Consider the following 70,324-nt stretch of genomic DNA (forward strand, 5'->3'; position numbering starts at 1 on the left):
TGGCTGAATGGAGCAGGACCATGCCTGAATGAACTCCGCCCACAGACACACAGAGAACAGTCTGATCTGAGGAGTCAGACGTCATCGCTTCACCTCCAACACACTCAGACAACAACAACAACAACAACAACAACACACACACACACACACACACACACACACACACACAACACACACACTGATGATAATTGGTTAAACTAGGAGAGAGATATATTACCTACATCGCCTTGACACACACCTGCTGACCCTATCACACACACAATGCTAGATCAATCCACCACTGAACATAGTCCCTGAAATGAGCCCTAAGAGCCTCGGCTTACCTGTTTATGGTGAGTCTCAGCTTCACTGTAAAAAAGTGATTTTCTGAGGCTAACTCTGGCTTATTGTTCATCTGTTTCTGATGGGGTCTCAGTTTCACTGTAAATAGGAAGTTCCAAAAATGCTTCATTCTTGCTCACTGTTTACCTGTTTATGGTGAGTCTCAGCTTCACTGTAAAAGGTGAGTTGCTGAGGCTTATTCAAGCTCAGGTTCATCTGTCTCTGATGGGGTCTCAGCTTCACTGTAAACAGTAAGTTCCACAGAGGCTTCACTTTGGCTTTGGTTCATCTGTTTCTGATGACTTTCAGCTTCACTGTAAAAAGTGAGTTGCTGAGGCCAACTCTAGATTTGGTTGATCTGTTTCTGATGAGTCTCAGCTTCACTGTAAACACTAAGTTCCACTAACGCTTCAGTCTGGCTGATTGATCATCTTTTTCTAGCGAGTCTTTTCACTGTTAACAGTGAGATACAGAGGCTTTACTGGCTCACTGTTCATCTGTCTCTACAGAGTCTCAGCTTCACTGTAAACAGTTCCACAGAGGCTTCCCTCTGGCTTCCTTCAGCGGTATGAACCTGAAACAGAAACTGATGTTCTTGTGATGTTCTTGTGATTAACATGTCTTCAGTTTGCTGAAATAACAACATCATGATGCAGATTAGTCTCCACTGTATTTACAGCGAAGCAACAAACAAAACAAGCCTCTTGCAGATTTGTTGTCAAATGTATTTTGTTTTTAGCTCAGACTAGGTTTGCTGGCTTCATTCTTGTCCCTATAAAGTAATCAAATTATTATATATACTTATAATAATAATATTATCCTTACAGCAAAGCCCTCATTAAACCTCAAACCGTATTTCTGAATGCAGGAACAAAGTTTTCCTGCTTCACTAAAGAGACAAAGTTCATGTGAGTGTCTCTAACTCATCCTCTCATCTGGGCCCATAAACCGAGGACCTGAAGACCTGCACATGTCGCCCCGCGGTCGTTCAGAGCCCTTTAGTGCCGGTACCCTCCCCCCTTTCTGCCCCTCTGGTCTCATAGCAACTTGGCATGGACAACATCCCTGTTGTGTGGGGAGCTGTGGACCTCCACTCACTCCACCACCACCATCTCCCCCTCTCCCTCTCCTCCTCCACCTCCTCCACCATCATTAATCTGCCACAAAGCAGCTCTTTCTCTCTGCAGCTCTGTGCTGAACTCCTGACAGGCAAACCCCCTCCTGCTTATCCAGAGAACTTGGTCCTGGAAATCCTGCAGCCACCGACGAGCTGCAGGTCTGACTATCTGAGAGCGAGGAAGGAGGTGTTTTTAAACGAGGGGGACTGGAACGACGTAAACCCAGAAGAGTTTACCTCTCTGTTTTCATTCAAGAAATCAAAAGAGGGTGCACCACTTTGACTGCTTCTTAAAGGGATGTTCAAACCACCTCACACATTGATATATTAGGAACTAGAACAGAAGAGTTGGGGTGTTTCTGAAGGACAGAATCCTCTGCTGAGATGATTCAATCACAGAGAGGAAACACTCCACAGTCACCGCCCCGTCAGAGAGATCAGAAGATTCACCAACAACTTCCTGCCACCAAAACCATCAACAGAGATAGAGAGAGAGAGAGAGAGAGAGAGAGAGAGAGAGACAGAGAGAGAGAGAGACAGAGAGAGTAAACACTAATTATCCTTCAGATACAAAACAAACTGAGGAGACTAAAGGAGGAGGGAAGGAACTAGGAGATCAAGGATTCTCCTCCTCCTCCTCCTCTCCTCATCCATGTTGTCTTTCTGGTCCTCTGAAAACCTCTGACCTGTTGACTCCAGGCCTGGCTCCGCTCATCATGACTTTGGTTTGTTGTTGTAGTTAAGTGAAATACGATCTGGTGATAACACAGAGGCTTTTATTCTGAAAATTAACCGGATGTTTTCATTTTGTTTTGGTGAAACCTGACTTCCTGTCCCGCTCCATCTGCTCTGTTGAGATTGATGCGTCGTGCTCCGGCATCCGGGACAAATAGAAGTCTTGTGGATCTGATCCAGAGGACTCAGACCTGCAGGATCAGAGACGCAGCCGGAACGCAACGGAGCGGATCCAGTGGAAGTTAACACATTGACTAGAATAGAAACCCATCAGATCAGGTGGAATTTGGCCGTAAGGGAAGGAAAGATGAGCCAAGGAAAGGAGTGTTAAGGGAAAGAAAAGGAAAGCTAAGGAAAGGAAATTATCGCCAAGGAAAGGAAAGGAGAGCGAAGGAATTGATGGCAAAGGAAAGGAAAGGAGAGGAAAGGAATTGATCACTAAGGAAAGGAAAGGAAAGGAAATGATCGCTAAGGAAAGGAAAGGAGAGGAAATGATCACTAAGGAAAGGAAAGGAAAGGAAAGGAAAGGAAAGGAAAGGAAATTATCGCTAAGGGAAGGAAAGGAAAGGAAAGGAAATTAGCATTAAGGGAAAGAAAAGGAAAGCTAAGGAAAGGAAAGGAAAGCTAAGGAAAGGAAAGGAATGCCAAGGAAAGGAAAGGAAATGATCACTAAGGAAAGGAAAGGAAAGGAGAGGAAATGATTACTAAAGGAAAGGAATTCCAAGGGAAGGAAAGGAACGGAAAGAACCGCCAAGGGAAGGAAAGGAAAGGAAAGGAAAGGAAATGATTGCTAAGGGAAGGAAAGGAAATGATCGCTAAGGGAAGGAAAGGAAAGGAAAGGAAAGGAAAGGAAAGGAAAGGAAAGGAAAGGAAAGGAAAGGAAAGGAAAGGAAAGGAAATGATCGCTAAAGAATGGAAAGATGAGTGAAGGAAATGAGCGTTAAGGAAAAGAAAAGGAAAGGAAAGGAACGCCGAGGGAAGGAGAGGAAAAAGAAGCTAAGGAATGGAAAGCTGAGGAAAGGAAATGAGCACCAGACGGAAACGGAGCGGATCCAGTGGAAGTTAACACATTGACTAGAATAGAAACAGATCAGATCTGGAGGAATCTGTCTTTTATATTCTAACTCAGTTTGTTGTCGAGTATTTCTGATGAGTTAAAAACACAAAGTGATTCCTGCTTCAGAAACTCAAAGAACAAACTTTAAGCCGTTAAGCTTCTTAGTCCGGCGGAAAATTACTCGAATGAGATTTACCAGATTTTTCTCTTTTTCCTTGAAAGCAAATAAATGAAATTCCAGAGAAACAGCCGGCTGCTTGAGTCCACGATCACCCCGTGAGACCACAAAGAAAGAGAGCAAACAGAGGGTCATAAAGAGACTGTAAACAGAGAGGAAGGAGCGAATCAGCAGCAGAGAGACAGATCCAGTGATGGAGAGAGGTCGGGTGTTTTATGTCATTAAAGCAGAGAGTCAGCAGAGAGAGAGTCTGCAGTCATTAGCCGGGAAGCTAGCTGATGATGCTGCTTTAAACGGGGGCCGTTAAAGAGAACCGATAAACCACAGAGACGAATGAGGCCAGAAGACACGTCAGAGCCTCAGGGTTTAATATTTAACGCTCCTGTGACCTTCCTATTTGTCCTGCGATGGCGTGCAGAGACAGGAAGCCTTCTCTGAACGTTACAGATCATCAAATATTCATCCTGGTTGGAGGTAAATGTGCGTGTTGTAGTTTGAGGGGGAATAAAGAGCCGAGAGGAATGTGTGAGTACAATAAAAGTTGGTCCCCTGCAGACCGTGGAGGTGCTGCAGCACTTTTTACACAAATTATTAATCAATCAGGTATTTTTTATCTCAGAGACAATCTGGAGGAATTAAATTTGGAGCATCTGGACCCAGAATGTTCTCCTCTCTGCATCTTCTGCATCATGTTTATCACCATGACAGAGCTGCAAGAAAGCATTGCAGGATCATGTTCACCTTTCTTTTTGCAGATCCACAGCTCTGAAGATGTGTTCCAGTGATGCACAGGGGTACAGTCTAGATCCTGGACTGACTCATATCAGCAAGGGCCTCATCAAATAAAGTCTGATCTCTGATTTATTCGCGGTCTCGGCGGGGAGGATGAATAATCGTCCTGCAGCCGAGCGGAAACATCAGAGACAGATGGAAGAACCACCTGGACCGCCGCCAGACGATAATGGACTGGAACAAGGATCAGTCACAGTGTCAGCAGGTTCCCTCAGGATCCAGCTTCTGCTCCACTGCTGTCAGAGAACCAGGATATACAGATGGCCAACAGGGGGCAGAATTCATGTTCCGGGGTGCAGGGGGAAAACAGCAGTGCCAAAGACCGGTGAGGTGACCCCACTGTCCTTCCAGGTGGTTGAATGGTCGTCACTAACGGGCCAATCAACTAGAACAATAAAGGACCCAAGACCACCTGTGCACACATGTTCCCGGGTTTCTTACGCTGCTGTAAACATTAATTATTTGCATGCATCCATTCAAACTGAACCACTAATTGCAATTTTGGGAGGTATTTTACGACCCGGCTTTCAGTGCTTCGCGGCCCCCCAAGTGGGTCCCAACCCCCACTTTGGGAACCACTGTTTAAAGGTGCAGGATTAAAAGAGTCCACGGGACAAAAGAGCAGGAGGTCTAAAAGAGAAGTGGATGATTAACAAAGCAGAGACAAGAGAAGGGGGGAAGAAAACAGAGAACAGAACTCAGACCACACGTTCAACTCCAAACAGGAAGTGGAGCTTGTTTCAGTTTTACTGAAGTCACACGCCGACAAAGCGAAAGAACTGTCCTCTTCCCACGAGTCATGCTGTGTTCACAACAGACCAGAAAACTATTATTTACTGGCTCCGTTCCAACATATCGGAACGCCATTCTCACAAACCTGAACACAAGAATGTTTGGTGTGTAGTCGTGTAATTCATACAAATAACTTGCTCCATGAGCTTGTACATGAACGCCAGAATGAATCACATTTAGCCACTTAAAGCTGGGGTTGGCAGTCTCGGAAAACTAGCATGAATTTGAATGTAGCATTTCCTCAGGACTCCGTCTAACCCCTCCCCCCCTCCCTCAGAGCTCCTCCAAAACGACGCCCCCCCCCGCTCAAATGAACGAGCACCGCTGATTCACGACCATATGATGGTGACTGATTCAAAACCGGTCCTCACCAAAACATTCTCATAGTGAAAGTTAAAAACACAAACAAACATGGCTGCTGTTAGCACTCACAGCTGTCATGCTAGCATCATATAATACTGTAACAGCTCTACTGTTTGTTAAACCTGTTCAGTGTAGATGTTCTTAATTCCTACAGTGTTGACAGACAGTGAAGGCATCAGGAGAGACAAGAGGAGAAGTTCTTCATTCATTCAAACTTTGATTGTTGTTTTGTTGGTTGTCGTGGTAACGGCCGACAGTGACCGGTTATTAAAGATCAACAGACGGACGCTACAGTACATCTACATTTCTGTAGGACTTACTGAATGTCATTAAGTCTTCTGCTTGTCAGAGCCCCCCGTGGTGAGAGCCTTTTTTGTCAAATTTTTTTGTCAAATTTTTTTTGTCAAATTTTTTTTAGTCAAAACTTTTTTTTTTTCCCAAAAAAATAAAATTTCAAACATTTTTTTCAAGTTTTTTTTTCAAAACATTTTTTTTTCAAAACATTTTTTTTTCAAAAATAATTTTCCTCCAAATTTTTTTTTTCAGATTTTTCTTTGTAAATTTTTTTTCAAATTTTTCTTAGTAAAAAAATTTTTTTGTCTTTTTTTTTTTTTTGTCAACGTTTATGAGGGATGCATCCGGCTGAGAGTCTCCAGTTAACAGGGTCGCCGTTTAAACCAAAACACCGTCCGATCTCTGCGATCACGGCTTTTTGAGTTCAAAAGGATTTTAAAGCCGTGTTGAAACGTCTTTGCTACTCGCGCTTATCTCCTCTCACGTGTTGATTCAGTGAATCCATCTGTGATGAAATATAGCACCATCTAAAACAGACCAGCTGAGTCTCTTCATGCTAACAGGCTAACTGTTGTGTTGCTCAGAATGATACCTGCCTATAGACTCTGATCTGGACTACAGTCCTGAGCAAAGACCCTCATGGGGTCAGACGGGACAGGCCCGAGGTGGAGCGAGAGGGGCAGGAAGTAGAGTCAGGGGAAGCAGAGGCAGGAGACGGGGAGTGAACGCCGGGGACATGTACGCTCTGCAGGAGGCGGGCAGAACGGCAGGACGGGATCTGATTGGTTTAAAATTTTGGACCCCAAAGATGGTGATTGGTTGTTGTTTTCCCGGGTTTACTCCGGCTGTAGATAGCAGCTTTTTTACCTCTTCTTTAAGAACACATTATGTATTGATTACCATCAGGACATAAAGATCATTTTAACCCCAGCTTTAATTCGCAAGAATAACTCTCTTCTTTCACGCACATTTGAACGGCAGAATGTTTCCTGATTAGCTGCTTATTTCACAAGAGTAACTTGCTTCATTCCCATGTATTTGAACCCCAGAATGATTCGTGTTAAGTCGCTTGTTTTACAAGAATAACTCTCTTCATTTGCACGTACTTGAATGCTCTAATATTTCGTGCTCCACTAGCATGTATTTGAACGCCAGAATGTTTTCAACCATCACAAACGAAGCGAGTGAGTTCTTGAATGCGTCGTGGACTCTCGCCATATCATTAGCATCATTCGTGACACCCAAAACAATTTTATCCTCAACTTCACACTCATTATTTCTTATTTTCAGGCTTTTTAAGTATCATTCACACCACTTCAGACACCACTGTTCATTTACAATCTTCGTCTTAGGAGTCGTCTAGCCTCTCTTCCTTCCACTAGAGAATATGAGACAAAGACACAAAACAATTTGAAGACTTATCTGTAGGACAGAATCAAACTGGACAACAGAACAAGCCAAAGAGGACGAACATCAAGATCCAATGAAAACCACTAAACGGGTTCTCATGGTCCACAATCTGAGATCTCTGAGGAGAAACCAAACAAGGATTATTGAACAGAAACAAGAGGAAGCTAAAAAATGGGATTAATGGAGTAAAACACGCAAGGAACGTCCACACACTGAGCATTAGCATAGTTAGCATTCCTCACACTGACTCCTGGGACACACTCAGCCTGTCTGTCAAACACCAACATGACTCTGTAGTGGAAGTCACTGCATTAAACACCAACATGACTCTGTAGTGGAAGTCACTGCATTAAAAACAGACATGACTCTGTAGTGGAAGTCACTGCATTAAACACAGACATGACTCTGTAGTGGAAGTCACTGCATTAAACACAGACATGACTCTGTAGTGGAAGTCACTGCATTAAAAACAGACATGACTCTGTAGTGGAAGTCACTGCATTAAACACAGACATGACTCTGTAGTGGAAGTCACGGCATTAAACACAGACATGACTCTGCAGTGGAAGTCACTGCATTAAACACAGACATGACTCTGTAGTGGAAGTCACTGCATTAAACACAGACATGACTCTGTAGTGGAAGTCACGGCATTAAACACAGACATGACTCTGCAGTGGAAGTCACTGCATTAAAAACAGACATGACTCTGTAGTGGAAGTCACTGCATTAAACACAGACATGACTCTGTAGTGGAAGTCACTGCATTAAAAACAGACATGACTCTGTAGTGGAAGTCACTGCATTAAAAACAGACATGACTCTGTAGTGGAAGTCACTGCATTAAACACAGACATGACTCTGTAGTGGAAGTCACTGCATTAAAAACAGACATGACTCTGTAGTGGAAGTCACTGCATTAAACACAGACATGACTCTGTAGTGGAAGTCACTGCATTAAACACAGACATGACTCTGTAGTGGAAGTCACTGCATTAAAACAGACATGACTCTGTAGTGGAAGTCACTGCATTAAACACAGACATGACTCTGTAGTGGAAGTCATTGCATTAAAAACAGACATGACTCTGTAGTGGAAGTCACTGCATTAAAAACAGACATGACTCTGTAGTGGAAGTCACTGCATTAAACACAGACATGACTCTGTAGTGGAAGTCACTGCATTAAACACAGACATGACTCTGTAGTGGAAGTCACTGCATTAAACACAGACATGACTCTGTAGTGGAAGTCACTGCATTAAACACAGACATGACTCTGTAGTGGAAGTCACTGCATTAAACACAGACATGACTCTGTAGTGGAAGTCACTGCATTAAACACAGACATGACTCTGTAGTGGAAGTCACTGCATTAAACACAGACATGACTCTGTATTGAACATGTTGTATTGAACATGTTGTATTGGTCATGTTGTATTGGTCATGTATGTAGTATTGAACATGTTGTATTGAACATGCATGTAGTATAGGACATGTTATATTGAACATGTATGTAGTATAGGACACGTTATATTGAACATGTATGTAGTATTGAACATGTTATATTGAACATGTATGTAGTATTGAACATGTTATATTGAACATGTATGTTGTATTGAACATGTTATATTGAACATGTATGTTGTATTGAACATGTTATATTGAACATGTATGTAGTATTGAACATGTGTATTAATCCATGTTATATTGAACATGTATGTTGTATTGAACATGTTATATTGAACATGTATGTTGTATTGAACATGTGTATTAATCCATGTTATATTGAACATGTATGTTGTATTGAACATGTGTATTAATCCATGTTATATTGAACATGTATGTAGTATTGAACATGTTATATTGAACATGTATGTAGTATTGAACATGTTATATTGAACATGTATGTAGTATAGGACATGTTATATTGAACATGTATGTAGTATTGAACATGTGTATTAATCCATGTTATATTGAACATGTTATATTGAACATGTATGTAGTATAGGACATGTTATATTGAACATGTATGTAGTATTGAACATGTTATATTGAACATGTATGTAGTATAGGACATGTTATATTGAACATGTATGTAGTATTGAACATGTGTATTAATCCATGTTATATTGAACATGTTATATTGAACATGTATGTAGTATAGGACATGTTATATTGAACATGTATGTAGTATAGGACATGTTATATTGAACATGTATGTAGTATAGGACATGTTATATTGAACATGTATGTAGTATTGAACATGTTATATTGAACATGTATGTAGTATTGAACATGTTATATTGAACATGTATGTAGTATAGGACATGTTATATTGAACATGTATGTAGTATAGGACATGTGTATTAATCCATGTTATATAACATGTGTCACAGTGAGGAGGAGTGTTCTCTCTGAGAGGCTGAAACTCACCTGCCGGTCCACGGAGCATCAGACGTCTAAATGCGGAAATGTCGGTGTGGATGTGGATGAATGAGAGCCTGGGTCTTACACGGGACCTGGTTCCGTTAAATCCAAACACAGGGGGTCTGAGGAAATCCACCAGGCTTCACAGAGTCCGGACTAACCACGATAAATCCACCAGGAGCTCCGAGGAGGACGACCGGAGACCTGCTGCGGGGATTCACTGCTGCTCTCCGGCCTGAGAGCGACGAACACAACCGAACACAACCGAACACAACCGAGCACAGCCGAACACTAACGGACCCTACCGAGCTCTACCGAGCTCTACCGAGCGCCACGGGTTCTCCCCTCCCCTGAATGGACCCGCACGGGTTCAGACTGTGAGCTTCTGTATGGAGGTAAACCTGCTGCTGGTCTGTGTTCACAGGAGGACGAGCTGCTGAATCATCTACACACACGCACACACGCACACGCACACGCACACACGTGCACGCAGACTGCGCTTGCGCGACGCACAGCTGACACTGACGTCATCTTCCAACTGTAAACATAACCCTTTCATAGCCAGTATTTCCCAGAGAACATTATTCATCACATTAAACCTTTAATACTTTTTATATAACATGAATTTAAAACATGTTTTTAAATAGAAAAATATTTTATATTTTTATTACTTTATTCAACTATTAACGAACTGTTCTTCATACTGTGTATGTTTGTTTTTAAATAACCTGGTGCAATTTTTATCATGCAATAACTTACCTTATCTATTTATCAGATGGAAGTGTTCATAGTGTGTATATATCTATAATAGTTCCCATATTCTATTTTATTTTATTTGATTTTATTTTTACTTCATTTTATTTTATTCTATTTTATTTTATTTTATTTTATTCTATTTTATTTTTATTTTATTTTATTCGTTTTTATTTTATTTTATTCGTTTTTATTTTATAATATTATATTATATTATATTATATTATATTATATTATATTATATTATATTATATTTTACCATTGTCATTGCTATTATTACTGTTGTTATATTTTTTAACTATGTTAGTACATTGTTGTATTTCCCTGTCCAGTGTTATAAGCTGCTGTAACAAAAGAATTTCCCCAACAGGAGACAAATAAAGTATATCTTATATTAAGGCAACTTTAGTTAGAAGAGAATTCAAACTTTAAAAGGAATAAAATATTAAGAATAAGAATAATATAACTTTCAGAGTAATGTTCCTCAGAGTACTCAACTCAACTGTGTTTATATATCACCTGTCATACATAAAAACATGCAGCACACAGTGCTTCACAGAATAACTGAGACAGAAAACAGCAATGGTAAAATTATAAAAGGCATGATTATAAATAAAATACTTTAAAATAAAATGAAATAAAAGCAACACAGTAAAATTAATAAAAACAAGTAAGAGTGGAAAGAAAAGTTAAAAATAAGGTAGAGTTAAAAAGATCAGGTGAATACAATAAATAAATAAATCATTAAATAAGATAAATAAATGTTAAAGCAATGATTAAAATAATAATAATGCAGTCCAGGGCTAAAAAATAATTAGACCTGGAGGCTTTGTTTTTATGGAAGTTAAATTGATGTCTGACCTCAGTCTGTAAATCCTGTTTCCTTTATTCTGCTGTTATTGATGTAATGTGAGTATTTGTCCACTAGAGGGCAGGATTCACTTTCATTTACAGCCTGATCACCTGACAGCACTGACACAATAAAACCTAATGAACATCTGAATTATATCAACACATGAAGCTTTAAATCATCTCATTTAAAGGTTTCATCATGCAGCCTGACTGCTGTGGGGTTATAGTGCAGACACAGATAAAAAAAAAAACTAGGTAAGAGAATAAAAACAGATTATTTTCTGTAATGTGTCTAAAAAATACAAAAACAGAAATAATCTGGCATCAGACTGTTTTTTAAAAGGTGTAAATTCTCCTTTAAGTCTTTCTTCTTACAATAACTGACACATGAGGCTTTAAATCACGAGTCCATGCATTTACATGTGTCTTTAAATAAAGTCAGCAGTCAAAAGATCAGAAGGAATATATTTATTTTATTCAATGAAGCTCTTTGAAAGCAGAAATGCACATTTTCTTTGATATTCGTGGTGCATTTACAAATCATTTATCTCTGAGGACCTGGTGGAGACGTGCTCCTGGTGAGTCTGAATATGTTAAAGGATGAAGAGGGTGGAGGTGGTTCGGGCGCTGAGGGTCGGACTCTGCAGCCTCAGTCAGTCTGCGCGCAGAGCAGCGGACAAACCGGAGCGTCTGAGCGCGCAGAGGACTCACTGCTCAGACTGCTGGGTCTGTTCCTGGAGCTGCAGGAGGACTCACTGCTCATAGGACTCACTGCTTAGTCTGCTGGGTCTGTTCCTGAAGCTGCAGGAGGACTCACTGCTCAGAGAACTCACTGCTCAGACTGCTGGGTCTGTTCCTGGAGCTGCAGGAGGACTCACTGCTCAGAGGACTCACTGCTCAGAGGACTCACTGCTCAGACTGCTGGGGTCTGTTCCTGAAGCTGCAGGAGGACTCACTGCTCAGAGGACTCACTGCTCAGAGAACTCACTGCTCAGACTGCTGGGTCTGTTCCTGGAGCTGCAGGAGGACTCACTGCTCAGACTGCTGGGGTCTGTTCCTGGAGCTGCAGGAGGACTCACTGCTCAGACTGCTGGGGTCTGTTCCTGGAGCTGCAGGAGGACTCACTGCTCAGACTGCTGGGGTCTGTTCCTGAAGCTGCAGGAGGACTCACTGCTCAGAGGACTCACTGCTCAGTCTGCTGGGTCTGTTCCTGGAGCTGCAGGAGGACTCACTGCTCAGTCTGCTGGGTCTGTTCCTGGAGCTGCAGGAGGACTCACTGCTCAGTCTGCTGGGTCTGTTCCTGAAGCTGCAGGAGGACTCACTGCTCAGACTGCTGGGTCTGTTCCTGAAGCTGCAGGAGGACTCACTGCTCAGTCTGCTGGGTCTGTTCCTGGAGCTGCAGGAGGACTCTTTGTTGTCTCTGCATGTTGGGATCAGGAGCAGAGAGTCCGGGGCTGCCTCGCGCTGCAGGGGATGGTACACAGAGGAGGGGGGCGACAGTCTGCTGAGGGGAAGTTCAGACGACAGTGTTTCTATCCATGGAGAGTTTTTACAACCAGAGCAAGAAACAGGTCCAGCAGAACCAGCAGACTCAGCACCAGGTGGTCACAGCTGGAGCAGACAGCCCCGGTCCGGATGGAGGTCTCAGTCTGCGCGCGCTCACCGGCTGCGTCCTGTGCGTCCTGATAGTCTCCACCCTGCTGGGGAACACTCTGGTGTGCGCCGCGGTCATCAAGTTCCGCCACCTGCGCTCCAAAGTCACCAACTCGTTCGTGATCTCCCTGGCGGTGTCGGACCTGTTCGTGGCGGTGCTGGTGATGCCCTGGAGGGCGGTGTCCGAGGTGGCCGGCTTCTGGCTGTTCGGGCGCTTCTGCGACACCTGGGTGGCCTTCGACATCATGTGCTCCACGGCGTCCATCCTCAACCTGTGCATCATCAGCATGGACCGCTACTGGGCCATCTCCAGCCCCTTCAGGTACGAGCGCAAGATGACGCGCAGGTTCGCCTTCCTGATGATCGGCGTGGCGTGGACCCTGTCCATCCTCATCTCCTTCATCCCGGTGCAGCTCAACTGGCACCGCGCGGACTCGGACAACTCCACAGCGGAGAACCCGGAGGACTGCAACGCCAGCCTGAACAAGACCTACGCCATCTCCTCGTCCCTCATCAGCTTCTACATCCCCGTGGTGATCATGGTGGGGACGTACACGCGCATCTTCCGCATCGCCCAGACGCAAATCCGACGCATCTCCTCTCTGGAGAGGGCGGCAGGGCACCGCGCGCAAAACCGCCACCACCGCGCGTCAACGCACGACGAGAGCTCCCTGAAGACCTCCTTCAAGAGAGAAACCAAGGTGTTGAAGACCCTGTCCATCATCATGGGGGTCTTCGTGTGCTGCTGGCTGCCCTTCTTCGTCCTGAACTGCGTGGTGCCGTTCTGTGACCTGGACGAACTGGGAGAGCCGCCGTGCGTCAGCGACACCACCTTCAGCATCTTCGTGTGGTTCGGCTGGGCCAACTCGTCCCTGAACCCGGTCATCTACGCCTTCAACGCGGACTTCAGGAAGGCCTTCTCCACCATCCTGGGCTGCAGCAAATACTGCTCCAGCTCCACGGTGGAGGCGGTGGACTTCAGCAACGAGCTGGTGTCGTACCACCACGACACCACCATGCAGAAGGAGGCCTGCGCCTTGCCGGGCCCCGGGTCGCAGAGACTCATCCCCCCGCCTCCTCCGCCGCCGCCACTCATCGGAGCGGACCTGGAGCAGGACTTTGACAAAGTCTCTATCATCTCAGAGGACCCCAGGAACCAGAGGAACCTCCTGCTGCCCGCCATGCTGCGGTACGAGTGCGAGGCGGAGATCTCTCTGGACATGCTGCCCTTTAACTCATCCGGACCGGCAGACTGTTACGTGATTCCGGGTCAGATCCAGGACCTGTGAGAAACCCTGAGACCTTAAAGTGATCTTTCATACATCTGGGACCTCATTTAATTAACCTTTGACCTCCTGCTGCTTGACACCTCAAAGGAGGAAGTTCTTACAGCTTTTTATCTTGTGCCCTTTCAAAATAAAGTGCAGGTTTTATTGTGGTAACAAACACAGTGATGATCTTTCCTCGTGCAAAAAAACAAACTTACATAGAAAGAGTTTCAGATAATGTTCTTGTTTCTACCTTCATGCCCTGCAGGGTTTTTCTTGAGACCTCTTTGGGGGCCTCCACCTCCAGGTTTGGAACCACGTAACCCACTGACTTTTTCCTGTGCCTCACTTTTTAAAGTCTCTTCTTCTTCTTCTTCTTTATAAAAACTGACTTTTAAAGTTCTTCTTCAGGTGATTAAGTGACAACCTCAGTGAGGACGGATATGGATGCAGGGACGTCCCCTCTGAGACCTTGAAGAGCTCTTCAGTCCTCAAACACTCAGTCAAAGACCTGAACGTCACCACCTTTATTTACCTTTGGATACTTTGAGATGTTAAAGGTGACATATCATGCAAATTTGACTTTTTAATGGTTCTTTACCTGAAATATGTTTCCCTGGCATGTCTACAAACCCCCCGAGAATGAAAAAAATCCATTCTGCCCCTGTTCTGATTTCTCCACCTTTCTGTAAATGTGTGCTGAAACCAGCCGTTTCAGACTTCCGTGTTTTTGTTACGTAACAACAATATCCGGGCTGTCACGGAGTCAGAGCTCAGAGCTTGTTCAGCCCATAGACTGTATAAAATACAACTCAACCCCTCCTCTGTTTTTCATTCCCTGCACACATGTGTGCTAACAAGGAGCTTAGGAGGGAGGCATGCTAGTTGTAGGCTGTCTTAATAAACACAAAGGTCGCTTTGACTCCCCACGTCTGCAGATTTGAAGATCTAGTGGATGATTTTTATTTATCATGGATAAGTGCTAGCGCTAATTAGCATAGCCACATAGCTATATGTTCATAGCTGTAGCTGTAGCTGTAGCTGTAGCTGTAGCTGTAGCTGTAGCTGTGTACCAAGACACACGTCTACATACTGACAAATAAAACAACAAGAAACACTAAATCTGGGACCAATCCTTCATAAAAGGTCCTGCTGCCTTTCTGGCAGAGGTCGCTTTGACTCCCCACGTCTGCAGATTTGAAGATCTAGTGGATGATTTTTATTTATCATGGATAAGTGCTAGCGCTAGTTAGCATAGCCACATAGCTACATGTTCGTAGCTGTGTACCAAGACACACGTCTACATGCTGATAAATAAAACAACAAGAAACACTAAATCTGTGACCAATGGTTCAGAAAGGTCCTGCTGCAGGCGCCTCTCCGTCAGGATCAGATTCTGGATCAGATTCAGAGGGTTGAAGTAACGCGATCTCTGAGCAGCCGTGTATATTCAGCCAACATGTAAACATTAGATCAACGTGCTGGACAGCCGAGGCCACACCCACTTCCTGAGGGGGCGTGGTCAGAGAGAAAACAGAGTGTTCTGAGGAGGACTGAAGAAGAGGACTTTTCAGGCAGACCAAAATCTGATTTCAAAGTGTTTTTTTGAGCATAAACTTTAAAGACATGTTTTGGGGACCTCTTAGACCAATATATGTTGATGAAAAAAGCGTGATATGTCACCTTTAAAGCTGATGTGTTGTTTCTTTCTTGGTTTCCTGCTGTTGAATAAACCCTGTTTGTAAGAAGCTGCTCCTGACCTGATCTTTATTCTCTCTCAGACCTGACCGGCTGCTCGTTGCTGCAGTAAGAGGCCGCCCTGCTGTTTGATGCGAGTCCATGTCTTTGATGCAGAACAAACAGGGGTCATTAAAACCAATTAAATCATTAGCTGCAGTGTTTAATTGACCCTTGGGATGATTGCAGGCTGCTCCTGCTGCAGAGGCGGATGAGAGGTTTGAGTGTTTCTGCACACTGAAGGTGGAACAAGGAGAGGGTTGCTTCTTTCTGACAGTCTCAGACTTCTGTGCAGATATTCAAAGACGACAGGAGAGAAACTTTTAGTGTTTGCTATTATTGCAGTTTTCAATATTTGCAGCTGGGATGAGGGTCAGCACAATAACAATATGTCTCCACGTTTAGCTCCAAAACATCATGAAAACAAACTGAATTTTTAAAAGTCACTTTTTTTTTAAATCACATTCAGAGCAAAATTTGTGATCTTCACATTCAATTAAAAATATATTTAAGTTACAATCTGTTAAATCAAAATGCTAAATTTAAAATGTTACATCTTAATGTTAAATGTCAAGTATAAATGTTAAGTATAAATGCTAAAAGTTGAATCTAAATGTCAAACATTAAATCCAAATGCTAAATATACATTTTAATGTTAAGTATAAATTTAAATGTTGAATCTAAAACTAAAATGTTAAATATAATTGTTTGAGTTTTGTTAGATCTAAATGTTAAATACAAGTGTTTGTTAAATCTTAATATTAAAAGTTAAACATCTAAATGTTAAATCTAAATCTTAAATAAAAGTATTCAATGTTAAACCTAAATGTTAAATCTAAACCTTAAATATACATTTAAATGTTAAGTATGAATATAAATGTTAGTTTAATGTTAAACCTAAATGTTAAATCTAAACCTTAAATATACATTTAAATGTTAAGTATGAATATAAATGTTTAATGTTAAACCTAAATCTTAAATATAAATGTTTAATATTAAATCTAAATCTTAAATATAAATGTTTGTTAAATCTAAATCTTAAATATACATTTAAATGTTAAATCTAAATCTTAAATACAAGTATTCAATTTTAAACCTAAATGTTAAATCTAAATCTTAAATATAAATGTTTAATGTTAAATCTAAATACAAGTATTCAATGTTAAACCTAAATGTTAAATCTAAATCTTAAAGTATTCAATGTTAAACCTAAATGTTAAATCTAAACCTTAAATATACATTTAAATGTTAAGTATGAATATAAATGTTAGTTTAATGTTAAACCTAAATGTTTAATGTTAAATCTAAATCTTAAATATCAATGTTTAATGTTAAATCTAAAATATACATTTAAATGTTAAATCTAAATCTTAAATACAAGTATTCAATTTTAAACCCAAATGTTTAATGTTAAATCTAAATCTTAAATATACATTTAAATGTTAAATCTAAAATACAAGTATTCAATTTTAAACCTAAATGTTAAATCTAAATCTTAAATCTAAATACAAGTATTCAATGTTAAACCTAAATGTTATATACACATTTAAATGTTAAGTATGAATATAAATGTTTAATGTTAAACCTAAATTTTAAATATACATTTTTAATGTTAGATCTAAAAAAGTTCAATCTACACTTTAAATGTTAAATTCAAATGCTAAATATACATTTAAAGGGCTAAAAATAAATGTTATATATAGTTTAATATAAGGGTTTTGTTAGATCTAAATGTTAAATACAAGTATGTCATATATAAATGTTTAATGTTAGATCTAAATGTTAAGTTGAATCTAAATTTTAAATGTTAAATCTAAACATCTGCATCCTCAGTGAAATAGAGAGTAAAGGTCAGGTGTGTGTCTTTGTTCAGCAGTCAGACCCTCAGGAGGTTTTAGAAGAGCTCACAGTAAGAGTTAAATCAGGACTGAGTAAAGACCGGACTCTCTGAAGTGTCCTGTGAAAACTCTCAGACTGAAGGTTGCAAAATGAAGTCAGAAAAACAGAAGCAGTCTCAAAGCTCATGCAGTCTGCAGGCTCTTCTTTAAACAGGCTGTGGATCCACAACTTTTAGAAACAGTAAGGAATCAAGAGTGTGAAACTAATTTTGTCACCGGTTGCAAAATGTAGTCAGAAAAACAGAAACATTCAATGTTAAACCTAAATGTTAAATCTAAACCTTAAATATACATTTAAATGTTAAGTATGAATATAAATGTTAGTTTAATGTTAAACCTAAATCTTAAATATAAATGTTTAATGTTAAATCTAAATCTTAAATATAAATTTTTAATGTTAAATCTAAATCTTAAATACAAGTATTCAATTTTAAACCCAAATGTTTAATGTTAAATCTAAATCTCAAATACAAGTATTCAATTTTAAACCTAAATGTTAAATCTAAACCTTAAATATACATTTAAATGTTAAGTATGAATATAAATGTTAGTTTAATGTTAAATCTAAATCTTAAATATACATTTAAATGTTAAATCTAAATCTTAAATACAAGTATTCAATTTTAAACCTAAATGTTAAATCTAAATATAAATGTTTAAGGTTAAATCTAAATACAAGTATTCAATGTTAAACCTAAATCTTAAATATAAATGTTTAATGTTAAATCTAAATCTTAAATATAAATTTAAATGTTAAATACAAATCTTAAATACAAGTATTCAATTTTAAACCCAAATGTTTAATGTTAAATCTAAATCTCAAATACAAGTATTCAATTTTAAACCTAAATGTTAAATCTAAATATAAATGTTTAATCTAAATACAAGTATTCAATGTTAAATCTAAATCTTATGTACATTTAAATGTTAAGTATGAACATAAATGTTTAATGTTAAACCTAAATTTTAAATATAATTTTTTAATGTTAGATCTAAAAAAAGTTCAATCTACACTTTAAATGTTAAATTCAAATGCTAAATATACATTTAAAGGGCTAAAAATAAATGTTATATATAGTTTAATACAAGTGTTTGTTAGATCTAAATGTTAAATACAAGCATGTCATATATAAATGTTTAATGTTAGATCTAAACATTAAAAGTTGAATCTAAATTTTAAATGTTAAATCTAAACATCTGCATCCTCAGTGAAATAGAGAGTAAAGGTCAGGTGTGTGTCTTTGTTCAGCAGTCAGACCCTCAGGAGGTTTTAGAAGAGCTCACAGTAAGAGTTAAATCAGGACTGAGTAAAGACCGGACTCTCTGAAGTGTCCTGTGAAAACTCTCAGACTGAAGGTTGCAAAATGAAGTCAGAAAAACAGAAGCAGTCTCAAAGTTTAAGTTTCAATTTGTTTTATTTTCAAAGTCCTGTGCAGGTTGAAGCCAGGAGTCAAAGAGTCCTGCAGGAGGAGAACAAAGTTAGTCAGGATTCAAACAGCAGCAGAGAAACATGTGAATAGTTTCAGAGTCTCACCTCAGTATTTTCCTCCTTTGCCACCCTTCACTGGTTCAGCCTGAGGCACCGCTTTCTGCACCACCTCGTAGTAGACCACTTCTGGTTCAGGGACCTCTGGGGAGTAGTTCATGTGGGAGGAGACTTCTCTGGCGCGCTGGTAGCCGTTCCTGGTCTGGACGATGTAGGATGAAGCCGGCACGGAGAAGGTCTCCACCTCTTCCTCCGCCTGCTGCACACCTTTAACGCCCTTGGAGCCGACACCCGCTGCTGCTGCCGCCGCTTCCTCCTGAGAGCCCCAGACGCTGAAGTCAGGGAGGGAACGAGATGGCATCCAGCCATTTGGGTTGAAGGACTCGAATCCTACGGTGGGCAGGGCAGACCACTCGCTTCCAAAAGTAGAACCCTCAAAGCTGAAGCTGGGAGCGCCGCTGTAAAGGATTGTGGACTCGTAGGCGGGGCCTGCAGAAGCGAAGCCACCATGGGAGGCTGCAGGAGCATTAAAGCCACCATGTGAAGCTCCAGGAGCACCGTAAGAACCAGCACCAAAGCCACCATGGGAGGCTGCAGGAGCATTAAAGCCACCATGTGAAGCTCCAGGAGCACCGTAAGAACCAGCACCAAAGCCACCATGGGAGGCTGCAGGAGCATTAAAGCCACCGTAGGAGGCTCCAGGAGCAGCATAAGAGACTGCTGCAGGGGCGGCGTAAGAGACTGCTGCAGGGGCGGCGTAAGAGACTGCTGCAGGGGCGGCGTAAGAGACTGCTGCAGGGGCGGCGTAAGGGACCGCTGCCGGGGCAGCTTGAGGCTGAGACTGCGCATGGAAGCTAGGAGCACCAACGTGACCTGAACCCTGAGGAGCTCTGGCAGGTCTGGAAGCAGAGCTCACGTCGTAAGTAGCGGGCTGGTAGGTGGCCCAGCTGGTGGCTGCAGCAGCAGCGGGGGCCTGCTGGGCCTCTGCTGGCTCCTGGACTGCAGACGGTTGAAGCTGAGCCCCAGAGCGAGGGGAGAGGTTGTCACTGACGTCGCTCTCAGATTGATAAGAAGGTTCCTCCAGGCTCAGCTGAGCAGTGGGTTCATCACTGGAGACGGCAGCAGTGTAGGGATACTGGTAATCTGGAGGAGAGAAGCAAAAGCATGACACACTGAAGAGAGAGAGAACAGAGAGAGAGACATGTGAAGGAAAGAGTCATCCACTCAGCTCACCATCTTTGGTTGCAGGAAAACAAGCTCCACTGCTGAAGAGCAGCAGGCAGATCCAAGAAACCCTGCACCAGTCAAGAACACAGAGTCACTCTCCTCCTGAAGGTGGAGCTGAACACATTAAACATGGAGGACATTGTTCTGCAGAGGAAACCATGAACCTACCTTAGAGAGAGAGCGTGCAGCATGATGAATCAGCAGTGGGGATGTGGAGCAGCTTCTCTGAGGGTGCTGGAGGATTGAAGACTGAAGCTTGCTGTGATGATCTGCATGCTGCTCCTCTGCTCTTATACTGCTGCTGCTGCACCCACTGCACTAATCACACTCATCACTGACACCTGGACCACAATCAGAGCCTGATGAGGACTCACCTGGGTCCACTCAGAGCTCTAACCTCTCTGTGTTTCTCTCTGTGGTTATGAATGAGGGTGGGGTGTTTGATGTGTTTGATTGAAGGCTGATAGTTTGCAGAATCACAGACAGATCCACCTCAGGGTCTGTTTGGAGTCTGAAGGGAGTTGGAGTCATGAGTTCCTGTATGAGGATCTTCTTTAGGGTGACACTGCAGAGACAAACTCCTCATATGTGCACACTGAAACACTGAATAATGAACAGGAGCGCATGTGAAGCTGCAGGAGGTGACAGAAAAACTGCTGTGTGTAAAGTTTGTGATGTTCTGCAGGAATGAGTCTCCTTCAGGTGACGCTGTGGGTCAGGAATCCTCAGCGCTTAACTGCAAAGTGTGAGAGCCAGTCTGACCAGGGAAGTCTGGATATTTAGAAACAGCCTCTGGCCCTTTGACACAATCTGTCCTGTATGGGAGGTCGAGCCTTCAGCTTTGGAACATCTACCAGTCAGGGTCCAGGAGGCAGACCCCCTCTCTACTTTTAAGAGTAGGCTTCAGACTTTCCTTTTGATAAAGCTTATAGTTAGAGCTGGATCAGGCTTGGACCAGGTCTTAGTTACGCTACTATAGGCTCAGACTGTTATAGGTTAAGACTGCTATAGACTCAGACTGCTATAGGCTCAGACTGTTATAAGCCCAGACTGCTATAGACTCAGACTGTTATAGACTCAGACTGTTATAGACTCAGACTGCTTTAGACTCAGACTGCTATAGACTCAGACTGTTATAAGCCCAGACTGCTATAGGCTCAGACTGTTATAGACTCAGACTGCTATAAGCCCAGACTGCTATAGGCTCAGACTGTTATAAGCCCAGACTGCTATAGGCTCAGACTTCTGTAAGCCCAGACTGCTATAGGCTCAGACTTCTATAGACTTAGACTGCTATAGACTCAGACTGCTATAAGCCCAGACTGTTATAGGCTCAGACTTCTATAGACTTAGACTGCTATAGACTCAGACTGCTATAGGCTTAGACTGCTATAGACTCAGACTGCTATAGACTCAGACTGCTATAGGCTCAGACTGCTATATGCTTAGACTGCTATAGACTCAGACTGCTATAAGCCCAGACTGCTATAGGCTCAGACTGCTATAGGCTCAGACTGCTATAGACTCAGACTGCTATAAGCTCAGACTGCTATAGACTCAGACTGCTATAGGCTCAGACTGCTATAGACTCAGACTGCTATAAGCCCAGACTGCTATAGACTCAGACTGCTATAAGCTCAGACTGCTATAGACTCAGACTGCTATAGACTCAGACTGCTATAAGCTCAGACTGCTATAGGCTCAGACTGCTATAGACTCAGACTGCTATAAGCTCAGACTGCTATAGGCTCAGACTGCTATAGACTCAGACTGCTATAGACTCAGACTGCTATAGACTCAGACTGCTATAGGCTCAGACTGCTATAGGCTCAGACTGCTATAGACTCAGACTGCTATAGACTCAGACTGCTATAGACTCAGACTGCTATAGGCTCAGACTGCTATAGACTCAGACTGCTATAGACTCAGACTGTTATAGACTCAGACTGTTATAGACTCAGACTGTTATAGACTCAGACTGCTATAGACTCAGACTGCTATAAGCCCAGACTGTTATAGGCTCAGACTGCTATAGACTCAGACTGCTATAGACTCAGACTGCTATAGACTCAGACTGCTATAGGCTCAGACTTCTATAGACTCAGACTTCTATGGACTCAGACTTCTATAGACCCAGACTTTTATAGCCCCAGACTGCTATAGACTCAGACTGCTATAGGCTCAGACTGCTACAGACTCAGACTGCTATAGGCTAAGACTGACACACTGGGATCCTGTCTTTCCCTCTCTCTCCTCTCTCTGCCTGTCTCTCACTTTAACTCTTCCTGTCCCATTAAAGTTACTAACCATAGACCTTTCTGGAGTCCCTGAGCTCCCTTGTCTCATAGGTTCCTCTGGATCTCTGCTGGAGATTCCTTTTTGGGGTCTGTTATTCATCCTTTCTTTCTTTCTTTCTTTCTTTCCTTCTTTTTTAGTTTCCTTCCTTCCTTCCTTCCTTTCTTTCATTCTCTCTTTGTTCTTTCCATATTTCTTCATCCTTTGTCTCCTTTTCTTATCCTGTCCTTTCCTTCTGTCTTTCCTTCCCCATTTCTTCTCCTCTTTTTCTTTCTTCTGGTCTCCCTCTCTTCTCTCTTTTCTTAGACCTTTCTGGAGTCCCTGAGCTCCCTTGTCTCGTAGGTTCCTCTGGATCTCTGCTGCTGTGGACGTGGTCCAGACTCCAGCTGCTACAACTACTACTATCCGTCTCCCCACTATCCTCTCTCTCTCTCTCTCTCTCTCTCTCTCTCTCTCTCTCTCTCTCTCTCTCTCTCTCTCTCTCTCTCTCTCTCTCTCTCACTCTCTCTCTCTCTCTCTCTCTCTCTCTCTCTCTCTCTCTCTTTTCATCTCCCTCTATCCCTCTCTCCAACTCTGTCTCAGTAGATGTGTGTCTAACATGAGTCTGGTCCTGCTGGAGGTTTCTGCCTGTTAAAGGAAGTGTGTCCTTGCTGCTGTAACTTGCTAAATGCTGCACACTATAAGAACTAATCAGATAACTGAATAAACAGTGAGTATAATAATGCAGTCTGGGGCTTAAAAGAAACGACTCTGAATTAAAAGACAGATCTTCTTTTTAAAAGTCACTTTAACAAAAGCTGATGGACTCCTCACAGACATTATTATGTAATCACTGTTTTGAAAGTCTGTGTTTTATTCATTTTTGGTGCCATGTGTTTGTGACAACTTTGTTTTTGTTTCCATTATTTTGTAGTTTAATGCTACTTATGGTTTATTTGCTCAGATACTTAGTTTATTTTTCATTGTCATTCTTGAGTTTTATAATTGGCTGCTAATGCATCTTTGTTTTATGGATAATGTGGGATTTTAAATGAATGTTTTTCTTGTTTTTGTTTTGTTGTGTGGACCCCAGGCGGACTAGCAACCACAATGTGGAAGATAATAGGGATCCTAATAAAGAAAGAGAGAGAGCTCATCATTTTGATGTGCACAGGTAGAGAGCTGCAAAGTTTCTGAGTGTGTTTGTGCTTGGACATCATCAGCACAGTGTGCTTTGTGAATCAGACCTTATGGGAGGATAGGGAGAGCAACTGATGCACAATCTGTGGTGCTTTTTGTATCCACAGAAAGAACAGAAATGTTGCAGCTTCCTGCAGAGCTGTCACTCCAGTCTCCTGCAGTCTAACAGAGACCGCTACGTGTCTCAGATCTCAGCTTCTGGATTAAATAAAAATGCACTGATAAAAAGTTCCTGTTTCCTCAGCATGCATCCTCAGAACGTTCCCCTCTCGTGTTTCAGTGACGTTCATGAAGACTCTATCGCCCCCTACAGGCCTGGCAGGCAGGTTTTAGTGTTAGGAACACACCTGGCTTTTTTCAGCATGAGCTGCCTGATTGGACACCAGGTGAGGGTAATGAGGGTGATTAGTGCACTGAGCATGTGCAGCAGCAGTATATAAAGAGCGAGCAGGGACAGATGAGACACAGCACACAGCTTCTGTCTTCAGCTTCTGTCTTCAGCTTCAAGCAGACTGTCGGGTTTAATCTGCTGCGTTGGTTTCATCTCCTATCATCAGTCCAAGATGGTTTCCCTGGGGTGAGTCTCATCATGCTTTGAACTTCTGATTTTGAAATGTTCTTTAAAGTTTCTGCAGATGTTAATGTTTCCCTTTGAACATGTTTGTCTTAAAGGTTCGCCTGCGTTTGTTTGATGGTCTTTGGCACCGCCCTTTCTTTTCCTGCGACTAAAGGAGGTGCGTCTCAAAGAGTCTCACATTAGCTGACACACACTCATCAAACATGACTAATGTGTGTTCTTTGCTTGCAGGGAATGCTGGTTGGGGTTCAGGTGCTAGCAGCAGCCTTGGTGCAGGATCTGCTACCTACAGCGCTCCTGCAGTCTCTCACGGTGGATATGGTGCTGCTGCTGGAGGCTCATATGGTGGATATGATGCTGCTGCTGCTGGAGGCTCATATGGTGGATATGATGCTGCTGCTGCTGGAGGCTCATATGGTGGATATGCCGGTGGTGCTGCTGCTGGAGGCTCCACAATCCTCTACAGCGGCGCTCCCAGCTTCAGCTTTGAGGGTGCTGACTCTTTTGGAAGCGAGTGGTCTGCCCTGCCCACCGTAGGATTCGAGTCCTTCAACCCAAACGGCTGGATGCCATCTCGTTCCCTCCCTGACTTCAGCGTCTGGGGCTCTCAGGAGGAAGCGGCGGCTGCAGCAGCGGGTGTCGGCTCCAAGGGCGTTAAAGGTGTGCAGCAGGCGGAGGAAGAGGTGGAGACCTTCTCCGTGCCGGCTTCATCCTACATCGTCCAGACCAGGAACGGCTACCAGCGCGCCAGAGAAGTCTCCTCCCACATGAACTACTCCCCAGAGGCCCCCGAACCAGAAGTGGTCTACTACGAGGTGGTGCAGAAAGCGGTGCCTCAGGCTGAACCAGTGAAGGGTGGCAAAGGAGGAAAATACTGAGGTAACATTTGGACTTGGAGAGCTTTAAGTATAAACTTCCTGATTCCATTCACTGACTGTCTCTCTCTCTCTCTGCAGGTGTGACGAGCAGAGCCTCAGCATCCCTACGACCATATGGATCTGTGTGTTCAATAAACTAACATGAATCGATCTCTGCTGTTGAGTCCATTACTCATATTTCTAGAACCTACTGTCACTTTGACTTCAACCAAAGCCTCTTTACCTCATTGCAGTTGTCTTAATTTAAGGTTGACTCCTCGGTGTCTCAAAGAGCTTAGTTCACTTAGTTGGGGGGGACTTAAAGGCTGCAGGGTCTCTGGTTTTTGGGTGAGGGTTAAGAGACTAACTGTAAAAACTTGGTCTGCAGGATCAGTTTTCTGAGGTACTATGGGAAGTGTAAGAAACAGGAAGTGATGTAGGGAACTCAAACTTGGTCTGAGAAAGCCAATTTTGAAGTGCAAGGACTGCAGTTCCTCAACTGTCCACTAGAGGCTGGCTCCAGAAACCTCACCCATTCAAAAAGCTGATCTTTACATCTGACCTGTTTGAATCCTGTGCTGTATGTAGAGGCCTCAATAGTGGATCTGGACTCCATGCAACTGTACTTAAAACCAACAGTAACTGATCTTAGTGATTTTAAATTAAACAGAAATCCTGTCTGCTCTTGTGTTAACCATTTGAGGCTTTTATCTGAGATTTGTGTCTTAGCAGTGACTCCCAAAACTGTGGAACAAGCTCAAGAGATCCAGAGATCAGGGACTCCAGAAAGGTCTAAGAAGAGAGAGAAGAGACCAGAAAGAAAAAGGGGAGAATAAATGGTGAAGGAATGACAGAAGGAAAGGACGGGATAAGAAAAGGAGACATGAAGAAACATGGAGAGAAAGAAAACAAAAAAAAGAGAGTAAGCAAGCAGAAAGGAATGAAAGAAGGAAGGAAAGACAGAAAGAAAGGAAGGAGGGAAGGAATGAAAGGAAGGAAAGAAAAAGATGGAAAGAAGGAAAGAAAGAAAAAAAAAGGAAGGAATGAAAGACAGGAAGGAAGGAGGGAAGGTATGAAAGGAAGGGATGGAAGAAAGAAAGAAATATGGAATGAAGGAAGGAAAGAAAGACAAAGGAAGGAAGGAGGGAAGGAATGAAAGGAAGGAAAGAAAGAAAGATGGAATGAAAGAAGGAAAGAAAGAAAGAAAGAAGGAAGGAAGGAAGGAAAGAAAGAAAGATGGAATGAAGGAAAGAAAAAAAGATGGAATGAAGGAAGGAAAGAAAGACAAAGGAAGGAAAGAGGGAAGGAATGAAAGGAAGGAAAGAAAGAAAGATGGAATGAAAGAAGGAAAGAAAGAAAGAAAGAAGGAAGGACAGAAAGAAAGAAAGAAAGAAAGAGAAAGAAAGAAAGAAAGAAAGAAAAAAGGAAGGAATCAAAGAAAGACAGAAAGGAAGGAAGGAGGGAAGGTATGAAAGGAAGGGATGGAAGAAAGAAAGAAAGAAAGAAAGAAAGAAGGAAGGAAGGAAGGAAAGACAGAAAGGAAGGAGGGAAGGAATGAAAGGAAGGAAAGAAAGACAGAAAGGAAGGAAGGAGGGAAGGAATGAAAGAAAGAAAGAAAGAAAGAAAGAAAGAAAGAAAGAAAGAAAGAAAGAAAGAAAGAAAGAAAGAAAGAAAGAAAGAATGAATAACAGACCCCAAAAAAGGAATCTACAGCAGAGATCCAGAGGAACCTACGAGACAAGGGAGCTCAGGGACTCCAGAAAGGTCTATGGTTAGTAACTTTAATGGGACAGGAAGAGTTAAAGTGAGAGACAGGCAGAGAGAGGAGAGAGAGGGAAAGACAGGATCCCAGTGTGTCAGTCTAAGCCTATAGCAGCAGAACTAAGAGCTGGTCCAAGCCTGATCCAGCTCTGACGGAGAGTTTGAAGCCTACTCCTAATAGTAGAGAGGGTGTCTGCTTTATTTACTGATATCTGCTCCACAGGTTTCTTCTTCGTTGGTGAATTATAGGTTTATTTCAGTCTTCAACCCGTCTCTGTTGTCCTCTGACGGACTCAGATAAACCGTCCTGATGCTGCGAGACATCAGAGAGACTCTGACACAATCCCATCCTTCTTCTCCTGCAGATGAAAGTGGACCGTGTGTGTGTGTGTGTGTGTGTGTGTGTGTGTGTGTGTGTGTGTGTTCCTGTCTGACTCGCTCTCTGACCTTTGACCTCCCTGCAGCTCGAGCGTCCACCAGATGAACAAAAGCTTCAAACAGAGACGGAGACACTCACAGCCGCTCTGAGCTGGGATGTGGATCTCTGAGTGTGTGTTTCCATCAAACACACTCTCCTCTCGAGTGATCATCACCGCGGGAGGAGGAACTCAAGAGGGCGCTCAGACCTGCAGGATGAGGGTCATGTGACACACGCAGCTGAAACACGCCAGGGCTCTGCGGGCGGAGACCAAACCAGACCACAGGAACCGTCTGACGTCTACTCGTCTGGTTTCTGAGGCGTCTCCTCTTGTGCAGGAGAAGAAGAAACTGAGTAGAATAAACAATCACAGATCAACCTAAATTGGAATTTCAAAATAAAATCTATCTGCTAAATTACTGTGGCTTTTATTTTGAAATTCCAAATCAGATGCTGCTGTGATTGGCAGGAACACACTTAAAGAGAAGGAACATTTTTACAAACACAAGATTCTACCAGGAAAGGAATGCACCAAATACAGGAAGTGATCGAGTGAGCGGTGTGTGGATTTTCAAAATAAAAGACGTCTGTAATGTGAAAATGTGCCACAACCAGAGTAATAATAAATATTTGACATTCCTCTACACCTCAAAATGTGTTCCTGCCAATCACAGCTATATTTGATTTGGAATTTCAAAATAAAAGCCATTGGAAATTTAGCATATTACAATGATTTTGCATAAATTAAACGTGAGATTACAAACAAAATCCAAGTTCCCACTGAATAATGTTCCACTATGACTCTGAGTTAAAGTCACTGAGTGGAAACTAAGATTTGTTCATCATCTCTGATTGAAAATATCCAGAATTAATGCTATTTTTTCTAATTTCATTGGCTTTTATTTTGAAATTCCAAATCAGATGCTGCTCTGATTCCCAGACATACATTTAAAGAGACAGAGCATTTTTACCATAAACAAAGATTTTACCAGGAAAGGAATGCACCAAATACAGGAAGTGATCGAGTGAGCGGTGTGTGGGTTTTCAAAATAAAAGACGTCTGTAATGTGAAAATGTGCCACAACCAGAGTATTAATGAATATTTGAGATTCCTCTACACCTCAAAATGTGTTCCTGACAATCACAGCTATATCTGATTTGGAATTTCAAAATAAAATTTCATTGGAAATTTAGCAATAACAATGATTTTGCATAAATTTAAAGTAAGATTTTGAAAGTAATCCCAGTTTCCACTCAGTAATGTTCCACTATGACTCTGAGATAAAATCACTGAGTGGAAACTAAGATTTGTTCGTCATCTCTGATTGAAAATATCCAGAATTATCGCAATTTTTTCTAATTCTGTTTGGCTTTTATTTTGAAAGGACACATCAGAATGACCGGTGATTGGCAGGACAGTCACTCGATCACTTCCTATATTTATTAATAATAATAATAATGATGATGATGGTGATAATAATAATAATAATAATAATAATAATAATAATAATAATAATATCTTTATTTCTACAGGACTTTTCTAAACAAAGTTACAAAGTGCTTGACAGAAAAACACAAAAATAAACAAAGAAAAACAAATTATATATATGAAATTAACATATATATATATATTGGAACATTACTGAGTGGAAACTGGGATTACTTTCAAAATCTTACTTTAAATTTATGCAAAATCATTGTTATTGCTAAATTTCCAATGAAATTTTATTTTGAAATTCCAAATCAGATATAGCTGTGATTGTCAGGAACACATTTTGAGGTGTAGAGGAATCTCAAATATTCATTAATACTCTGGTTGTGGCACATTTTCACATTACAGACGTCTTTTATTTTGAAAACCCACACACCGCTCACTCGATCACTTCCTGTATTTGGTGCATTCCTTTCCTGGTAAAATCTTTGTTTATGGTAAAAATGCTCTGTCTCTTTAAATGTATATATGATATATATATATATATATATATCAAAATTAAATAAATAAAATATATATATTTCTGGTAGAATTTGACGTTTGTAAATCTGTTTCTGGTAAAAATGTCTCTTTAAAATTGTTTCTGATTTTGTAAATTTGTTTTGTTCTTAATTAAAGTGTTAAATGTAATTTTGTTTTATAAAATGTAAATTTGTCTCCATCTTTGTCAAAGTGTTTCATCATTTGTAAGTTAACATTTCACCTCAGAGCCACCGTACTACGTTTATTTATTTGCTAAATTAAGAAAATGCACAATAAAAAAAGATGAATAATTAACAGCACAGGAAGAGGCAGAAAACACAAATAAATTACAAAACATTAAATAAACACAAACATAGAAACAACAGTTCATATTAATTACAAAATAAAAAAATACTTAAGTTATTATTAATATAAAAACTGTTCCTACAACAGAGAAATCCAAAAGTAGAAAATATGAATATGAGGTTTATGAAGATATATGTGTGTTTTAATTATTTAATTTAACCTTTATTTACCAGGAAGTTTCCCTTTGTGATACAAAGTCTCTTTCATAAGGGAGTCCTGGCCGAGACAGCAGCATAAAGAGTTTCACAGTGAGAACAAGACAAAACATAATGTGACAAATATTACATCCATTTATACATGATCAGTGTTAAGCTCTAAAACATGAGCACAAGCTGATCAGATGATCCTTTATCCTGGTTTTAAAATCCTCCATTGAATTAAAGGATCCAGTTTAAGATGACATATATTAACACCACAGTGAAAAGTATTAAAGCACATTTGATGATGATAAATCTTAAATTCATACCAGCACAAGATGAGTTTAATTAAATATCTAAAGAGGAATAAATGTTCTAGAGTATCAAGAGCGGACCTCTACAGATCTACAGACAAAGTTTGATGAGTGAGTTTAATTGAAATCAAATGAACAAATAAACTTGTGTTGCAGCATGTAACACAATCTGCTCTGAGTGGACCCAGGTGAGTCCTCATCAGGCTCTGATTGTGGTCCAGGTGTCAGTGATGAGTGTGATTAGTGCAGCGGGTGCAGCAGCAGCAGTATAAGAGCAGAGGAGCAGCATGCAGATCATCACAGCAAGCTTCAGTCTTCAATCCTCCAGCACCCTCAGAGAAGCTGCTCCACATCCCCACTGCTGATTCATCATGCTGCACGCTCTCTCTCTAAGGTAGGTTCATGGTTTCCTCTGAAGAACAATGTCCTCCATGTTTAATGTGTTCAGCTCCACCTTCAGGAGAGTGACTCTGTGTTCTTGACTGGTGCAGGGTTTCTTGGATCTGCCTGCTGCTCTTCAGCAGTGGAGCTTGTTTTCCTGCAACCAAAGATGGTGAGTAGTTGAAATCCAAAGCTGGTCCAAAGACTTTCTGACAGATACTAACGTGTGACTGAATCCTGCATGAGTTCTTTTAACTCCTCATCTCTTATCCAGAGTACCAGTATCCCTACGCTGCTGTCTCCAGTGACGGGCCTTCCCCTCGCTCTGGTGCACCTGAAGGCTCTCGTGCTCCCCTGATTTCCCTGCAGCCTCAACAGGCTGCAGTCCAGGAGCCTGCAGCCGCCCAACAGGCCCCTGCTGCTGCAGCCACCAGCTATGCTTCACCCAGTTACCAGCCCAACAGCTTTGTGGTGAACTCTGCTTCCAGACCTGCCAGGAATCCTCAGGGTTCAGGTCACGTCAGCTTCTCTGCACAGTCTCAGCCTGGTGCTGGCTCTGCTGGACACTATGCAGGACCAGCAGTCTCTTATGCCGCCCCTGCAGCAGTCTCTTACGCCGCCCCTGCAGCAGTCGCTTACGCCGCCCCTGGAGCCTCCTACGGTGGCTTTGGTGCTGGTTCTTACGGTGCTCCTGGAGCTTCACATGGTGGCTTTAATGCTCCTGCAGCCTCCCATGGTGGCTTTGGTGCTGGTTCTTACGGTGCTCCTGGAGCTTCACATGGTGGCTTTAATGCTCCTGCAGCCTCCCATGGTGGCTTCGCTTCTGCTTCTGCAGGCCCTGCCTACGGGTCCACAATCCTTTACAGCGGCGCTCCCAGCTTCAGCTTTGAGGGTTCTACTTTTGGAAGCGAGTGGTCTGCCCTGCCCACCGTAGGATTCGAGTCCTTCAACCCAAACGGCTGGATGCCATCTCGTTCCCTCCCTGACTTCAGCGTCTGGGGCTCTCAGGAGGAAGCGGCGGCTGCAGCAGCGGGTGTCGGCTCCAAGGGCGTTAAAGGTGTGCAGCAGGCGGAGGAAGAGGTGGAGACCTTCTCCGTGCCGGCTTCATCCTACATCGTCCAGACCAGGAACGGCTACCAGCGCGCCAGAGAAGTCTCCTCCCACATGAACTACTCCCCAGAGGCCCCCGAACCAGAAGTGGTCTACTACGAGGTGGTGCAGAAAGCGGTGCCTCAGGCTGAACCAGTGAAGGGTGGCAAAGGAGGAAAATACTGAGGTGAGACTCTGAAACTATTCACATGTTTCTCTGCTGCTGTTTGAATCCTGACTAACTTTGTTCTCCTCCTGCAGGACTCTTTGACTCCTGGCTTCAACCTGCACAGGACTTTGAAAATAAAACAAATTTAAACTTAAACTTTGAGACTGCTTCTGTTTTTCTGACTTCATTTTGCAACCTTCAGTCTGAGAGTTTTCACAGGACACTTCAGAGAGTCCGGTCTTTACTCAGTCCTGATTTAACTCTTACTGTGAGCTCTTCTAAAACCTCCTGAGGGTCTGACTGCTGAACAAAGACACACACCTGACCTTTACTCTCTATTTCACTGAGGATGCAGATGTTTAGATTTAACATTTAAAATTTAGATTCAACTTTTAATGTTTAGATCTAACATTAAACATTTATATATGACATACTTGTATTTAACATTTAGATCTAACAAAACACTTGTATTAAACTATATATAACATTTATTTTTAGCCCTTTAAATGTATATTTAACATTTAAAGTGTAGATTGAACTTTTTTTAGATCTAACATTAAAAAATTATATTTAAAATTTAGGTTTAACATTAAACATTTATGTTCATACTTAACATTTAAATGTACATAAGATTTAGATTTAACATTGAATACTTGTATTTAGATTAAACATTTATATTTAGATTTAACATTTAGGTTTAAAATTGAATACTTGTATTTGAGATTTAGATTTAACATTAAACATTTGGGTTTAAAATTGAATACTTGTATTTAAGATTTGTATTTAACATTTAAATGTATATTTAAGATTTAGATTTAACATTAAACATTTATATTTAAGATTTAGATTTAACATTGAATACTTGTATTTAGATTTAACCTTAAACATTTATATTTAGATTTAACATTTAGGTTTAAAATTGAATACTTGTATTTGAGATTTAGATTTAACATTAAACATTTGGGTTTAAAATTGAATACTTGTATTTAAGATTTGTATTTAACATTTAAATGTATATTTAAGATTTAGATTTAACATTAAACATTTATATTTAATATTTAGGTTTAACATTGAATACTTGTATTTGAGATTTAGATTTAACATTAAACATTTGGGTTTAAAATTGAATATTTGTATTTAACATTTAAATGTATATTTAAGATTTAGATTTAACATTAAACATTTATATTTAAGATGTAGGTTTAACATTAAACTAACATTTATATTCATACTTAACATTTAAATGTATATTTAAGGTTTAGATTTAACATTTAGGTTTAACATTGAATGTTTCTGTTTTTCTGACTTCATTTTGCAACCGGTGACAAAATTAGTTTCACACTCTTGATTCCTTACTGTTTCTAAAAGTTGTGGATCCACAGCCTGTTTAAAGAAGAGCCTGCAGACTGCATGAGCTTTGCATTCCTCTAATTGTACGTCACACTCTGCGTTTGTTTCCCATTCTAACTTTATATCAGTTTCCAGTGTATGTAATCCTCTTTTATCTGCATGTCCAGCTGTAGTTTCCTCTCTACAATCCCCTGGGACTCTGCGTTGTGGTGTTTGTTTGGGGATGTAGTGCAGAGAGAAACCCTGGATGTGGTTTTAAGACCAGCAAATTTAATCTTAAAAACCCAAAAGTTTGATATAGACAGCTGGCTTAAAGATTATTTAGAACTGATATCTATGGAGCAAGCAGCATCAGCACTTGTAGATCCAGGCAGTGGCCACAGAGGCTCTTTGAATTTTATTTCATCAGTGATGGATAAAAGACCTTGATGGCTCCTATTGATACTTGACCTGAGTTTTAAACCCCATGAATTCTTGAATGAACATGAATGTATACATTTTATTTATTTATTTATTTTTCAATTTTCTTTATCTATACACTGAACAATATTTACGCTCCACCCCTTGCTCCCATGTCTTGTCCTTTTGTAGGTTATCAAGTTTATTTGTTTGTATGTATATTTGTTTGTTTGTTTAGACCTTGTCCAGTCAGAGTTGTGTTGTTGTATTATAATTTTGTTTAATGAAAAAAAAAAAGAAAAAAAAAGAAAAAAAAAAAACCCAAAAGTAACGCCTCTAACACAAAACATTGCGTCTGCTCCCAAATCCAACAAACTCTCAACTACAGTGTTGCAGGAGGGACAAAAGAGAAAACAAAACAGCAGGAATTGCTGTTTTTGGTGACACCTGGTGGCCTTTTTAGGCTACTACACCTCATGTAAATGAGATGCTATGTTGAGGTGTTTAGATAAATGACCAATGTTGAACCTGAATCCATTTTAACTCTGCATTTATTCCCAAAACTATCAAACAAGTGTGACTCCCTTTTTTTTTAGTAAAAACAAAATATATCAAGTTGCATTTAAGTCACTGAAGTCAAAATCAGTCAAATGTATAAATAACCTAATATAACAATATTCCCCTTTAATCAATTAAAGGAAATCTAAACATCTGTAAGACTGAATTTGAGAATATATCTCTGAACTGAACTTGATTTGAATTTGAAGTGTTTATTATTGCACTGTTTTTCTTCTTCACAATTGTGAACCAAGTATGTGTTAAAGCCTCTGCTAACCCAAATCAACAGAAAAGTTCTACCTGTGATATTTATAGTCACATTTACATGCTTTTATATTCACCTTATTTTCTGCGGTTGAACGGGCGCAGGCAGTTAAAGCTAGGTTCAGTAGTCACGGAAAACTAGCATGAATTTGAAAGTAGCATTTCCTCAGGACTCCATCTAACCGCTCACATCCACAAGCGCCGCTGATTCAGGACCATATGATGGTGACTGATTCAAAACCGGTCCTCACCAAAACATTCTCATAGTGAAAGTTAAAAACACAAACAAACATGGCTGCTGTTAGCACTCACAACTGTCATGCTAGCATTATCCAGTTGTCCTGGTGAAACGATATCAGGAGGAAAGTTCTAACACATATATAACACTGTAACAGCTCTACTGTTTGGTAAACCTGTTCAGTGTAGATGTTCTTAATTCCTACAGTGTTGCCTTAGCTGTTAGCTTGTTTGCTAATCATGTACTAAAAGGTTCCTGGTCCCCCATTGTTGTCTGCGTTTGGACCGCGGGCTGAAGTCCCGGGTAGATTGTGTAAATCAGGCCAGTGACGTATAGAGGAAAAAAAGCAAATGCAATACACCACCAGACCAGTAGAGGGCAGTAACACAAAGAGGAATGCCATTCATCACAGATGGAAAAAACAACGACTGGGAATGGTTTTTGAAAAATTTGAACAAAAAAAATTGAAAAAAAAAAAATTGACTTAATTTTTTTTTAAAGAAAAAAAAATGACAAAAGACTTTGAAAAAAAAATGACAAAAAAGACTTGAAAAAAAAACTTGAAAAAAAAACTTTGAAAAAAAGAAACTTGAAAAAAAAAAAAAAATTTTTTTTTACCAAAATAAATTGACAAAAAAGTTGACCCAGAGTCTGTGGAAAAAATTTATTTTCCTCTAATTTGAAATTGTGCTCCAAAAGCAGAAAAACATGAAAAAATGTGAGAATTTTGCGCCTGCTGTTAAAAACATGGAAAAAAGCAAAGAATGAATCAACACAACAGTTAGCCTGTTAGCATGAAGAGACTCAGCTGGTCTGTTTTAGATGGTGCTATATTTCATCTCAGATGGATTCACTGAATCAACACGTGAGAGGAGATAAGCGCGAGTAGCAAAGACGTTTCAACACGGCTTTAAAATCCTTTTGAACTCAAAAAGCCGTGATCGCAGAGATCGGACGGTGTTTTGGTTTAAACAGCGACCCTTTTAACTGGAGACTCTCAGCCGGATGCATCCCTCATAAACGTTGACAAAAAATTGACAAAAAGAAAAATTGACAAAAAGAAAAATTGACAAAAAGAAAAATTGACAAAAAGAAAAGTTGACAAAAAGAAAAATTTTACTAAAAAAAATTTTACAAAGAAAATTTGGAAAAAAAATTTTTTTGAAAAAAAAATGTTTTGAAAAAAAATGTTTTGGAAAAAAAAAAATGTTTTGACTAAAAAAAAATTGCAAAAAAAATTTGACAAAAAAAAAATTGACAAAAAAAATTTGACAAAAAAGTTGATCCAGAGCCTGTCGAAAAAATTAATTTACCTCAAATTTGAAATTTTGCTCCAAAAGCAGAAAATCCTGCGCCTACAGTTAAAAACATGTAAAGAGCAAAGAATGAATCAACACAACAGTTAGCCTGTTAGCATGAAGAGACTCAGCTGGTCTGTTTTAGATGGTGCTATATTTCATCACAGATGGATTCACTGAATCAACACGTGAGAGGAGATAAGCGTGAGTAGCAAAGACGTTTCAACACAGCTTTAAAATCCTTTTGAACTCAAAAAGCCGTGATCGCAGAGATCGGACGGTGTTTTGGTTTAAACGGCGACCCTGTTAACTGGAGACTCTCAGCCGATGCATCCCTCATAAACGTTGACAACAAATTGACAAAAAGAAAAATTGACAAAAAGAAAAATTGAAAAAAAAAGAAAAATTGACAAAAAGAAAAATTTTATTAAAAAAAATTTTACAAAGAAAATTTGGAAAAAAAAATGTTTTGAAAAAAAAATGTTTTGAAAAAAAATGTTTGGGAAAAAAAAAAATGTTTTGACTAAAAAAAATTTGCAAAAAAAAATTTGACAAAAAAGTTGATCCAGAGCCTGTCGAAAAAATTAATTTACCTCAAATTTGAAATTTTGCTCCAAAAGCAGAAAATCCTGCGCCTACAGTTAAAAACATGTAAAGAGCAAAGAATGAATCAACACAACAGTTAGCCTGTTAGCATGAAGAGACTCAGCTGGTCTGTTTTAGATGGTGCTATATTTCATCTCAGATGGATTCACTGAATCAACACGTGAGAGGAGATAAGCGCGAGTAGCAAAGACGTTTCAACACGGCTTTAAAATCCTTTTGAACTCAAAAAGCCGTGATCGCAGAGATCGGCCGGTGTTTTGGTTTAAACAGCGACCCTTTTAACTGGAGACTCTCAGCCGGATGCATCCCTCATAAACGTTGACAAAAAATTGACAAAAAGAAAAATTGACAAAAAGAAAAATTGACAAAAAGAAAAGTTGACAAAAAGAAAAATTGACAAAAAGAAAAGTTGACAAAAAGAAAAATTTTACTAAAAAAAATTTTACAAAGAAAATTTGGAAAAAAAATTTTTTTGAAAAAAAAATGTTTTGAAAAAAAATGTTTTGGAAAAAAAAAAATGTTTTGACTAAAAAAAAATTGCAAAAAAAATTTGACAAAAAAAAAATTGACAAAAAAAATTTGACAAAAAAGTTGATCCAGAGCCTGTCGAAAAAATTAATTTACCTCAAATTTGAAATTTTGCTCCAAAAGCAGAAAATCCTGCGCCTACAGTTAAAAACATGTAAAGAGCAAAGAATGAATCAACACAACAGTTAGCCTGTTAGCATGAAGAGACTCAGCTGGTCTGTTTTAGATGGTGCTATATTTCATCACAGATGGATTCACTGAATCAACACGTGAGAGGAGATAAGCGTGAGTAGCAAAGACGTTTCAACACGGCTTTAAAATCCTTTTGAACTCAAAAAGCCGTGATCGCAGAGATCGGACGGTGTTTTGGTTTAAACGGCGACCCTGTTAACTGGAGACTCTCAGCCGATGCATCCCTCATAAACGTTGACAACAAATTGACAAAAAGAAAAATTGACAAAAAGAAAAATTGAAAAAAAAGAAAAATTGACAAAAAGAAAAATTTTATTAAAAAAAATTTTACAAAGAAAATTTGGAAAAAAAAATGTTTTGAAAAAAAAATGTTTTGAAAAAAAATGTTTGGGAAAAAAAAAAATGTTTTGACTAAAAAAAATTTGCAAAAAAAAATTTGACAAAAAAGTTGATCCAGAGCCTGTCGAAAAAATTAATTTACCTCAAATTTGAAATTTTGCTCCAAAAGCAGAAAATCCTGCGCCTACAGTTAAAAACATGTAAAGAGCAAAGAATGAATCAACACAACAGTTAGCCTGTTAGCATGAAGAGACTCAGCTGGTCTGTTTTAGATGGTGCTATATTTCATCACAGATGGATTCACTGAATCAACACGTGAGAGGAGATAAGCACGAGTAGCAAAGACGTTTCAACACGGCTTTAAAATCCTTTGACACTACACCACCAGACCAGTAGAGGGCAGTGAAACAAAGACAAATGCCATTCATCACAGATGGAAAAAACAATGACTGTGAATGGTTTTTGGAAAATTTTGAAAGAAAATTGAAAAAAAAAAAAATGAAAAAAAAAATTGAAAAAAAAAATTGAAAAAAAAAATTTGAAAAAAAATGTGAAAATTTCGATTTTTTTTTTTTTTTTTTTTTAATTTTTGACAAAAAACATTTGAATAAAGAAAATTTGAAAAAAAAAATTGACAAAAAAAATTGAAAAAAAATTTGACAAAAAAAATTGACAAAAAAGTTGACCTGGAGCCTGTTGAAAAAAATTATTTTCCTCAAATTTGAAATTGTGCTCCAAAAGCAGAAAAAAACATGTGAGAGGAGATAAGCGCGAGTAGCAAAGACGTTTCAACACGGCTTTAAAATCCTTTTGAACTCAAAAAGCCGTGATCGCAGAGATCGGCCGGTGTTTTGGTTTAAACGGCGACCCTGTTAACTGGAGACTCTCAGCCGGATGCATCCCTCATAAACGTCTTTAGACCATCATTAAATATCTGATGAGGATATTTTGAAATCTTAATAAAAACTAAACTAGTTTGCATTCCCAGGAACTCCCTCTGTGTTTCAACAGCTGTGTAAACTCCACAAACACTGACACGTTCAGCTGAAGGTCTCCAGTTTACAGGGTCACTTTTAAAACCGGAACACCGGGAGGAGAGACGCATTCACGGTGGGCTGAGAGAAGACTACTGTTACAAGCTGCTAAATCAAGAGAATCACAGCTTCTTCTTTTGAAAAGTACACACACATACAAAAAAGATAGAACAAATAAAACTCTCACTGTCGGGTTTACATGAACAGACATCAGAGAGAGAGAGAGATAATGTGGCATGGTTCAGCAGAGAGCAGACTCTTCTATAATAACCCCAGCTCCTCTTCACCGCCTCGGTCCTGCTGCTCCACATATCATTTCACGCACTAATAGCACCATTGATTGCTGGAGTGGACATCTCTTGGTGCTGGATCGAGGAGGGCCACTTCTGCACAGATACTGGTTCCGGTAGACCACATAATACGTCCAATCATCAGTGAACAAGCTGAGTCCTCCACTTAAACAGCCTCCATCAGTGATTCTTCCTTTTCATGGAAGAGACGACTCTGAACCTTCACAGGAGGAGGGGCTAACGCTAGCCAATCAGACGCTAGTATTTGGGGCGGTCCAAGTTTCACTGTTAAGAATCTCCCATCTTTAGTGTGGTCACATTATCTGTTATCAGTTTTAATGAGATGTGATGCAGATTAATACTAAAATATTCACACACACACACACACACACACACTGCGACACTGCTATGTTCACACACAGCCAGTAACATCACTTCACCCCTCATCACTGTGTCCACTCTGCCTCTTCAATCAGCAGCTCATCAGCTGGAGGACACCATGACCACAAGTGTGTGTGTGTGTGTGTGTGTGTGTGTGTGTGTGTGTGTGTGTGTGTGTGTGTGTGTGTGTGTCCTCCTCACCCTGCAGGGGGCAGACAGACTTTGTCTTGGGTTGTACCAAGTGTTAAAGTCGTCAATATTTCACTCTTTTAACACTATAGCTTTTATAATATTGTGGAGGCCATTTGTCATAAAAAGCTCAAAGAAAAATCCAAATATCAAACTTTAACTAAACTTAATGAGAGGGTCCCTGATGCAGCGAGGGGATGTGATGTCCGCAGGCAAAAGAAGTCCAATGTCCATGTAACAGTTCAGTGTTTCCATTGGGTTTATTTTTGATGTCAAGCAAACAAAAGGAACAAAGAGAGTCACGGCTCCTGCTGCCTCTCTTGAGCTGGTAAAACACCACAGGCCCACCCAGGTGCATGCTGGCCTTCTGCCACCTACCTACCTAAATAACCTCAGGTCCCACAGCTCCTAATCACCAAAGAAACAAAACATATACTAAATATACAAAAAATCTAAATATACTAAACAAATGACTAGCAAAAAAAATATCCCCAAAATCTAACTTAAGTTACCTTTAAAAAAAGAAAAGTTTGAATAAATCTAACAATTAATTCTAAAATAAATAAACAACTAAATACAAACAGCTCCAAAAATATCTAAAGTTAAATGATTCAGCCTGTCCCTGCAAAAAGGTGAATTTGATTCTCCAAAGTCCGGTCTTCCTCCTCCCTTCTCTGGTCCTCTCTCTCTCTTCTCCTCCTCAGCTGATGAAAGTGAAGCATGCACCTTTACGACGGTCCCTGAATGCACCTGCAGTGACAGGCTCTCTGGACAGACAGTCAGTCAGTTCACTCTGAAATGCACCAGTGTAAAGACAGAAATGACATCCTGTCATGTAAAGAAGATAAATACCATAAGGACATTTAGTCTGTTTAATAAATGAACCAGATCTATAAGAGAGGCAGCCTTCAAGTACTTCTGCTGGGATCTGGCGCTATACAGAAAATTAAATGAACTGAACTTCCATAATAATTATTATTTCCCTTTAACTCGACTGTGAGCTGATGTTAAGAGTTTATTCTGGACTGTATGAATCAACTTCTACATCTCTATTATGAATGTTATGATCCTAGATACTTTAATAAAATGTTAAACAACAAACTAATTCATGTTTCAGATTTTCTCAAAGACAAAGCCGGCTTGATTTCAAGACATTTCCATTTATTGATAAATGATAGAAACAGAGATACAGTTCTCTCCTGCACACTTTAATAGAGAGCCTGCAGGTGGCGCCAAATCATCAAAAAACAACCAAAGCATGCACACCATACCCACAGATCCCTCATTGACTCATTACACTTAAAATCAGCTGATTTAAAGGAAATAAAACATGCTCTAATGTTACCCCGCCAAAATAAAACACATGCTCACAACAAAATCAACAGAAACACTTCCCTGATACCAAAATCACCAAACATTTCCCCGAACAAGTTACAATAGATTCTGAACTAAAGACTGTTGAATGTGAAGCTAATGATTACTGATATGAGGCGTCATTACAGAGAGATAGAGGGGGACCGCAGCATCCTCGACCTCATGTGTTCAAGGTAAATAACATCCCTGGTACACAAGATTACTGGGACAAGAACCGCATAGGTGGACTCCCCTGAAACGGAGGAGGCGGGGTCAGAGAAAGTGGTGCGGATGGTGCAGAGGTGACATCACTTCCTGTTTCCCTCAGGCTGAATGAAGCGCTCAAAGTCCAGAGGGCGATGTTGGTTGTCTGCTGGAAAGAAGAAGATCAAAAACAGGATTAGAATTCATTTTATTGATCCAGAAAAATCTTCTGCACGACCCCTAAAAACCACTCCTGAAATATTACCAGGGCCTGACATATTTAAAAGTTCTTGTAAAGTTCTGCAAAATCGCAGTAAACTTGCAAGATTTTGAGAAAGGCTTGTAAGATCAAGACAAACTTTTGCATGAGACTTAAATTCTGTCAAAGATCCAAAATAAACTTTTTCAGAATTCTAAAAACTTTTACAAGTTCCTGGAAAATTAAGCAAGACATTTTACAAACCTCCTGGAAACCATAAAAAATCTAAACTCTGGACCCTAAACTTGAGTGAGATCCTGAAAATACCAACATTAAATTCAAAGAAACTCAGTTAGACCCTAAAAATCTTCAGCCGGATACAAAGAGACTTTTATGAGAGCGTCAGAAATTCCTGTAAATCTTTTAAAAAGTTCAGGGGACTGTTGCGAGTTGCTGAGAAACTTTCTGAAATCATTTCTGTGAAAGCCAAATATTTCTTCTAGAACCAGGTTTGTGTTGGTCGAAAAGAGGTACAAGTATCCTGAACCAGCTTCAACAGAGTCAGAGGATCATTGATGGCAAATCAGATTTCTGAAGAGTGACGTGTTTTAATAAGTAAACAGTTAAAGAAAGTACTTACGCAAGGTTAAGTCCTCTTTGTGTGTTTCCATTAATTCAGGGAGGATCACGGGATGACCTAGTTTACCATCTTTATAATAGTACACGCATGCTCCTGTCAATGCTTCATTTGCAATGACCGATACAAGTCTGAGGTCAGACTTGAAGAAAGTAGCGGCCTCTGCTAGTTTTCTCATTAACTCAACAGTCTTCTCTGAATAGTACCATGGGACTTCGTTGGTGGTTACGGTTTTCACTGAATCCAAGAAGCTGGACATTGCATCCAAGCGGGGGTCAGGAAGGTCCAGGGAGGTGAAAGCAAAGCATACCCCTAGCTTTGATTGTGGATCAAGAATTACTCTGTCTAGCTCAGACCGGTTTGGGAGGATCCTGGCTCCCTTCAGGATAGCTAAGCAGGACCAGACCACGTTGATCTCTCTCTCTGTGTCATCCATCCACTTGTTGAGTTGTTCTGAACTGAAGGGGGACTTTGCTCTCTTTTCAAAGATCTGCATCACCGGCCCTTCCTCTTCCGTACCGCCTCGTATGAGTGGTAATTTCTTGGCCATGGTCTTCTTGAGGTGGGTTTCATAATACTTGCACAGTTCTTGGAAACGGTGCAGCTTCTTTTGAATTTGTGGAAGGCGCTCCACCACTGAGTCGGCAAGAGCGTCATTGCATCTCATTCCTATTCCTCTCAAGTCTTCCAGAGCATCATTCACCTCCATCACAAGTTCCAGACTGATCCCACTGCTCAGCTCAACAGCACTGGGATCCAGATCCTTCAGGGGCATCAGCCAGACCTTCAGGGGGACACAGTACTCTCCCTTTTCTCCCAGCAGCGTTGGAAGTTCCACATAGGTCTTCACTGCCTCTGTGAATGATGCAGGGTTGCTCTTGAGAAGAAGGTCACCGTAGAATTTGCAGGAGAATTTGTCAGTGAGGGCTTTTTCTTCATCGGTCAGCTTTATGTTGACCTCCCCCTCGACGTTGAAAGAGGGGATCTTATTGATCACAGCCCTCATATGGCCGCTGATGTCCTGAGAGCTCTCGTTGTCTGAATTCTCACTGTCAAACACAAAGAAGGCATGTGCCCCGTAGAGGATGCCAGTGACCACATGTGTCGCAGTGCCCTTCTTAAGGAGGTCTGTCTGCTGAGTATCCAGGGTCATCATGTCAGCCATGTACAGCTGTCTGAAGTGGGTGGTGGCGTTGTACTGAAAGGTCACTCGGCTGTCCTTCTTGGAATGCTTCGTACTCTTCATAAACTTGGCAGATCCTTCAACGTTAACCAGTCCGCTCATGAAACTGGCCTTCAGAGACGCATCGATGTCCAGCAGAGAGGACTTGGACTCGATGGAGTCGGACGTAGAAATTTGAAAGGAGCTGCTACGCTGGGAGCTTTCGACGGTTTTCTCCTGCAGAGTTTTATCGTTCCACAAAGTCAAACCTGGACAAATAAGAAGACATGGTTTTTTTTAGATTACTGTAACTCCCTTTTATCAGGCTGCCCTAATAAGTCTCTCAAGACTCTTCAGCTGGTTCCTAAACGCTACAGCTCGAGTACTGACTAGACCTAGGAAGAGAGAGCACATCTCTCCCCTGTTAGCTTCTCTACACTGCCTCCCATAAAACCTAGACTAGAATTTAAAATCCTTCTTATGACCTACAAAGCTCTTAATGATCAGACACCTTAGTATCTTACGCTCCCAACATGCAGTCCTGCTCATCGTACCGACAGTCTCTAAAAGTAGTATGGGAGGTAGAGCCTTCAGTTATCAGGCCCCTCTCCTTTGGAATCATCTACCAGTCAGGGTCCGGGAGGCAGACACCCTCTCTACTTTTAAGAGTAGGCTTCAAACTTTCCTTTTTGATAAAGCTTATAGTTAGAGCTGGATCAGGCTTGGACCAGTAATGCAACGTGGCGACTCCTGTTTAAATTCGGGGTTAGACTGCTCAACTGGAGCACTGACACACTTGGATCCTATCTCACCCCCCCGACCCCCGACCCCTGACCCCCATCACTCACTTTGACTCTCCCTCGAGATGAGGACTTACCTGGGATCAGTGCATCTTTCCGAGCATCGTACAGCATTCCCAGGGTGAAAGGTCGACCGAGGGCAGCAACGTTCATGAGCTCTGAGGCCATTTCTGCAATCTGTTGAGGAATACGAACCAAGATTATCTCTGCACAAAGAGAACAAGACTGATAATGATGAATGCTGGATGGATGCAGGTAGAGTACCTCCCTTTCATACAGAAGAATATTAGCACCACTGAAAAGACATTTTTGAGGTTAGGTCAGTAGAACGTGTTTTAAAGACATTGGACCTCATTCACTAATAAATGCGTAGAAATGTTCTTACTCTGCACATAAAATGAATGCATACGCAAAATCACCGTCAGATTCATGACACATGCGTACCAGACAATTCTGTTCTCACCACCGTGTGTATATTAGTGAATCAGAATCATTCTAAACTGACAGGCGCGTGCACGCAACCTGCAATCAGCATACGACCACGCCCCCATTCATCCATATAAGGACATCTGTTAGCTGCATCAAGACGCTGAATCTCAACCCGGTAGAGAGAGAGAGGTGATTGTTTCAGAGGTTTAGGCAAGAAAACCAACACTTTTCAGAGTCCCCATGACAGAAACATGAAGCCTGGGTTTCTTACTGAGGCTGTTAATGCTGTGTCTCCTGAGGTTCACACCGTGGATCAGGTTAGGAAAATGAGGTTTGATATTAAAGGTGACTCAAAAAAAAAAGACTAGCAGAACAGAAAGAAGGAAGGAAACTGGAGGAGGACAAGGACCACCTGATCACCTGACAGCTCAGGATTAAAGAACGCCTGTGGTTATTAGAGACACCTCCATATCAGGAATGTGTTCCTGAAACGAGGGATAAAGTGACGATATTCACCCGTCGCCTAATGGTCATTCATTTAATGTAGTGAACACGGCATGTCAGAATTATCCCTCACACTTTCTCAGGGGCGTAGAGTAACTTACCACCAGTTCCACAAATGGAGTCATAAGCCAGGTTTTAAGACCATATCCCAGGTCACTTAAAAGCAACAACATTTTAGCATAAACAGGATAGAGACTTAAGATAAATATAACATAAAATATGCTCACCAACAAGCCATCCCTTTCTTAGATCAGGGTTTCCCAAAGTGGGGGTCAAGACCCCCTGGGGGGGTCGCAAGACACAAATGGGGGGTCGTGAGATGTTTTTTTTTTTTTTGTTTTTTTTTTAAAGTTATCTAAAATAGTACATTTAACCCATTATAGTAAAAAAATATTGAAAAAAATAGAAGCTAACCTTGAAATAAAACCTTAAATATAGAAAATGTTAAGAGTTTTCTGCCTTTCTTTTTGCCAGATGACTATATGACAATCATCTGGCAAAAAGAAACCTATGACATTCTCTTATAGGTAGGTTTGGCACTTGTATTTTGGCGGAAAAGTTTGGGAACCCCTGTCTTAAGGCACCTGCTTCCAAACACATCCCCACAGTGCTGCTGTTTAAAATGAATGTCTTCAAGCAAATAAAAATAAGAAATGTATTAAGGCTGAAATTGGCTCCTACTAATCAACTGGTTTTGGCAACCGATGTGTTAATTCATGGCACTGTTGGTGGGAGTGATCGACTTTTTTTTTAATGTGTACATTCTCCTCATATTTTTAATTGTAAACTAATTATTTAATTTAAGATTCAATATTCTAAGTACGATAAGGCGTCAATTTCATGGTTATTTAACACATTTAGTCAATTCACCGATTTTATTATTGAATTCTATTAAAGGCTTTTTCCTTTGACTGACAGTAGTTGAAATATGTCGTGCATTTAGTTCAAAGAGTGTGTGTTTACATTTTCTGAGAAATTTGGTCGTCATCATTTGTGCGTACGCATGGTCTGAGAAAGTTCTATTTTTGTTTGTAGCGTCAGAATAAATTCAAGTCAGAATATATTGATGAATCACAGATTTGTGCTTCAAACGTTCGTACGCACAGTTTAAGCACATGTTAGTGAACGAGGCCCAATATCTCTGAGTTTGTCTGGATTTTAAACCAGAAGTGGTCCTAAAGGAAGAGCTGTTATAGACAGAAAGAAAGCTGGATCTATGTTCTGATCAGAACTTAGAGTCCGTCCCCTCTGGTGTCACTCACCTGAGAAAGTCTCGTAGGTTAGCGGAGTCGTGTGCGAGTCTTCTTCCCCTCCGGCTGGAGTGTTCAGTCTAGACGTGGGTCAGATTATTTATACCCTGTCAGATGCATTCCTGAGCTGAGGTACAGAGGAGCCATCTCGATCAAAAAGGAGAAGTTTTCCCACAGAGATGATGACACACCTGAAGTATTGAGACATCCATGTACACAGCCTTTCCTGTGAACTCCACGCCTGATCGCATGATTCTGCTGGTAACAAACAGACATGTCTTGAGCTGTAGTGCTTGGCACAACGTAGATTTTGCTCCAGGACATCTTTGAGTTTAACTGCCAGAACACCAGGAGGTTCAAAACAAACAGCAGCATCATCATCATATCAAAGATGTGTAAATCTAAATGTTTCAACAGTTATTATCTGAATCTGTTTACCTGGACAGAAACAACCTCTCCCCTCAGATCACGATCACTCCTTTCATAGGAAAAATGAAAGATGTAGAGATCATGTCATCCGTGGATTTCTGGAGAACATTATTCACGACATATTACATGAATGTGTGGAAAGGCCTCGGCACATTGTTTACCTCTTCCTGTTAAACATTTATATCTTAACAACGTAAAAATATGTTTTTAATATCACTAGCAGTGTTTCCCCTAGGTTTACAGCCTGGGGGGGGGGGGGGCAGACAGACTTTGCCACAACAAACTATCTATCTATCTATCTATCTATCTATCTATCTATCTATCTATCTATCTATCTATCTATCTTTCTTTCTATCTATCTATCTATCTATCTATCTATCTATCTATCTATCTATCTATCTATCTATCTATCCATCCATCCATCCATCCATCCATCCATCCATCCATCCATCCATCCATCCATCCATCCTTCTATCTATCTATCTATCTATCTATCTATCTATCTATCTATCTATCTATCTATCTATCTTTCTTTCTATCTATCTATCTATCTATCTATCTATCTATCTATCTATCTATCTATCTATCTATCTATCTATCTATCTATCCATCCATCCATCCATCCATCCATCCATCCATCCATCCATCCATCCATCCATCCTTCTATCTATCTATCTATCTATCTATCTATCTATCTATCTATCTATCTATCTATCTATCTATCTATCTATCTATCTATCTATCTATCGGTGTCAGGGTTTTACCAACACTTTTGCTTTTGTAATATCTTAAGTTAAATAATCTTAAAAATGCCATGAACGCAAAATACAGGTGTGCATTGCACTTTTACGATGGTCCCTGAATGCACCTGCACAGACAGTCAGTTCACGGCACTCTGAAATGCATCTGCATCTTAGATGACGAGGAGTTGATCCAAACTCACTAAATGTGTCTGATGTTTCACCAAACTGGATTAAATCAAGCTGTAGACGCCGAGCTTTTTACGGTAACCACGGCAACAACGTCAAATATTAAACAGACGTCCCCCCGGTTGTGTCTTTGTCACTAACGCACAGATGAGGTTCGTCATCGTCTCATTTTCGTCTTGAAAGAACGAGTTGTTGATGAACATTATCGTGTTGTGATGTGTGTATGTGAGCGCACGTGTTTTTGTGTCTGTGCACGCCTCGGGGCGAAACTCTGCCATGAGATACAGAGAGCAGATGAGCAGAATGACATCCCGTCATGTAAATAAGATAAATAACAGAAGGATATTTAGTCTGTTTAATAAAAGAACAAGTTATAGACCTGATCTATAAGAGAGGGAACCCTGAATTAATTCTGCTGTGATCTGGCGCTGTATAGAAAATAAAATTAACCGAACTTCTAAGGGGGGCGGGGGCCGCTGTTGGGGGGGGGCGCCCCGGTATAATGGTAGGGGAAACACTGACTAGATTTATTTTGGAGAACACAAAACTTTAGATTTGTGGTTAAAGAGCAGTTTGCAGGTTTTTGAAAACACTGATAAATAACTGTATGTAAAGAGGGAACTGATGAAGCTAGCTGTGGGTTTTATATGTGTTATGAGACATCAGAGAACAAACTTCAAAGGAAAGGGAGCTGCTTTCCAGTAAAGTCCAGAAGAGGGTTGGGGACAGTTTTGGTTTTTTTTTTAAAATAAGGGCAGTAAGAAAAATAACGACTTTTATTTCAATTATGACGTTAAAGTCAGAATTCCAGAATTCTGTCTTTGATGTCAGAGTTTTTCACATTTACATCAAAGTAAGATTTCAGAAACTTCAGACTGGGGTCTCTGATTACACAGACGATAGTGACAGTTAGTCTGATTACACAACTTTCATAAGAATCTCATGACCCTGGGAAAATGTTATTTAACCTTATGAATATGAGTACACCCTCATGCCCACAGCGTTTCTCTGGAAGCCAAACAATAAGTGTTTTATGAAATAATGTTTTCATTGGTACTTCAAACATCCAACAGGTCTTAAACAGGTGCAACAACAACACCTGAGGAAGAGCTCCTGGCAGGCGTCTGTGTATTTAACAGAACTGATGATGAAATAGTCCGACCTGGGAGGAATGATAAGATCACCCCACAGCACCGGGCCTGATTGATGTTAAATCAATTTATAAAAACTGAACTTTGTGAAACTCAAAGACGTGAGGTCAGAAGAAGAGTCAGACTTCTGACCGGGTTTGTTACAAGGCTTCGCTCCCTCTGTCGGCTCTCATGGACTTCAGTTCCTGCATGGTGGTCGACTGACTCTCCGTCGAGGACGCGGCGTTCTTTCCATCGCCTGCGTCCGTCGTGCATCGCAGGGCGCGGGGCAGCGAGCTGCAGAGCGCCTTCCTAAACATGGAGCTGGAGAACACGTAGATGACGGGGTCCAGGGCCGAGTTCAGGAAGTTCAGCCCCAGAGACACGATGGTGAGCTGGGTGAAGGTGTAGAAGGAGGCGCAGTCCCACGGCCGGTACGAGCGGATGACCCACACCCCGATGGTGGTCACCGTGGTGGGTAAGAAGCACACCATGAACACCGCCACAATGGCGGCGCACACTCGCATCGCTTTCCGCACCTTGTCTGGTTTTCCCATCCGTCTCCCCCGAAGGAAGCTGGAGATCCGCACGGAGCAGAAGACCAGCAAGGCGAGCGGGAAGATGAACTCCACCACCGTCAGGATGCGGTGCGTGGCGACCAGGATGATGATGGCGCGCGACGCCTCTTTGTACGACGTGAAGAAGAAGCACTGGGTGTTGCTGCCGCTGCCCTTGATGTGGTTGTATGCCAGCATGGGAACCCGAGGACTGATGACCAGAGTCCAGACGAACAGGGACACGAGTGCAGCCTGGCGCTTCGTCATGCGGTTGAAGCGGTGGTGAGGGTGGACCACCTGGAGCAGGAGGAGGATTTATAAGGTAAGCACTGAATTCAATCTGTATCAATCTTTATTTGTATAGCGCCAAATCACAACAAACGTTATCTCCAGACGCTCTTACAAACAGAGCAGGTCTAGACCACTCTATGTTAAATTATGAACAGAGACCCAACACCAAGACAGGATCAGACTGACCCCACCTTAATCCATCATGAGTATTGCACCTCACAGTATTTAGCTAGTTACAGCAGCAAGGACAAACTTCCTTTAACAGGCAGAAACCTCCAGCAGGACCAGACTCATGTTAGACACACATCTGCTGAGATCGGGTTGGGTCTGGAAAGAGGTAGAGAGTGTAACTTTAAAGACCGATCATGTCCTCACCTTGAAGTAACGGTAGATTGCCACCACAGTCATGAGCGCGATGCTGGCCGAGCGGTTTGAAAACATCAGGAACAGGTTGATCCGGCACATGCCGTCTCCAAACACCCAGTGGCCCCTGAGCAAGGCATCGATCCTGAGCGGCAGACTCACCAGAGCCAGGAAGTCCGCGATGACCAGGTTAAAGAGGAACAGGGTGTTTGGGTTCCAGGTCTTTAGTTTGAAGCAGAAGATCCACAGAGCGACTACGTTTCCCAGCAGCCCCAGTATGACATCGATGGTGAGGACCGGAGGGAGAATCAAACCCTCCAGTTGGATACCCACAGGTGGGCATCCCCCTCGACCACCAGGACTACCTGGACCACCACCAGGTACCGGGGTCGTCCAGTTTGACAGGGTGACGTTTCCATTCAGCTCTGATGTCATTCTGGTGACCACGTCTTTGAAGACGGGATGAAGAAGATTCTTTTTGGTGCTTCAAACTGAATCACAAATCTGTGGTTAAAGAAGAAAGCTGTGAGACCAAAACAAGAGACGCAGGAAGTGAACTGCTTCCTCTTTTTCTTCTTCTTCCCTTTTTTTTCTGTAGAAGAAAATCTGTGTTAAAAAAAATAACCACAGGATTGTTTCTCTTAGAAAAAAGAAAGGGAACATTTTTACACTTTTATCAAACGTCATTTAAAATGAAAACAATGGAAGGGAAAATTAAAATGCTGATATAAAAATTTGAGCTAACACTTGGAATATTCAGGATGTGTTTTCCACTTATGGTGGAGCTTCAAGATATAATATATAAATATTATAATTAGTTTGTTTTTTTAACAAGAATAATGAACAACAAAGACAACATCAGATAAAATAAATAAATATGTGAATAAATACAACAACAAAGTAAATCTAATAAATAAAAATAAATATAAATAAATTAAAGAGGTTGGCAGGAACCAGTGGGCATTTACATTTATGTTTTCATTTACATTTTAAGGGCAATCACTATACATTGAACTTCAAGACTTACTTAAATATAACATTTTAAAAGCAGCAAGTCCAGAAAACTACGTCAACATACCATCAATGATGTTGTTTAAAAAATAACTCAATAAATGGATGACCCATAAAAAAAACAACATAAAAATATCACTTATAAAAATATCACTTATAAAAGTGCTCAAATTCAAATAAAATAATGTGTTAGTTATAAAATAATAATCCAAAATAATAAAATAGAATAATAGTTAAAAAAAACGGTTGAAATTAAAATGCATAAAACTTTTTATCAACTCACATTAAAAAATTAAACAGATAAAAATGAAAATAAATTAAAATTTCAGCTGAATCAGAGTAAATATTAAACGTACCAGATTGTCTGGAGGAGGTCTGTGGTGGTTTCTGACTCTGCGTGTTTTTAAGTCCCTGACAGGAGGAAGTCCCCGTGAGGTGGACTTTCAGAAACCACAAACACGTCAGACCGTTACCTCATGAGGGACAGACGGCCAACAGATCACAGAGACCTGTGGTCGTCAGAGACGCTCCTTTCTTAATGTTTCATTTTAGTTACCATGAAATTAAGAATATACCTTCACCTGTTCATCACCTGTTCATCACCTCTTCATCACCTCTTCATCACCTGTTCATCACCTCTTCATCACCTCTTCATCACCTCTTCATCACCTGTTCACCTGTTCATCACCTGTTCATCACCTGTTCATCACCTGTTCATCACCTGTTCATCACCTCTTCATCACCTGTTCATCACCTCTTCATCACCTGTTCATCACCTCTTCATCACCTCTTCATCACCTGTTCATCACCTCTTCATCACCTGTTCATCACCTGTTCATCACCTCTTCATCACATGTTCATCACCTGTTCATCACCTGTTCATCACCTGTTCATCACCTGTTCATCACCTGTTCATCACAAATCTCTTTCTTTGCTTCTTTCTTTCTTTTTCTGCTTTTTCCCTCTCTCTTGCTTTTATTCTTTTTTCTGCTTTTCATCTCTCGTTCTTTATTTTTCTTCCTTCTATCTTTCTTTCTTTCCATCCTGCCCTCTATCATTCTGCCTTTGCTTCTTTCTCTATCACTTTCTTTCCATCCTTACTTTCTTTTCCTTTCTCCATAATTTTCCTTCTTTTTCCATCTCTCTTTCTTTTGATTTGTTCCTTTTTTTTTCTGTCATCTTCTATCTTTCTGCCTTTTCTTCTTTTTTCCCATCTCTTTCTTTCAATCTTTCCTTCAGTTTTTCTTTCCTTCTTTTTCTGCCTTTGCCTTTTTTCCTCTCTCTCACTTGTATTCTTTTTTCTGCTTTACATCTCTCGTTCTTTATTTTTCTTCCTTGAAGAAGATCTTTCTTTCTTTCCATCCTTCCTTCTATCTTTCTGCATTTCCTTCTTTTTCCATCTTTCATTCTTTTGATTTGTTCTTATATTCTCTTTCTCTCCTTCTATGTTTCTGCCTTTTCTTCTCTCGTTCTTTTTTCCCCCATCTCCTTCTACCTTTCTTTCTTTCCATCCTGCCTTTTCTTCTTTTTCCATCTCTCGTTCTTTATTTTTTTTGCATTTCATTTCTTTCTTTCTTTTCCTTTCTCCATTAGTTTCTTTCTTTCTTCCTTTTTTCTTTTTTCCATCTCTTTCTTTCCTTCTATCTGTTTTTCTTTTTTGCTCCTTTTTTCCATCTCTTTCTTTCTTAGGATTTCTTTCCTTCCTTCCTTTTATCTTTCTTTCCATCTTTAATTCTGTTTTTCTTTCTTTCTGCCTCTCCCTTTTTCATCTCTCTCTTTCTTTAGATATTTTCTTTCTGTCGTTTATCTTTCTGCTTATCCTCCTTTTTTCCATCTCTTTCTTTCTTTGGATATTTCCTTTCGTTCGTTCTATCTGTTTTTCTTTCCTTCTATCTTTCTGCTTCTCCTCCTTTGTTCCATCTCTCTTTTCTCTTTCCTGATCTTAGTTAAAATCATTGATCTGAACACGTATTGATGTTTTGATTTTTACCAATTTATTTAATTATTTTATTTATTTTAGATTTTTTTCTTTCCTTATTTTAAATATTAAACGTATTGTTGTATTTTCACCAATTTATTATTATTTTTTATTTAAAACATTTCATATTTATTTATTTTCCCTTCACATAAATGCTAAAGGAAAGCTACAACATGCTAGTTAAGCTAGCTGCTCTCAGTGAGGTCAGACTTCCTGTTTACAGCACCATGCCCTCTTGTTCCTCAGTCACACTTCCTGTCTTAGTTCATCATCATGTCAGAATGATTGCAGGTCAAACTGTGCTCCACGTTTTGAAACAGTTTCCCTTCTGAGCGATGCGTGTACCAAAAAAAGAGGAGGTGTGGAAATCAAGGATTACCACTCTTTCTGTTGTTCATGACATCAGATCTGTCTTTTTCCACAGATGGAGTTTCCCTACATCTGGATATTTGAAATTCTGTTTTTAGTTTCCAGTTCAGATTAGTCAGATTCAGATTATTATCCTGGGAACAAATTAAATATCTTATTCTCACAATTTCATTATTAAGTTATCATCCTCAACAAAATACAATATCACATGGATAACTTTATTCTGCACGACACCTTTTGTGTCAAATCTTGCGCTCACAAGATGATAAATAATCTTGTGTGCACAATATTAACACCTTGTTGGAATGTTATCTTTAGTGCACAAGATAACTTATGGGTGCAAAATACTAACAAGATATTATCCTATGAGCACAAGTAAACACACTAACTGTCTTATGCACACAAGATAAGTACATTGCATGATCTTGATAATTATCTTGTTTTACTAAGTCAACTTGAGTCCACAAGATTGAACTCATTCCCCTGATATGATTTTATCTTGAGCGCAAGATCATTTACTTTTAATAACAATGATAATTCCCCTGAGAGAACAAGATAATAACTGCACAAAATGTTAACAAGATATTATCTTGTTGGCACACTTACTGTCTTATACACACAAGATCATATTTGTTGTGCACACTATATATCCACTAATGTTCACAAGATAACAAAACTGTGTGAATGTGATAGTTATCTTGTTCTTAAGAGTCAACCAGCGTACCAAGATTAAACTAACTCCCACAATAGGATTTTATCTTGCGCACAAGATCATTTACTTGTAATAATAATAATAATAATTCCCTTAAGAGCACAAGATAAGAACTACTCAAAATAGTACCAAGATATCCTATTAGCATAAGTTATCTTGTTTGCTCACTAATTGTCTTATGCACACAAGATACCATTTATTATATCTGATATAATAAATTATTATATTGAGTGAACTTGATAATAATCTTGTTTTAACGAGTCATCTTAAGTCCACAAGATTGAATTCATTCCCACAATAAGATTTTATCTTGCGCGCAAGATCATTTACTTGTAATGACGATAATTCCCTTGAGAGCACAAAAATAAAACTGAAAAAAATGTGAACAAGATATTATCCTATGAGCACAAGTGATCTTGTTCGCACACTTATTGTCTTATGAACACAAGATAACCTTCACACAAGGTAATATTTATTTGCATAAGATAAATATATTGCATGAAATGGACAATAATCTTGTTTTAACGAGTCAACCTGAGTCCACAAGATTTAATGCATTCCTACAATATGATTATATCTTGCGCGCAAGATCATTTACTTGTAATGAGAATAATTCCCTTGAGAGCACAAAATGTGAAAAAGATATTATCCTAAGAGCAGAAGTTATCTTGTTCACACACTAATTGTCTTATGCACACAAGATAACGTTCACACAAGATATTTGTTTACCTAAGATTATCATATTGCATGAATTTGATAATTATCTTGTTTTAACAAATCAACTTGAGTCCACAAAGTTGAACTCATTCCCACGATATTTTATCTTGTTCGCAAGATCATTTACTTTTAATAAAAATTATAATTCCCTTAATTGCACAAGATAACTGCGCAAAATATTAACCAGATATCCTGTTAGCACAAGTTACCTTGTTAGCATGCTAATTTACTTATGCACACAAGATAATATTTATTATATCTGATATAATAAATTATTATATTGAGTGAACTTAATAGTTATCTTGTTCTCAAGAGTCAACTTATGTGCACAAGATTAAAATTGATGATTTTATCTTGCGCGCAAGATCATTTACTTGTAATGACGATAATTCCCTTGAGAGCACAAAATGTGAAAAAGATATTATCCTATGAGCAGAAGTTATCTTGTTCACACACTAATTGTCTTATGCACACAAGATAACATTCACACAAGATATTTGTTTACCTAAGATTATAATATTGCATGAATTTGATAATTATCTTGTTTTAACAAATCAACTTGAGTCCACAAAGTTGAACTCATTCCCTCAATAAGATATCCTATTAGTGCAAGTTATCTTGTTTGCACACTTATTGTCTTATGCACACAAGATAATTTTTATTATATCTGATATAATCAATTATTATTTTGAGTGAACTTAATAGTTATCTTGTTCTGAAGAGTCAACTTGTGTGCACAAGATTAAAATTGATGATTGTATCTTGCGCACGAGATAATTTAGTGCAATAACAATAATAACTTTCATTTTCACGGCTCTGCTCTCAACAAACAACTTGACATATTTTAACATTTTAAATGCATAATAACAAAAGGACGGTCTTAAATGTTAAACAGACTAAAAATAGAATCTTTTAAGGAGAGGTTTAAAAGTAGAGACAGATTTAGAGCGCCGGATTTCCGCAGGTAGGTCACTCCAGAGTTTGAGAGTCTGGACTTCATTAGCCCGGGCTCTGGGGTCAACCAGCAAACCCATCAGCTGATCCGAGGTAAGACGGTCAGGGGTCTGATCATGTTGAAGGACAGGAAGTGGCCTGGGTCGGGGTGATGTGGTCTTCATGCGTGCACGTGTTCAGATCTTGTGCACACGTGTTTGAAGAATGTGAAACCCCGACAGGTAAAAGATGACATCTCGGTTCATCGTCTGCGTATACGATCACCTCTCAAACACCTTCTCTGTGAACACTTGGATCAAACTAAGGTGACTGGACTTGTTGAGGCCACACAGCCGGGGCCTGAGAGTTCCTGTAGAGACAGAGCAGACGGGTCAGGTATCACCGCAGGGATCACCCACATTTAAGCTGAAACCGATCCACTGAAATACGCCCAGATCGAGTCTGATACTGGTCCTGGAGCGGCTCTCACTCTCTCTCTCTCTCTCTCCCCCCTGTCTGTTTCCTGTCTCTGATTCAGACTCTGTTGTTCCAAATTTGAATTTCAAAGCTTGTGTGTGTGTGCTGCCTTCAGAGGTTCCTCATCCTTGCGGCGTGTTTACAGGTGATTTCTCTTTATGGATGCGTCCTCCAAAGAGGCCGCGGCGTGCAGACGTTTAAGCCTCCTCTCGCTGTTTTTGAACATAATGCTGTAATCCCTCCGCTGGAGAAAGGACGAGTCTTCAGAGAACGCAGCCTTTCTGCTTTAAAGTTTCATCTTCTGTGAGGTTTGTGTGTTTGTGCTCATGCTGTGTGTGTGTGTGTGTGTGTGTGATTATGTACCGTGCATGTGTGTGTGACGGACGGGTATCAGCATGGATTAGTGAGTAAAGGTAAGCGTGTGTCTCTCCCTGTCTAGGCGGATTTCCATCCCTCTCCTCTCTGCTCCGGTCACACACACACACACACACACACACACACCGACCTGGTTTGAACCACCGCCGCCGTCTCTTCTCATCCCGTCTCCTCCTCAGAAACACCCGCTGCTGTGCTGTCTCATGGCGGTCTAACACTCTGCCTTCTTGTGTGTGTGTGTGAATGTGTGTGAGTGTGTGTGTGTGATAGGTGGGTTGTGGTGTGTTTTTTTTTTGTCTTGGACCGCCGTGCGATGCCATTCCTCTCTCAGGACGCAGAGCGATTCGATGGGCTCTCTCTCCTCTACTGGTAAGCTAATTCAACCCCCCCCCCTGTGCTCCTCCTCCTTTCCTCACCTCCTTTCCTTATTTCATCCCTCCTTTTGTCTTATTATTTTCCCCTTCAATCTCGCCTCCTGAAGGGGGTTTGTGCAGGGTTTGTTTGTCCCCCTGAGCTGCAGGTCTTGCAGCAGGAGTTGATGTGGGTCACGGACTTCAGAGGGGAAATTGGTTTACAGCCTGTTTACTGGCAGATGCCTCTGAGTTTAAGTCCACATGCATGTGTGCACTTCTGGGTCATGCATGTCAGCGCAGCTTTAAAGGAACAGGACAACATTCTAATATCAAAACAAACCGTGCAGTCAGGGTTTCTCTCATTCTTTATAGGAATAAAATCTGCATCATGTTAACTTTTAAAGAGGGAGAGGACGTCTCTCTGTGAGCTGAGACAGATCCAGTCTGCAGGAAACATGAGGGTTCCTGCTGAAACCACTAAATCTTAAAGCTTTGTTTTAAATGAAATGTGATAAATATCCACGACAACCCAAATCCACATCCCCCTTAATTAATGTTGAGATTTAGCATCTTGTAAACATCAAAGTAAGAATGTAAAATAAATCTGATTCAGGGTGTGTGATAGTTTTTAATGTTTATTATTTTGATCCAGTATTCCAGGATGTTTGATTACAGAAATCGTGAAACTATAAAGCGTAGAGAAACTTCGTAAAGACGCGTTCCTGTTTCAGAGTAAAGTAAATAAAGTCGTCAACAAACCTTTATTTAAAACATCAAACTGACAGACGGAGGAGGAACGGCTGCTTCAGAGACAAACTATACAAAGCCGTACGACAGGATACCAAACAACGTGAAACGTTACGATACAATACGTAACAATGCAAAACAATAGGATGCCATATGTTCCGATACGAAACAATACTTTACGTTACAGTACAATACATTACGATAAGTAACTATAGGATGTGATACGTAGCAATGTGATACGTTAAGATATGTTACAATACTTAACGTTACAGTACGATACATTACGATACGAAGCAATGTGATACGTTAAGATATGTTACAATACTTAACGTTACAGTACGATACATTACGATACGAAGCAATGTGATACGTTACGACACGTAGCGATACATAGCGATACAATGGGAAACAATAGGATGCGATACGATGCAATGTGATACGTTACGATAGGTTACAACAGGATACGTTACGACACGTTACGACACGATACAATACGTAACAATGCGAAACAATAGGATGCGATATGTTCCGATACGAAACAATACTTTCCGTTACAGTACGATAAGTAACAATAGGATGCGATACGTAGCAATGTGATACGTTCCGATAAGTTACAATACGTTGCGATAAAATACATTACGAAACGTTATGATATGCAGCGATAAGATACGTTACGATACGTAACAATAGGAAGCGAAATGTTCCGATGTTACGTTAAGATATGTAACAATACTTAACGTTACAGTACGATACATTACGATACGAAGCAATGTGATACGTTACGATACAATACGTAACAATGCAAAACAATACGATGCAAAATGTTCCGATACGTTACGTTAAGATATGTTACAATAAATGTTACAGTACAATACGTTAGGATGCAAAACAATAAGATGCAATACGAAGCAATGTGATACGTAATGATAGGATACGCTACGCTACGAAACAGTACGTAACAATGCGAAACAATAGGATGCAATATGTTCCGATACGTTACGTTAAGATATGTTACAATACTTAACGTTACAGTACGATACGTTACGATGCGAAATGATAGGATGCGTTACGAAGCAATGTGATACCTTGCGTTAAGTTACGATACTTTGCGATACGATATTGTACGATACGGTACAATACAAAATGATAAGTTACAATACTTTGCAATACCGTACAATACCTTAAAATGTGAAACAATAAGATACGATAAGAAGCAGTGTGATACGTTACGATAAGTTACAATACGTTGCGATACGATACAGTACGATACGTTACGATGCGAAACAATAGGTTGCAATATGAAGCAATGTGATACGTTACGATAAGTTACAATACTTAGCGATACAGTACAATACATTACGATACGAAGCAATGTAATACGTTAGGATACGTAGCGATACAATACGTTATAATGAGAAATAATAGGATGCGATACGAAGCACTGTGATACGTTACGATACAATACGTAACAATGCAAAACAATAGGATGCGATATGTTCCGATACGAAACAATACTTTATGTTACAGTACAATACATTACGATAAGTAACAATAGGATGCGATACGTAGCAATGTGATACGTTCCGATAAGTTACAATACGTTGCGATAAAATACATTACGAAACGTTATGATATGCAGCGATAAGATACGTTACGATACGTAACAATAGGATGCGAAATGTTCCGATGTTACGTTAAGATATGTTACAATACTTAACGTTACAGTACGATACATTACGATACGAAGCAATGTGATACGTTACGATACAATACGTAACAATGCGAAACAATAGGATGCAATATGTTCCGATACGTTACGTTAAGATATGTTACAATACTTTGCGTTACAGTACGATACATTACGATACGAAGCAATGTGATACGTTACGATACAATACGTAACAATGCGAAACAATAGGATGCAATATGTTCCGATACGTTACGTTAAGATATGTTTCAATACTTTGCGTTACAGTAAAATACGTTAGGATGCAAAACAATAGGATGCGATACGAAGCAATGTGATACGTTATGATAGGTTACAATAGGATACGATACGACACGATACAATACGTAACAATGAGAAACAATAGGATGCGATATGTTCCGATACGAAACAATACTTTACGTTACAGTACAATACATTACGATAAGTAACAATAGGATGCGATACGTAGCAATGTGATACGTTCCGATAAGTTACAATACGTTGCGATAAAAGACATTACGAAATGTTATGATATGCAGCGATAAGATACGTTACGATACGTAACAATAGGATGCGAAATGTTCCGATGTTACTTTAAGATATGTTACAATACTTAACGTTACAGTACGATACATTACGATACGAAGCAATGTGATACGTTACGACACGTAGCGATACATAGCGATACAATGGTAAACAATAGGATACGATACGAAGCAATGTGATACGTTACGATACAATACGTAACAATGCAAAACAATAGGATGCGAAATGTTCCGATGTTACGTTAAGATATGTTACAATACTTAACGTTACAGTACGATACATTACGATACGAAGCAATGTGATACGTTACGACACGTAGCGATACATAGCGATACAATGGTAAACAATAGGATACGATACGAAGCAATGTGATACGTTACGATACAATACGTAACAATGCAAAACAATAGGATGCAAAATGTTCCGATACGTTACATTAAGATATGTTACAATACTTTGCGTTACAGTAAAATACGTTAGGATGCAAAACAATAGGATGCGATACGAAGCAATGTGATACGTTATGATAGGTTACAATATGATACGATACGACACATTACGACACGATACAATACGTAACAATGCGAAACAATAGGATGCGATATGTTCCGATACGAAACAATACTTTACGTTACAGTACGATACATTACGATAAGTAACAATAGGATGCGATACGAAGCAATGTGATACGTTATGATAGGTTACAATATGATACGATACGACACGTTACGACACGATACAATACGTAACAATGCAAAACAATACGATGCGAAATGTTCCGATACGTTACGTTACAATATGTTACAATACTTTACGTTACAGTACAATACATTACGATAAGTAACAATAGGATGCGATACGTAGCAATGTGATACGTTCCGATAAGTTACAATACATTGCGATAAAATACATTACGAAACGTTATGATATGCAGCGATAAGATACGTTACGATACGTAACAATAGGATGCGAAATGTTCCGATGTTACGTTAAGATATGTTACAATACTTAACGTTACAGTACGATACATTACGATACGAAGCAATGTGATACGTTACGACACGTAGCGATACATAGCGATACAATGGGAAACAATAGGATACGATACGAAGCAATGTGATACGTTACGATACAATACGTAACAATGCAAAACAATAGGATGCAATATGTTCCGATACGTTACGTTAAGATATGTTACAATACTTTGCGTTACAGTAAAATACGTTAGGATGCAAAACAATAGGATGCGATACGAAGCAATGTGATACGTTACGATACAATACGTAACAATGCAAAACAATAGGATGCAATATGTTCCGATACGTTACGTTAAGATATGTTACAATAAATGTTACAGTAAAATACGTTAGGATGCAAAACAATAGGATGCGATACGAAGCAATGTGATACGTAATGATAGGATACGCTACGCTACGAAACAGTACGTAACAATGCGAAACAATAGGATGCAATATGTTCCGATACGTTACTTTAAGATATGTTACAATACTTAACGTTACAGTACGATACATTACGATGCAAAATGATAGGATGCGTTACGAAGCAATGTGATACCTTGCGTTAAGTTACGATACTTTGCGATACGATATTGTACGATACGGTAAATGATATGTTACAATACTTTGCAATACCGTACAATACCTTAAAATGTGAAACAATAAGATACGATAAGAAGCAGTGTGATACGTTACGATAAGTTACAATACGTTGCGATACGATACAGTACGATACGTTACGATGCGAAACAATAGGTTGCAATATGAAGCAATGTGATACGTTACAATAAGTTACAATACTTAGCGATACAGTACAATACATTACGATACGAAGCAATGTGATACGTTAGGATACGACACAATAGGATGCGAAATGTTCCGATACGAAACAATACTTTGCGTTACAGTAAAATACGTTAGGATGCAAAACAATAAGATGCGATACGAAGCAATGTGATACGTAATGATAGGATATGATACGCTACGAAACAGTACGTAACAATGCGAAACAATAGGATGCAATATGTTCCGATACGTTACGTTAAGATATGTTACAATACTTAACGTTACAGCACGATACATTACGATGCGAAATGATAGGATGCGTTACGAAGCAATGTGATACCTTGCGTTAAGTTACGATACTTTGCGATACGATATTGTACGATACGGTACAATACAAAATGATATGTTGCAATACTTTGCAATACCGTACAATACCTTAAAATGTGAAACAATAAGATGCGATACGAAGCTATGTGATACGTAATGATAGGATATGATACGCTACGCTACGAAACAGTACGTAACAATGCGAAACAATAGGATGCAATATGTTCCGATACGTTACGTTAAGATATATTACAATACTTAACGTTACAGTACGATACGTTACGATGCGAAACAATAGGTTGCAATATGAAGCAATGTGATACGTTACAATAAGTTACAATACTTAGCGATACAGTACAATACATTACGATACGAAGCAATGTGATACGTTACGATACGCTACAGTAAGATATGATACGAAGCACTGCGCTACGTTTCAATACATTACAATAAGTTACAGTGGGTACGATGCGAGGCGGAGCAATGCGATACGAAACAATGTGATAAGTTACGCTGGGAAACAACGTGTAACGGTACGATGTGAAATGATACGATACAGAAGAACGTGAAGGAACGTAAACACGTCCACTGAACTCGTCATATCTGTGAACCGAACCGCTCAGTCTGCAGCTCAGAAACGTGAGAACGACCACAGGACAACGAGAGGTAGTTCACGGTCCTGAACGACTCAGGACGGATCCTGATGGGATAAAAACTGGTCTGGTTTAAGAGAGGTGGAGATTTTAGTGTTTGTTCAACTCTTTGATTCTTCCTCACACAGCGTCTCTATGAAGCTGGACTTCTCTGTGTGTTGATGTTAAGAGGTATCCTTGTGTTTTTAACTTTTCAAAGCTGCAGATTTTTCTCTTTATGACGTTGGCTGACTGGTGGTCCATGTTGGGTCCACGTTGGGGATTTGAGGTACCTTTAGTTCCCTTGGTGTTGGGATCAGTGGTTGTCTGCTTGATGAAACTCCTGAAACATGGATTCTGTAGTGGCTTGCTTTCGCCAAACGAAACAAACACCTATAAGCCACTGAGGGGCTGCTTTACCGGGACTCAGTTGACGCGTCCTCCTCGTCAGGATGAATGAATGAAGTCCGCTCGTGCATTGACATCAACGGGTTTATTAGACACACAATACACGCACAGCCGATCAATCCACACTTGCATCTAATCGAACTTGTAGAGTTACAGGCTTACTGTAGACAATACGATGACAATGACGGAACAAGACGGAACGAGACGTTGGAGACGTTCGAGACGATCGAGACGATCGAGACGATCGAGACGGTCAAAAACTGTTTGCTACCCAGTACAGTCATGGCCAAAAGTTTTGAGAATGACACAAATATTACATTTTCACAAAGTCTGCTGCTTCAGGGTTTTTAGGTGTTTTGTCAGATGTTTCTATGGTATAATGAAATACAATTAGAAGCATTTCATAAGTATCAAAAGCTTTTATTGAGAATTACACAGAATTCATGCAATAAGTCAATATTTGCAGTGTTGACCCTTCTTTTTCAAGACCTCTGCAATTCTCCCTGGCATGCTGTCAATCAACTTCTGGACCAAATCCTGACTGATGGCAGTCCATTCTTGCATTATCAATGCTTGGAGTTTGTCAGAATTTGTGGGTTTTTGATTGTCCACCCGCCTCTTGAGGATTGACCACAAGTTCTCAATGGGATTAAGATCTGGGGAGTTTCCTGGCCAAGGGCCCAAAATCTTAAAGTTGTGTTCCCCGAGCCATTTTGTTCTGACTTTTGCTTTATGGCAAGGTGCTCCATCATGCTGGAAAAGGCATTCTTCATCACCAAACTGCCCTTGGATGGTTGGGAGAAGTTGCTCCCGGAGGACGTTCTGGTACCATTCTTTATTCATGGCTGTGTTTTTAGGCAAGATTGTGAGAGAGCCCACTCCCTTGACCGAAAAGCAACCCCACACATGAATGGTCTCAGGATGCTTCACTGTTGGCAAGAGACAGGACTGATGGTAGCGCTCACCTCGTCTTCTCCGAACAAGCCTTCCTCCAGATGCCCCAAACAATCGGAAAGGGGATTCATCAGAGAAAATGACTTTACCCCAGTCCTCAGCAGTCCAGTCCCTGTACCTTCTGCAGAATATCAGTCTGTCCCTGATGTTTTTACTAGAGAGAAGTGGCTTCTTTGCTGCCCTCCTTGACACCAGGCCTTCCTCCAAAAGTCTTGGCCTCACTGTGCGTGCAGATGCACTCACACCTGCCTGCTGCCATTCCTGAGCAAGCTCTGCACTGGTGGTGGCCCGATCCTGCAGCTGTAACACCTTCAGGAGACTGTCCTGGCGCTTGCTGGACTTTCTTGGGCGCCCTGGAGCCTGTTTGGCAACAATTGAACCTCTCTCCTTGAAGTTCTTGATAATTGGATAGACGGTTGACTGAGGTGCAATCTTACTCGCTGCTATAAACTTCCCTGTTAGGCCCTTTTTGTGCAATGCAATGATGGCTGCACGTGTTTCCTTGCAGGTAACCATGGCTAACAGATGAGGAACAATGGTGTCATGCACCATCTTCCTTTTAAAGTGTCCAGTCACTCAATCATGACAGATTGATCGCCAGCCTTGTCCTCATCAACACCCACACCTGTGTTAATGTGTGTGACACCTGTGTGTCATTGAAATGATGTTAGCTGGTCCTTTTGTGGCAGGGCTGAAATGCAGTGGAAATGTGTTTTTGGTGATAAAGTTCATTTTCAAGGCAAAGAGGGACTTTGCAATGAATTGTAGTTGAGCTGATCACTCCTCATAACATTCTGGAGTATATGCAAGTTGGCATTATAAAAACTGAAACAGCAGACTTTGTGAAAATTAATAGTTGTGTCATTCTCAAAACTTTTGGCCATGACTGTAGGCAGCTCACCTGCCACTGATTGGGTCTTCTTCCCTATATGCTTTCTTACACCTGGTTTGACACACCCGCCACCTAGTGTCCACACAAGTGCATCAAACACACAAACAGTCCACACATAATATTGACACACATATGGCTCTAACAGATTCCTTTCAGTGAACCATGACTGTCCTCACGGAGAACTCACCCCAGTCTCTGATTTTTCTTCTGTGACACAGCTCAGAAATGACACAAACATCCGGAAATGACGGCGTCCTGAGCCGACAGAACTCCGGCAATAAGCTCAGACTCCACGTCTGTTTTTCTGTTTTGATCCTCTCAACCTGGAGGACACCAGAAACAAATCCTCCCTGCAGGATTTCATCAGCCGCCCGGGGACTCGCAGAGATTCGTACACGAATAAAGTAGCAGCTGCTCTCGCTGGGTTCACGAACGTATACACGAATGAATAACACAAATAAAACAGGCAACAACAAGTATCTCTAATAAGTATTTTTATTAGATTAGAGGTTTAATATTGTCCGTCCGTGTAGAGCGACCTAGATTCATCCAACATTCAAATAAAACACGTTTCATTGATTCTGTGTTTTCAACGAAATCTGACGACAGACTTCCCGACTGTGGCTCCTCAGATGTCTTCTTGTTTGAATGACTGTATTACCTAAAATAATGTTAAATTATATGTCAAATGAATTACTAATGTAAAAAACATACATTATATCAAATGTTTATCATTTAAAGGCTTTATTTATATTCTCAACATGGAGCAGAGTGCTACAGAAATTAAATTATAAAGTACAAAAAACAAGACCCATCACAATTAGACAAAAAGGTCCAATCTCTGACTCTATGTTTATTATTTATAAACTTTTAAACCCCTTCATTATCAGCAGGTTCCCTTCACTGTCTTTATTCTTCACTTCTTGCACTGATGGATAAACAGTTCTAATGTCCATGACCTGGATGACTGAGATCCTTCACAGACAGATCTAATGTGTCTTTGCAGGTTTATTTGTGGACCCTGATTGATGACATTTTCACCTTACACAGTCTACACTCTGCCTTTGAACTGTGTCTAAAGTTTACTGTGTTTCCTGCAGTCACTCGTCTTCTCACCTTTCCAGTGTGTTCTCTGTCTGTCGCGCATGTTCTCCCTCTCGTCTCCCTCCTGTTGGTGCTCACTGTGATGTGTGTCTGTGACCCCTGCCCTCCCTGTTCTGCTCAATGTAGACACGTGATTGGTCAAGACGCCACCATGTCTTGACCAATCACGTGAGTCTTTGACAGAAACAGACTAGAAAAATAAAAAAAACGCCCCAGTCAGGAGCCGGCTCCCGGTCAGGAGCCGGCTCCTAGTCAGGGTCAGGAGCCGGCTCCCAGTCAGGAGCCGGCTCCCAGTCATGGTCAGGAGCCGGCTCCCAGTCAGGGTCAGGAGCCGGCTCCCAGTCAGGGTCAGGAGCCGGCTCCCAGTCAGGAGCCGGCTCCCAGTCAGGGTCAGGAGCCGGCTCCCAGTCAGGGTCAGGAGCCGGCTCCCAGTCAGGGTCAGGAGCCGGCGTCGTTCATTTCAAAGAACCGGCTCTTACAGCCGGATTGTTCGCGACCGACACATCACTAGCGGCCTCAGACGTTTGTTTACGTTCCAGGGAGTCGGTCACTTCCTTCTCTTCCTGATGACATCACAGTTTGTCTCAGATAGTGAGCTACGATTGGTCGGGAACCAGATGAGTCACTGCAAGAAACGACGGCTCTTTAATCTGTAATCTGAGCCCGACATGAGACACGGTACGCTGTTTTTAAAAACAGGGGCACTCTTCTTCTTCTTCTTCTTCTTCTTCTTCTTCTTCTTCTTCTTCTTCTTCTTCTTCTTCTTCTTCTTCTTCTTCTTCTCCTGCAGTGTAAATTCAAACCCAGACACAGAAGCCAGGTTGTGTGTGCTCAGACGGCTGTGCGGTCACAGCGTGTTCCCCTGGCAGCCGGCCTGTGAGTGATGATAATCGCTTGCGGCAGGTAATGCAGATTATCAGGTATTAAGTGATCAGTTTAATTGCTTCCTCATGTCCCTGCTGTTGGCTCTGCGGCACGTTGACGTCTGTTTGTGGAGCTCAGAGCTGCTGAAAACCAACACATACACCGCGCTCATTTAAATGTTGGGGATGCATTACAGGAGGAAGTCGTTGAATTATCTGAACTTCTTGTGAGGGATTAATAAAAACGCTGCAGGTACCTGAAGGCGTCACAGCGCTGCGTTCAAGGTGCATCGTTTCAAGGACGACACGGACACATCAAGGACAAAATATATAGAACAGGATATGAGAGAAAAAGTCAGAAAAATTAAGTCTTATTAGAGAGAAAAGATAGAAAAAATATTATCTATCAATTTATATCTCTAGAAAAAAATTGAGACCAGCACTAAAAATAAAATCTTTCATGCAATTTTTTTCTTTTATTACTTTTCCTCCAACTTTCAACTAAAAGAATCTTTTATTTGCAGATAAAGATTTAAAAAGATGTGTTTTAAAAACTGTAATTCATTAATTAGAATGATAAAGTTTTATCTTCAGGCAACTTAAAAAAACAACATTTAGTGCATTAACTGATTTGTAAAAATGAAGAACGATTGCTTTTCATGCAATCAGCACATTAACACCTCATTGCACTGCAAAAATTCAAATTTTAGCAAGTGAATTTATCTCATTTATACTTTAAAGAACTGTCACAAGACTTACAGTAAATCACAATAACTTGGCAAGTCCAGAAAAAGGTGTTATTGCAAAATATTACAAGCTATAAATAAAGCATGAGATGCTTTTAGTGAGTGAGAATATCCACCAGTGCAGTGAAGACCCAGTGAGTAAGAGATAAGAGATAAGATCCTCCTTCATTCGTCCCACAACAGGGAAATTCATGGAGTTCCAGCAGCAAACAAGAAGGTGTACAGAACAAGAATTTAACAAGAATATATAAAGGAAAGAAATGTTCATCAGAGACGACAGCTTGGTCATAATCCTCCTGTCAGCCACCACCTCCACAGGGTCCAGGACTGAGCTGGCCTTCTTCCCCAGTTAGTTCAGTCTGGCTCTCCTGTATCCTGTCCGCCCACAGCAGGTGAAATCCTTCCAATGTGGTGTTGGTGTTAGCTCTGTTAGCATGATGCTACTCTGGTGCTGGGTTAGCTGGTCCACCTTATCGTAGATAGATCTTACAGTCCCCATAACGGTGGGTGGAAGGACAGGTCCATGTGGTCTTTTCTTAGCTTGCATCGACATGCTACGAGCTGCTAACAGCTGATCTTGTATGTAAACAATGTTACCATGGTTACACAGGATCTCCGGACACACACAGGAACAGAAACAGTTAAAACACCCCTGCAGACGTAGTCAGTTTGGTGTCTATGGCCAACAAATGAGTCCTTAAAAGTCCTGACAGGCTCCAAATACAAAGAGAACTAAACAGATAGAAGAACAACCAAGAAAGAGCTGCTGCAACAAGAAGTCTAAAGACTAAGACTAAATCTAAACTAGCTGCCAAAATGAACCCTGGTCCAGAGATGCACAGAGAGACTGGAGTAAATAAAGACAGGGAGAGAAGGGAGTGTGTTCTGTCCTCTGTGAGAAGAGACGTCAGATAAACAGAGACACACTTCACCGGTTTTATTGAAGCCACTAAAGTCCAACGGTGCAAAGTTTTGGAGGACTGCCCAGAAGGGAAATTTTACTGCTCAAGGCTTTCTCTTTTAAGTCTCTGGAGACGAAATTGAGATTCTCACTTCAGCCTGATTCAAGTTTCAAATTGTTCTCATTAGTTTCTCCTAAAATTCACCAGGAGAAATAGATGAGTCCATGACATGAGTCTTATTTCAGACTTAAATGAGAGATCTCATTAATGGATCATTTTCTTCTCTTTTTTAAAATATATTTTTGGCCTTTATTTGACAGGACAGCTGAAGAGAGACAGGACATGTGGGGAGTAGAGAGGGAGGGAGACATGCAGGAAATGGTTGACTGGCTGGGAATTGAACCGGCGACCCCTGTAGCCTCTGTATGTGGGGCGCTTAGACCGCTAGGCCACCAGTGCCCCAAAAGAATCAGTCCCTTTAATTATAATAATCTGTGGACCAGACTGTGAAGTCAGAGAAGAGATCATTCCACATCTAAAGTCCTGATCTTGAAGTGGTTCACATGTTTTAATGAAGATTGTAAGTTTGTGGAGAATTACATTGAAATGTTAATTTTGCAGGGCTCTATAAATGTTGATGGAAAGATGAGCTCAGGCTCTTTCTTTGCTCCATCTGAGCTCAACTTGAGACACAAAAACTGAGTCTGACTAAAACAGATGGATGAGGTTAGACTGAGAGAGCTCCCTGATTTCTCCACCTGAGCTCAAAAGGAGTCACAACACCTGAGAAATACCTGAGAACCATTTCAGATTCAGACCAGATCTCCTTCTGAACTGAAAGGGAGACTAAGCTGAGACTTAGTCTCTGGAGGCAAGAATGAGAAACAGGAGACATGAGATGTCGTCTCATGTTGCTTTCAGACAGATCTAAATGTAATGTCCTATGGGTGGAGGAGGAGTTTGAAAGCATCTTATTGGTTGATTGAATATATCAGATGGAAGGTTGCACAGGTGGAAATCTATCAGCTCCCTGAGAGAGTCATGTTTGTAAGTTTAGCTCCTCGCCTCTTTGACTGTGTGATATTTCAGTCCCTCCAGGAAGTTGCGATTTCGTGATCGCAACTATCAACGCAAATTCAACCAATCAGCGCGATTTTTTCGCGGCTTTGCAATTTTTTTACAATCAGCGCAACTTTCCTGTAAATTTGACCAATTACCTCAATCTCAGCCCCTGCACGTCATCAGGTTTGTCATCAATTTGACTTCCTTGGAACATAAACGTAAGTCCTCACTTGATCGGCACTTTTCAACAACAAAACACGCAGAGAGAGAACGGGTGAAAAGAGAGAGGACAGCAGGCAGGACAAGTGACCATGACAACGTTGTTATTTATAGATTGAGGGGCTCAGTGTTAGCTTGGTCTCTACCTGCAGCAGGTGTGCTTTATGAACCAGTAAGGAAACAAAGGATGAGGAAACATGGAAAGAACAAAGAGAGAGAGAAAGACAGAGAGAAAAAGAAAGAGAGACAGAAAGACAAAGGAAAAAGGGAAAAAAAGAAGAAAAAAAAAGAAGGAAAGAAAGAAAGAAAGAAAGAGAGAAAGAAAGAAAGAGAGAAAGAAGGAAAGAAAGAAAGAAAGAATGAAGGAAAGAAAGAAAGAAAGAAAGAAAGAAAGAGAGAAAGAAAGAAGGAAAGAGAGAAAGAAAGGAAGAAAGAAAGAAAGAAAGAAAGAAAGAGAGAAAGAAGGAAAGAAAGAAAGAAAGAATGAAGGAAGAAAGAAAGAAAGAAAGAAAGAAAGAAAGAGAGAAAGAAAGAAGGAAAGAGAGAAAGAAAGGAAGAAAGAAAGAAAGAAAGAATGAAAGAGAGAAAGAAGGAAAGAAAGAAAGAAAGAATGAAGGAAGAAAGAAAGAAAGAAAGAAAGAAAGAGAGAAAGAAAGAAGGAAAGAGAGAAAGAAAGAAGAAGAAAGAAAGAAAGAAAGAATGAAGGAAAGAAAGAAAGAAAGAAA

At 40.4% G+C, this 70,324-nt stretch overlaps 6 protein-coding genes and 1 long non-coding RNA gene across 11 annotated transcripts; 3 read left to right on the forward strand and 4 right to left on the reverse strand.

Annotated features, from left to right (window-relative positions):
• Window positions 1-12,095: 12,095 nt before the first annotated feature.
• LOC117808586 (D(5)-like dopamine receptor) lies at window positions 12,096-14,353 on the forward strand. The gene has a single exon (XM_034678306.1). It carries the CDS (start codon window positions 12,632-12,634, stop codon window positions 14,033-14,035), a length of 1,404 nt encoding a protein of 467 aa, XP_034534197.1. The 5' UTR covers window positions 12,096-12,631; the 3' UTR covers window positions 14,036-14,353.
• Window positions 14,354-19,045: 4,692 nt separating this feature from the next.
• LOC117808578 (pro-resilin-like) lies at window positions 19,046-20,666 on the reverse strand. Of its 2 annotated transcripts, XM_034678296.1 has the most exons (5): window positions 20,531-20,666; window positions 20,369-20,430; window positions 19,823-20,278; window positions 19,184-19,792; window positions 19,046-19,109 (listed from the first exon to the last, which is right to left on the reverse strand). In XM_034678296.1, exons 1-4 carry the CDS (start codon window positions 20,551-20,553, stop codon window positions 19,185-19,187), a joined length of 1,149 nt encoding a protein of 382 aa, XP_034534187.1. In that variant the 5' UTR covers window positions 20,554-20,666; the 3' UTR covers window positions 19,046-19,109; window position 19,184. The 2 variants fall into 2 exon arrangements, with proteins under 2 accessions (XP_034534187.1, XP_034534186.1); XM_034678295.1 differs by having other exon boundaries at window positions 19,184-20,278.
• Window positions 20,667-24,278: 3,612 nt separating this feature from the next.
• Window positions 24,279-25,441, forward strand: LOC117808584 (prisilkin-39-like). The gene is made up of 4 exons (XM_034678304.1): window positions 24,279-24,413; window positions 24,509-24,570; window positions 24,645-25,292; window positions 25,370-25,441. Exons 1-3 carry the CDS (start codon window positions 24,400-24,402, stop codon window positions 25,289-25,291), a joined length of 723 nt encoding a protein of 240 aa, XP_034534195.1. The 5' UTR covers window positions 24,279-24,399; the 3' UTR covers window position 25,292; window positions 25,370-25,441.
• Window positions 25,442-30,478: 5,037 nt separating this feature from the next.
• LOC117808583 (apomucin-like) lies at window positions 30,479-32,015 on the forward strand. Its single transcript, XM_034678303.1, has 4 exons — window positions 30,479-30,614; window positions 30,712-30,773; window positions 30,876-31,877; window positions 31,952-32,015. The coding sequence occupies exons 1-3, from the start codon at window positions 30,592-30,594 to the stop codon at window positions 31,874-31,876; spliced, it is 1,086 nt and encodes a 361-aa protein (XP_034534194.1). The 5' UTR covers window positions 30,479-30,591; the 3' UTR covers window position 31,877; window positions 31,952-32,015.
• Window positions 32,016-40,665: 8,650 nt separating this feature from the next.
• On the reverse strand, window positions 40,666-46,728 carry LOC117808579 (neoverrucotoxin subunit alpha-like). Of its 4 annotated transcripts, none has more exons than XM_034678298.1 (5): window positions 46,502-46,728; window positions 46,076-46,318; window positions 43,958-44,057; window positions 41,922-43,349; window positions 40,666-41,251 (listed from the first exon to the last, which is right to left on the reverse strand). In XM_034678298.1, the coding sequence occupies exons 3-5, from the start codon at window positions 44,046-44,048 to the stop codon at window positions 41,187-41,189; spliced, it is 1,584 nt and encodes a 527-aa protein (XP_034534189.1). In that variant the 5' UTR covers window positions 44,049-44,057; window positions 46,076-46,318; window positions 46,502-46,728; the 3' UTR covers window positions 40,666-41,186. The 4 variants fall into 4 exon arrangements, with proteins under 4 accessions (XP_034534189.1, XP_034534190.1, XP_034534191.1 ...); XM_034678299.1 differs by lacking the exon at window positions 46,502-46,728 and having other exon boundaries at window positions 46,076-46,170; window positions 46,255-46,270; XM_034678300.1 differs by having other exon boundaries at window positions 40,666-41,248; window positions 46,076-46,728.
• Window positions 46,729-48,182: 1,454 nt separating this feature from the next.
• Window positions 48,183-50,413, reverse strand: LOC117808585 (hydroxycarboxylic acid receptor 2-like). Its single transcript, XM_034678305.1, has 2 exons — window positions 49,775-50,413; window positions 48,183-49,405 (listed from the first exon to the last, which is right to left on the reverse strand). The coding sequence occupies exons 1-2, from the start codon at window positions 50,195-50,197 to the stop codon at window positions 48,713-48,715; spliced, it is 1,116 nt and encodes a 371-aa protein (XP_034534196.1). The 5' UTR covers window positions 50,198-50,413; the 3' UTR covers window positions 48,183-48,712.
• Window positions 50,414-54,298: 3,885 nt separating this feature from the next.
• Window positions 54,299-56,699, reverse strand: LOC117808589. The gene is made up of 2 exons (XR_004630373.1): window positions 56,465-56,699; window positions 54,299-55,852 (listed from the first exon to the last, which is right to left on the reverse strand). It is a non-coding gene; the product is annotated as an uncharacterized LOC117808589 (long non-coding RNA).
• Window positions 56,700-70,324: the final 13,625 nt, after the last annotated feature.

Source organism: Notolabrus celidotus, unplaced genomic scaffold (assembly GCF_009762535.1).
Source record: "Notolabrus celidotus isolate fNotCel1 unplaced genomic scaffold, fNotCel1.pri scaffold_127_arrow_ctg1, whole genome shotgun sequence".
Classification (NCBI taxonomy): domain Eukaryota; kingdom Metazoa; phylum Chordata; class Actinopteri; order Labriformes; family Labridae; genus Notolabrus; species Notolabrus celidotus.

What these genes read in the sequence shown, in the direction of transcription:
- LOC117808586 (XM_034678306.1), top strand. Translation starts at nt 12,632, where the DNA reads ATGGAGAGTTTTTACAACCAGAGCAAGAAACAGGTCCAGCAGAACCAG.
- LOC117808578 (XM_034678295.1), bottom strand. Translation starts at nt 20,553, where the DNA reads ATGCTGCACGCTCTCTCTCTAAG. An exon ending in CTGCACGCTCTCTCTCTAAG is followed by an intron (nt 20,431 to 20,530) that starts GTAGGTTCATGG and finishes TGACTGGTGCAG; the next exon opens with GGTTTCTTGGATCTGCCTGC. An exon ending in TTTTCCTGCAACCAAAGATG is followed by an intron (nt 20,279 to 20,368) that starts GTGAGCTGAGTG and finishes TCTCTCCTCCAG; the next exon opens with ATTACCAGTATCCCTACACT.
- LOC117808584 (XM_034678304.1), top strand. An exon ending in TTTTCCTGCGACTAAAGGAG is followed by an intron (nt 24,571 to 24,644) that starts GTGCGTCTCAAA and finishes CTTTGCTTGCAG; the next exon opens with GGAATGCTGGTTGGGGTTCA.
- LOC117808583 (XM_034678303.1), top strand. Translation starts at nt 30,592, where the DNA reads ATGCTGCACGCTCTCTCTCTAAG. An exon ending in CTGCACGCTCTCTCTCTAAG is followed by an intron (nt 30,615 to 30,711) that starts GTAGGTTCATGG and finishes TGACTGGTGCAG; the next exon opens with GGTTTCTTGGATCTGCCTGC. An exon ending in TTTTCCTGCAACCAAAGATG is followed by an intron (nt 30,774 to 30,875) that starts GTGAGTAGTTGA and finishes TCTCTTATCCAG; the next exon opens with AGTACCAGTATCCCTACGCT.
- LOC117808579 (XM_034678298.1), bottom strand. Translation starts at nt 44,048, where the DNA reads ATGGCCTCAGAGCTCATGAACGTTGCTGCCCTCGGTCGACCTTTCACC. An exon ending in GAAAGATGCACTGATCCCAG is followed by an intron (nt 43,350 to 43,957) that starts GTAAGTCCTCAT and finishes TTATTTGTCCAG; the next exon opens with GTTTGACTTTGTGGAACGAT. An exon ending in CAAAGAGGACTTAACCTTGC is followed by an intron (nt 41,252 to 41,921) that starts GTAAGTACTTTC and finishes TCTTCTTTCCAG; the next exon opens with CAGACAACCAACATCGCCCT.
- LOC117808585 (XM_034678305.1), bottom strand. Translation starts at nt 50,197, where the DNA reads ATGACATCAGAGCTGAATGGAAACGTCACCCTGTCAAACTGGACGACC. An exon ending in CAATCTACCGTTACTTCAAG is followed by an intron (nt 49,406 to 49,774) that starts GTGAGGACATGA and finishes CTCCTGCTCCAG; the next exon opens with GTGGTCCACCCTCACCACCG.